Here is a 72,089-nt window from a genome sequence, read left to right on the forward strand (position 1 = left end):
TGAGGTGATTTTTTTCTTCTTTTTTTTTTGCATTTTATTGAACCTACGCTGTAAATCAAAAGATCCAGGACCGAAACATCTAAAATCCCTGCATTGCAAAACACCTTCACAAACAATTTGATTGCGTCTACCGGTAAGACCATTTCAGCACTAAAAACATTTTATAGCCAGACAACAGAAGTTTAGCTCAGGGCTATAAGTTTATCATTATTTGGCATGCACCAACCTTGGCCTATTTCAACCCTCAAATAACACATCAGTTATTCGATCACCTCTGAGCCAAATCCAGATTTATTGTGGATGCAGTGTCTAAAGTACCTGATATGATATGTTTGATTTATGCATCCTTCAATTAAAATCTTCATAACAGCCTTTAGTTTTCCAGGGTATGTGTACCTTGTCTCTGGCTCATTCCTTAGCGATGATGTCATTGTTGGCACAGTTAGGACCGTGATAGGCTGTCGCTTTCAAGGCACTGCCATAATTGTAGTTATTAAGCAGCCCCTGTCTTAAATAATCAGCGTTTTTGACAAAGACTCTCTCTTGCGCAAGCCAACCATGACGCCTTCCAGCGTTGTTTGCAGAAAAGCACCAACGTTTTTCTTCACGCTGAAAGAAATATAACAGCACAAGTAGTGTGGCATTTAAGAATTAGGCACTGCATAAATTAAGTGTTGACTCTGGATCGCAACTCGGAGGGTGTGGGAGGCAACTGACACGAGCAGCAGAGACGGGGATGACAGTCGGCTCACGCAGTACGGTCATAAATCTCGGAACAGGACCTCAGTGCAGGTGTTCACAGGTGCACTGCACACAGACAGACAGAGGCTGGCACCGGTAGCCCCAAACCCCATCAACAAGCAGACGCATCAAACACCAGTGACACACTTGTGTTTATAGGAAAAACACCATGAAGCGCTTCATTAGTGCTTCAATGATTTGCTGGCTGCTTGTGAAGGATGAGTCAGTATGCGCTTTGACTTGAAACTGCATTTCCTTTGATTCGACCTACAGCTGAAGAGCATGAGATGAAGCATTGGTACTTATTTGCACCGTCGCCCCTGAAGAAATGTCATTTCTCCCAATAATGCATCAATTTTGCATTTGTGAGTGTTGATTAATTACAAATGCGTGCATATGAGACCCATTTTTCCACTTGGAATCAGTTAAATCCGGGGTTTTCACGATTTTCTTCCAGTCGTCTTGTAGGAATAGATGATCAAATGTGCACTTTTTCAGAGACTTCTCCCACTTTGGATTAACAGCTGAATCACACAAAAGGAAAACATATATCATTCATTAATGATTGATTGATTTCCTTCTGGCAGAAAACTTGCCAGTCCAATCACAACCGATAATATGATAATGGGCGGGGTTTATACCATGTTGCCCTCACTGGTTGTAGGTCTATCCAATTGCGTCCAGAGGCCTTTTTGTCTTTGTCCATTGTAACGCCTCATGGAAAAACGAAAATGAACCGAGAGGTCCAAGACAAATACGCATTTGAGTATTAGTCTGGCTACGCTAGGCTATGTAGGCGGGGCAATAGAACACTAAATTTGATTATGCCAAAATCATACATTTAAATTAACATTCAAATTTGAAAAGTTTACCCTTGTATACAACAGTGGTACCGTGTGCTTCTGACATAAGTACGCACCATGGCACCACAGTACCTACATCATGTGGGTTCCACGTGAAGTAAGTACCGCTGTGGTAATTAAGAATGTATCTTTGTAGACAACAAGCTGTATCTGATGGTACCTGGAGCACCAGTCACTGTAGTACCAAGGTACCATGGTGGTAACATCAGATAGTACTGTGGGTATAACTGGACATTACTATGATATTCCAAAAGTAATATAACCTAAAGAAGTAGTAGTAGTAGTAGTAGTACTCGTGATTGTGAACCTCAGAGTGAACCACTGGAGCCTAATTCTAATTGTAATATTGAATTATGAACGCTGTTGTTATTGTTTTATACACAGTAATGTTCTGTATGAGCTGCAGAACACAATTAAATGGACATTAAAGTGACCCCATTTTGCCTTTAAACAGGAAGTGTGATTAGAAAGTGGAACCATAATTACATATATAGAGCAGGAGGCTTGATAGTGAAGAGGAGGGACTGTCTTTAGAGAGGTCATTGAATAAGGTCATGGATATTATCATCAGCTCTCGTTCTTCGATTGTGTCCGTGTATTTCACGTGGACAGATTTAATGTGAAGGCCCTGTCACCAGAGGTGTGAACAGCGTGTAAGGAGTCAGAGCTGCCTGGGACGCTGCGATGATGTTGTTGGGTTCTCAGTGACTGTTTCTTCTGACCGAGGCTGTTTGGCCAGCTGCCTTCTGACGGCGTCACTCTATTGAGGCAAAGTTTGGCCGCGGGATGTTTTGTTGCCGATTATTCCGGGAGTTAAGACCTTTTCTATTGCTCACACTGAAATCCTCCTTGACACCCAATCTCCCCCCCCCCCCCCCCCCCCCCCCCCCCCCCCCCCCCCCCCCCCCCCCCCCCCCCCGACCCCCACCGCTTCTTTCTCATTTGCCATTTCCACAAAATAAATAGCATCCAAATTTTATCTGGGTTTTGCATGGTTACCATTTTGTTAATGGGCAGCCTGGCCTCTCGATGAGACGCGGAACATTTTTGGGGGCCACAGTGTGGTTGTTGTAGCAACGTTGCTGAGGAGTGAATGAAGCAGATGTCAGAGTAATTCATCAGCCGGCAGCTCCGCACTCCCACTGCCCGCCGAGGGACACGCACGGCCACGACACCTGCAACGTGGCCCTCACTCACATCTTCACTCCCATCTGATATAAGACGAGACCCGAGGAAATGTTTATTTAACACAGAACCAGCTTGATCTGTTCATTTTGAGTCAACATTTATTCAACAGGAACAAATGAAAAGACAACGTTGGTCTACATGAAAAAACGTCAACAATATCTTCTGATTTAAGAAGTTTCTGATTGATATGATTTCATTAGTTCAGTCACGTACAAGAATAACCTATAACTGACGACCCCCCCCCATGATGAAGGCATGTTACACTTCTATCTACAATCGACTGACTGCTCACGAGAGTTGCTGTTAAGGTTCCTCAGATTGTTTTATTCGGCTACTTAGCTGTTAGTGCAGGGCTGGGTATCAAACCTTTACATTCTGTCTGAAATGTGTATCAAAAATGTCAAGTCTCACATTTAAGGATCAAACATAAAACCTTTATTTTATTCAACGGTATTTATTATCACAACCACCACAGGGGTTCTGTTTTCTTCCTTCTACTTTCAACAGACTCTTAAAAAGGTGTAAAACACCACAACATGTAAATATGAAATGATTCCCAGCCCTAAATGGTGTTAGTGAGAAACGTGTTAAAGAGCACTGCATATCTGTGGAGCGGTTAAACCAACAGAGAGCCAAAGTCAAACTGTAACCGTTTACCGTAGTGATGGTTCCTCATTAAAATCCCGTTTGGGTTCATGCAGGGTACTGAAAAATGTATTTCTCATACTTGCGAAGCGTTTAATGTAAGGATAGAATACCCCATTTACACATGGCATCTAAATGCATTGTGAGAGATCGGATACAGTTTGACCACATGAAAAAAAAGAAGTGTAAATACACCCAAAACACAGTGAGGACAGATTGTGATCTGATGAGCCAAACCACCTCAGGAGGTGGTCAGGGACACATTGTGACCAAATTGAGCACAAGTGTGAATGCAAATCCACTTGTCAATCCACGTACAACTACTACCTGGGTTGAAAATCTGTTCCTACGCTAGGCAGCTTGCCAGTAAACACACAAAGTAGTCCTCTCCTCGGTCCTCAACTGTGCACGTTTTTCAAGCCACACTCATGTAGAAGAGAAGAGACCAATCAAAAAACAGGCAAATACAAGAATGCAGTGCCTTCTTCAATCTTTTTTTATGTTGTTGTTTTTGACCTGCGCAAAAAAGAGGAAAATGTGACGCGAACTGGACAAAGTCCCCATCTCAGTGTGGACACACCGGAGACACATTAATACCAGGAGTTAATGTAATCAGGTTAAAATCATCCAATCAAATCTGTATACAGTACGTATTTAAAGGGGCAGTCAACGATTCTGGAGAAAGCTTGTTTCTCTCTTTGTGTCTTCTTGCATGAGAGACCGACGCACTAACCACTAGGCCAAAACTGCAGAATTGCAGCGTCACCCGCCAGCAGGTCTCTTAAGGTGTCGGTGCGGTCAGCGCCGATTTACGGAGCCAGGGCTGTGCCGAAAAAGCACGGATTTCTTTTTCCGGCACACTCATAGAACCGACAGCTACTGGACTGTGAGGAAATATCCGTGATTTTTACAAAACGTGTATTGCTTTAGAATCACTTACTGAATCCTTTAAATGCCAGGTGTAAATGGAGTCAAATATTGAATGATGTTTGTCAACTTTAAAAAATGTCGAGGCCTGCTTTAACGCCAAATGCAACCACTGTGGGTTAGCATAAGCTGATGAAGATGCTCATCAGAAGATGAGAGTGTTGGTGTTACTTTTAGACCACAGCTGAAAAGACCTTAGAATGTACTAGATAAGGGAGAAACCAAGAGTTATGATGCTTTTATACTTTTATGTTACTATAAAAGATGCACTAACTCGTGAAAAGGAATGTCCACGGAGCAGCGTGACATGAACACTTTGGCTCTCTGTAGGCAGCAAGGCGTGATGCTTCCTGAAACAGGGGACACATGGCAGTACTGCACATTTCAGTGTGACGTCATTATATTCTTCTGCTTAGGAAACAGGCACATTTATTAAACAGTGTTTCAGTGGGCGAAGAAATGCTGAAGGGGAAATATCTGACACAGGGATAGAAAATAAATAAAAACAACATTTATATAAAAAATAATCTCTTACAAAATATATTCTATCGACCAACATTGAGGGAGATGTATGTCTGGAAGCCGGCGTTTGCTCCCGGTGGTGTCGAGTCAATATGGCTGCTCGCTCACAAACTCAGTACGTTTCCAGACAACTAGCAGCAGACTGGAGGGGAAAAGAGACAAGCGCAAAACAATACTATCACACCGAGTCCAGAATCAGTAGTTTCATGTTCCTCTGCTTGGCTTAATGCGCAGAAGCCGCAGGTTCCCAAATCTGTCAGTTCCAGTCCTGACAGTTCCAGGTTTCAGCTCCAGTGTAAGTTGTCTAGTTTACAAGAAAAATTATAATACTAATAATATTTTTGCTCTTAAGTGCACTTGAATAGTTTTTATAAAATGCCAGACATCTACACCAACTTAACACCCCACGAGATTAAGTTGACAGTGAACTTTCGAAAAATGATCAGTAGTTTTCTCGCTGAATAAATAATTAGTCTAGAAAAAGAAAGAAAAAAGTTCAGTCTGAGGTGAGTCATGCCAACGGACCAGTGTGGCCTGAAAAAAAAGTCAAGCCTGGGGCATGAGAGGACATCATCGAAAATAGAAAATAAAAAGTATGCGCCCCAAGGTCGAGTCCAGTGCGATGGCAGATGTGCACTGGCATCATTGTAATCAACAAAAGCTGGAGGCCATCAAGAAGCCTTATTCTGAAATACACAACGTGCCCACACACATCTAGTCTCGCCGTCTGAAGGCTGTCCAATGAATATCTCTATTTACAGGTATACACTTCTGTCCTCTCACTGCAGGTGTTGCATCTGACGTAGCAGCACCACAGGAACTTGCAGTTGCACTGCCAGACGCGGGAGTACTGGTGCGTGTTGTACCCGCGACCGCAGCACATCAGGTCGCAGCTGTTCGGCTGCTGGGCCGTTTTGTTGCACAGTCGACCCTGCGTCCCCATGCTGCCGGACAGGGGGTCGGCCTCGCAGTAGTTGGGCGACCTCTCGATGTAGACCAGCTCCGTGTCCAGAGGCTTGCGGTAGGAATGGGGTTTCTTGATCTTCAGGAAGGTGGGGCGCTTGTTGCGGCTGGCTCGCACCGGCTCGACGTGCAAGGCCTGGTTGTACTTTTCCTTGAGAAGGTATCCCAGCTGACGGAACTTCGGGAGCGTCGTCCAGCAGGTTTTGGTGGTGCAGGACCCCGACACGCCGTGACATTTGCACTCCAGGCGCATTCCCTTTTCCAGGACCTAGAACACAGAGGAGAATTTCACATAAGGCACAAAAATACATAAAGTCGGGTTTGCTGTTTTTTGCTGTATTCATTTTTTTATCCAACACATCTTCATCAGAGCCTTGCTTCACAATTTCTTAAATATTGTTTGTTGGTGACTCAAGAAACACAGGAGTTCAGAGAAATACTCGCATGAATAGTTCAACAGGTTGAGACAAAAGTTTTCTAGCGTTCCAAATGAATGTAGGCATTCCTGAGATCTCAGAGCGGCTACAGGATGTCACTCTATGGCTAGTAGCTATGTATGTTCCATTCTTTTACAAGAAAGGATGAGCCCCAGAACACACTCATGCAGAAGGCATGGAAATTCTCCAACTTCATGCATGGTGTGTCAATTCAGTAAATGTGGATATTCATATAGGAATCACATACTTTTCTATGGGTTTATTTTAGTCATTTCAGCAGTTTAAACAAACGCAAGAATGTCATTGATTTTACCCTTCAGTTTACCATAGCACCAGTCAGTCAGTGAAAACATCTACGTCTCCCTGGATGAAGCAACAAAAAAACTCTTGTGATGTCCCCTCATCTCAAGCCCCAAAGAACAGCGCTGGGCTATGAGACAACTTTGGCATGGTGGCCTGCCTCTGCCTTCATCACACGATGCACACAGCCCAAAGAGATCAGGCGCTCCCCAGAACTGAATCTCTTCATGATCGGGATTTGAGAAATTCGGTCGAATAACGTTTGGTTGAATTATTTCATTCATGTGAAACATGAAGTCAGCCGACTGGGCCAGGGGAAGTCCTGAGTGTGCAGACTCGCATATGTTCTGAAATGATGAAGCCCTTTTCGGTGTAGGCATCCTGTGAGCAACTTGTATAGGAGTGGGGGAACATCTTGGAATGTGGTATATATCCATGGGTTATCTCAGCTTAGATATGGAGATCCTTTTTAATGAGGAGCCTGTTTCAAAGCAAGTGTTTGAAGTTTGAAAGACATGTGCATTCTGTTTTGACACGTCTTTTCGAGTATGTCTCTCACAAGCCCGCAACTTTATAAGTTAAATAGTAAATTGCTAGAGAACAACTTTAAATATTCCTTTTTTTCCTGAGTTCAGATTACTATTCCAGGATTCTTAAAGGAGTAGATTTATTCTGATTGACTTTGATTGATTGGCGTAAATTGTACAAACAACAGCCTTTACAGTGGTTTCCTGCAGCAAAAGTACACTTTGTACTGCGAGTTTCAGTAAATGACCTTCTTTGTGAAAAGTCCAGCCTGACAAGTGCTTCCGATAAATGAAATGTAATATAATTACTTAGAATCAAATAAAACCTTGTTTCAAAATGAACGGGGGAAAAAGGAGAAATTGCAAAAGAGCTGCTACTTATGTCACATAAATACCTGCTAAAGCATCTTGACCAACGTCTTAACTATGGTCAACAACCAAGGAAACCCACAGACCTTTTCTTTTGTATATGGTTAGAATTAAATACATTTGTAAGAGCTGATGAATTCAGACACTATTTATGTGTTCTTGTTGTAACTAAAGTGACAGTTTGGTCCGTCACCACACTGAGACATTTATGGTGACTGCACTGGCAGTAGTGAAAGGCCTTTTCAGGGGACGAGTGGAACCTTTTGGTGGGTTTGGCAACGCAACTGGGGTATTCTCTGTGTGCCTCGGGCCCAATGACATCAGCTTGCCCTCCTTCCCCCTCACCGTCGCTGGCATTGACGAAGCCTCACCCTGTTTTTTAATTATTCCACTCTGATATGGCCTCAGACTTTCTGGAGTCTCGTGGGGTAATTGTCAAAAGCCCTGGATGCACACAGCTTAGTGTGGTCATGCTCCCGAGACCTGACAAACATATAATTCAAGGAGTTCAGTGAAGTGAGATGCCAAGGAAGCTGCCATTGTTTGTCTAACAGAGCCCCCTGTAAGCCTCCCGTGGCAACTTTTACACTACTGTTTATTCTTCTCAAGACATTTAAAGGTTGACACTCTGACATCATCTCCAATTCAACATGAAAGCCTCACTACAGTAATTACAGAGGTATCAGTTTAGTAGGTGTATATTAAGAGATCCACGCACTGCATCGCACCGTGACTGATGCCATCGCTCAGATACTGAATGAAGCTTTTTCGTATACGTTCCTCTGATGGACAATGGTACACATTCTGACAAAGAGAAAAAAAAGGTTGTCATTGTTGGCGTCTAGAACACAACATGCTCCTGAAAGATCTGGTATAACAATGGCATTGTGTCCACGCCACAGAATGTTCCAGAGATTTTCCGTGCTGCTGTAAATGCGCCTGACTCGGACAATCTCCCCCGTGTGAACGGCAAAGTCTGAAAAGCTGAGGACAGCTTCAGTTAAACCAATCAGATGTTTTCTGTGAGCCAGTCATCGTGTTGATGTCAAATTTCAGGTCCCATCACCCTTTTCAGTTTTCTTTTGGTCAGTAGCCAAACTGAAGTCAGATACTGACCAAGGTAATCCCGACCCCCGTGCTCCTGTTCTTCTGTAGACGTGTCCACCTCTTCAGATTCAAGATTTGATTTTGTGGTGCACCGACTGCTGCAGGAGTAGCCCATACATATTCAACCAATATGTATGGGCCAAACAAAAAATGATCCTTAACAAAGTCAAGGTGCCATACTGTTCTCTATCTGCTGGACGACTTCCTCCTGAAAGATAAATCTCTGTCCATACAGACACCCTGTTTCTGTTAATAACTGGTGTACACACATATCTTAAGTTCCTAGGCATCACACTCTTGTTCACTGAAATTAAAATAGTCCTCACAGTAGTAAAATCGCAGCAGAAGATATAACAAAGTCCTTCAGTTCTGCTTGAAATGACACAAAACAACAGTTGCTCTCCATTCTTGGCAATCTTATGGTCGTCATTTCTACTGCAGACATGCACTTTGGGTTTCGTCTGCTTGATCTCTGGAGTGGTACAACTTTCTTCTGCGATGAAATGGTGCGTTCCACTGATGCGGCACTATCGGTGGGTTTCGGGAGGCATTATCAAGATCAGTGGTTTGCAAGCCAGTGGCCTCCCTCTTCCTCCCTCTTCACAAGTTTAACCTGATCGCTGTGGCGTGCCATATTACGGCCAACTCAATTGCAGTTCTACGTGGCAATCAAGCAGTTGTTGGCGTTATCACTAAGACGGACTCCTTTTCAAAATTCATTATACATTTTATGAGCAGCACCATTTGGTCATTAGTCACACACAACTTCATCCTCGTGGCCCGTCATGTACCCGGTCATCATTACATATTGTTTTACTCTCCCATTTCAATTTCCAGACCTTCTGGAGCCTCTGCCCAGACGCCAGCCCAGTGCCAAAACAAGTTCCTGTACGCCAACTCCTTGCTCTGTCCGTAATCACACCCCTTCTGCTTAGGTACATAGAGTCAGCTAAGGCATTTATGAGAAAGTGCTTCGCATCTTCCACCGTAAAATCCCATGATTTCGCTTGGAGCTCTTTTGCAATGCGTTGTGTTTGTACTGGTACACCACTAAAACATGATTCCATAAACACCGCTTGTGCCTTCATTTGTTACTGCATGGATGCTCGCCATTTCAAACCTCACTACATTTGTGGGCTCCTTTCTGGGATTCAGTTTAGCATAAGATGTTATGATCCTTCTTTTCCTAGTTTATTTTCTAACCCAGCCATTAAATTACTTCTGAAAGGCATTTCAAAAGTTTCTCCCTCTGTCTCTGGCCGTAGACTCCCAATCATTCTTTCCATTTTGTAAAGAATGCAGACTGTACTCACCGATGGCATTTTATCTCCTAACAATGATTCTCAGCTTGATTCTGTATTTTTGTTGGCTTTTGTGCAATACCGAGTGGCAAATTCAGAATGTCTTCAACTTCATTTAACCCAGGTAGAGATATTTCCTTTTTCTCATTTGCTCGTAGTCACTGACGCTTCAAACATTCCAAACATGGAGGTGTTTGCTCCTTCGCCATTTGCTGTCGTTCTATGCTGTTGCTGCTCATCCCTGACCTGCATTCTGGTCTTATCCCTTACTAATGTTCATATTGTGTACCTTATCTGCTGCCGCCCAGTGAGGTAAGAAACAACCTTTTATTTGGAATGACAACTCCTTCAAATGATGACTTCACAAGGGGGTTGAATCACCCAAAAACTCCACAAATATGTCTTCATCTTTTCTAATTGTGCACCGAAAATGAAATAAATAAATGTAATTTCGCTCCAAGCATCTCGCTCTCTGCCTCTCCTGAATGAAATGAGGCTTGGTAAAAGTTCAACAGCTCATCCGATAGATTTCGGGCACATTCTCGACAGGCAATGCGCCAGCAACTAAAATCCACACTCCGTGAGAATCTGTTGTATTCTGAGAGATCTATTATGTGCCTGCTGAGGCCTTTCCGACAAGACTGCTCTCTTGTGGGGTCACTTTGTGGATGATCCTGCAATTTCTATTGATCTGTTATTTGGCTCCTGACGGCCGTCCACTGGCTAACAACATCAGAGTCTGGCTAATGTTCGCTCATATGGTCCTTGTCCAGGGTTCCCGTCTCTGTGCGTCTGGTCAGACACCGCTACCCCCTGACTCGACGTTATATGTGCTCTCTAAATGATTTGCAGGATCTCGCATTGACCTCACTTTGTCCCCAGTGGCTTCTAATATCACTGTACTTACCACTTGCCCCCTTCACGACCTCTTTCATTTTATAATTGTGAGAAACAACTGCAGTCAAACCTCAAAACTAGAACCAACACGTGAGCTAATGACAAAATACCACCTGGAGCCCACATTTACAGCTTGCATACGAAAACATTTTGAACAGCAAGTGAAGCGGCAGACAGAGCTGATGTACCGATGTATGTATGGACGGATGGCTATTACCTGACTGGCCTTGACTTTAACCAGATCTTTCGAACAGATTATCTTTTGGTGTTTACATGTATTTTTATATCTACCGACAATGTATGTATTTACCTTTCTAACGGTATGTATTTACTTGTTAGTGTATAATGCATTTTGAAAAATGAACAGTTTATAGCATAAAGCTGGGTTTAGTTTATAGCAGGTTGCTGTGTGGTTAAAACTTCAGCGGCTAAATCATGCTCCATAAATTAAAGGATATTTTACTTACAAATCCCTCGAAAAGCCTGAAACCAACAAGGTGTTAGTCCGTCTCTTGGTACCATTTGATGTCTACTGGTGACTACGGAACCTCTACTGAGGAATAATTTTTTTTAAAACTCACAAAGATATAGTTTTATTTTAAGAAAAGGCTCAGTAATTATCGTAAACAGTTGGTCACTGTAGTCTCTATCAACCTCAACCAGGAAGAAGAGAGTATTTGATGGGGACTATTTTCAGCAGCGGATTAATCCACATTTGGTGCTCTAACGGGTATTTACCGCAGCAGGATGGTGTGCGTGTGGGATTGAATCAAAATAAACTGCAGTGCGTGTTCATGGTAATGATGGAACATGTCGGTGAGTGAAACAGTGGCTCACTGGTGTGTGTTTGATTGTTTTTGGAAACAAAGGAGCTCGGTGGCTCAGAGGAATAAGACATGTCCGGCTCTGGATACACACACTACAGTCATTGTTTGTTTTTGGAAGAAAAAAAAATTGATGATTTTCTTATCCTTCAAATGATGTCTTCACAGATGTTATTAGTTACAGTCACAAAGTGATATCACCACAGCACTTTAGTGTTAACAGGTAAAATGTCAAATGTCCCTGCAGCTCATTCACACGTGCATTAGATTGTATCGCCAGGCGCTTTGGTCTTCCTGACCTCGAGCATCTATTATAAATAACTGGATGTGCTAAAACAAAAGCAAAAACAAGCATAGACTATACCATCAGGGCTGCAACTAACGATTATTTTCATAATCGTTTAACTGTAATTACTTTCTCGATGAATCGATTAGTTGGTCCATAAAATGGTGAAAAATATCACTCGTGTTTTCCCAAACCCCAAGAGGATGTTTTGTTTTGTACACACACCAAATATATTTAGTTTACTGTCATAGAAGAGCAAAGAAATCAGCACATATTCACATTCAATAAGCTGAAATTAGAGAATTTTGCCTTTGTTTCCCATAAAAACTACTTGAACCGATTAATCGATTATCAAATAGGTGCGGATGAATTTACTAGTCGATTACTAATCGATTGATCGATTAACTTTTGCAGCTCTACATACCATACTATATGAACGTACCTTGCGTCCAACTTCGTTGTTATGCAAGTTCATGAGAGTCCTGGCGTTCTGCTTAATTTCCCGCGCGTCCACAAACACCTTGGAGAAACCCAGGCCGTAGTGGATGTCGGCGGAGCAGCCGCCCCACTTCCAGCCTTCCTCCTGGTTGTAGAAACCCTGCTTCTCCTTGTCACAGCCGCAGCCACTCAGGCTGCCCTGGGTGCAGGCCGCGGTGACTGCATGGGCGACCCCGGCGGCGATAATGGCGTAGGTGAACGCGGCCTCCTTACTGCCTGTGATAAAGAGGAAAATCCATTTTTTTAAATCTCAATTGCCGACAACAGGGCTTCGCTGTAGAAAGACTCGGCCGGGCCTCCTTACATACCTGGCATAGCTGCTTCAAACCAAATCAAAAAATACATGAGCCGGGCCAAGTCCAATTCATTAATCACACGCTCTTTAGGAGGAAGGTCAGATTTTTACAAAAAATATAATGAATGTTGAATAGCTTGAATAGAAAAAAGCCGTCTACATAGTTGCAGGGTAGTTTGATTGTTTTATTACAGTTCGATGTTTATGAGTTAGAATCAGAGAACCTTCAGGCCTGGGTCTGTAAACCCTGTATACTTGTGTAATAATTACTTATTAATTTCACCAATCGATTGTCAAAACTGTATGTTTGAGATCATTTACTGGGAGATAAAATATGAAATGTTTAGGTCTTGTTTTGGCCCCCGTCCCAGCTGCCATCGCACCAGGATCCACCCTGTGGAGGTGAATCTGAGAGGCATGCAGAGCCTCCTCCTACAGAGATGGATTTCCACTCCATAAATCTGCTTCAGGTCAACTGCGCCCCCCCCCCCCCCCGCCTTCTTTTTCTTTTTAATTAAAACAGAGATGTTGGAGCACATGTGGAAACCATCCAAAAATGACTACAGGTTGCAAAAACTCTGCAATAAAGTCATCATCTTTAACAATTAAACTACCACAGAAGCTTTTCTTTTCTCGACTTTTGAGGCCACAGTTCTCCCTCAAAAGCTGAGATTTACGAGCAAACGTTGACGTTTCATGATGAGATCAAAACAGAAGATCAACCTCAGCAGCACCTGCGCATATTACATCTGTGAACCAAACGTATTCATGGTGTCATCATTTGTGAGAAACACCCTGATCTACTCGTTCGGTCCATATAGAAGCGCCCACATTTGAGTAGTCAGCTTGGTGGATCGGGAGAATCCTCGACCCTAATGCCAGAAAGTCCTGCGCACTGCTGCAACACTGCCAGCAACAGGCCCAGATTTATGTATTCTGTCAGTTATCAGTGTTCCAGTCTGCTGAAACAAAACAATGGGCTCAGACGGGCTGGATGCGATGCGGCTGGGGCTGAGCGGCGTGCGAGACGACCTGCAAGCCTCCTGGAAATCGGCCAGATCCCCGTCCAAAATCTGAGCAGAATGTGGACTTTTGCGGTGCTGAAAAGACGTTCAATCATGTCCTCTCGACAAATTTTTGCTAAAATCCACTGATGTGCATAAAAAGATGTGAAGTTCCCTAACACGGTACAGTTAAACATCCCCTGCCAAAGCTGCAGAACCTGGAGGTAAATTTGTAAACCAAGAAGAAAGTGCTTGTCTGAACTTGAAGCTTCTTTTTTTTTGGGGGGGGGGGGGGGTTATTTTATGAACACATACATGAAGGTTGTTGAGCTGGTAGAAGGTTAAGAGCATGTAGGTTTGCACGTTACTAGCAACAGGATGTTACAGTGTGTGTTCAGGTGAGGCTCCAGCGTTTCATCTTAACCATTACGATCGGAGCAGACGTCCCTTGATGCAGTTGCACATCAACACATATTCATTTTGCCGTTTACATGCAAACCTTCAGTGCACGCAACGTTGGTTACAGCAAACACTGCAAACGGCTCATACAAATATGATATAAAATATCAATGGCAGCAATCGGTATACATTAAAGGCTTAAGCGTGATGTGGGCCATAATCCCTAATGACACTTTGAGTGAAAAATGACTCCCCGAGCTCTTGCCTGTTTGTGTGTGTGTGTGTGTGTGTGTGTGTGTGTGAGAGAGAGTGTGTGTGTGTGTGCGAGACGACGGGGTGAGTTTACAGGACAAGACAGTGGAACGCCGGCGTGTTTAAATATGACTCCCCACTTATTTCCACTGCCGAGTCTTTTGGAGCGAGCATCGCCCCGAGCCTTGTTCCACATCCAGGATCCCATCTGCGGCTCATTTTCCCACCGAGAGCAGAACGTGAGTCTGAGCCTTCGGGCTTGCAGACATTTGTCAAGTGTCAAGAGGTCGACGGTCGACGGGGACCCCTTCGCTCGGGGACTGGTTGCAGAAAACTCTGTTTGTTCTATTTGTGCACTTTTGAGTTCATGTTCAGATGCTTCAAAAAGCCTGTATACCGTTTTGTAAAGCATGTTTCGGTGTGCAGTGATACATGCAACTCACAGTGATCAAAGTGCAGGTGTAATATTGTGCAACAGTTTATTTCGCTTCAATTATTTTCTGTTAAATATATACTGGCAGCACTGTGACTATACAGATCACAAGCTATATCACTTTTTTCATTAACCCCGCTTAGGGAAATTAGTAAGAGATTAAAGTGCAATAGGGGGCCCATCACAGAACTCCATAGAGTTATGAAGGGAGATAAGAACAATATAAAGGATTAATGGAGTGAGTGAATCGACGCGCCGATCGACCTGCACCCAGGGCGCAGGCCCCGTGCGTCCGAGGCGCGACCTACCCACTCGGAGCTCCTTCCCGAACACGGTCCTCTCCCCCAGCGCCGAGCAGTTCCAGCGGCCGTGTCGGAACTGGAACTGGCACTCGTTGATGCCCATCTGAACGCCCTCTCCGATCACTATGATGGCGTCGGGCCGGCTCTGGCAGATAGTCCTCTGGCGCGGGGCCAGGCCGGGGATTTTGTTGCAGATGATGCTCGCGCCCAGGGCGACCACCGACGACAGGCCCCTGCGGTGAAGGGGGCGAGAGGTTAAAAAGGAGAAAAAAAAGGAAGGTGCCGTACAGTCCCGGTGGAGCCGCTCCGGGTGAGGTGGACCTGGGGGAACGGACTGGCACAGGTGTGCGTGCGCCGTTGGACATCCCTAACCTGCCCCCCCCAGTCTGCGATGGGAGGCGATCTGACGGCGCCTGTGTGTGTGCATGCAGAGACAACCTGTGGATCGGCCCGCGAACTCACCCGATCTTCAGATACACAACTCCGAGGCACAGGAAAAAATGTAAGATCCAGCGCCGCGTCTTCCTGCTCATGGTGCTCGGGCCGAGCCGCGGGGTCGACGCTGCCGCTGCTGCCGCTGCTGCTGCCGCGGGCGGCGGCTCTACTTCTCTGCGGAGTCCCGCGGGACCTCCGGGCGATCCGGGCGATCCGGGCGGCGGGCGGAGAGGCTCCCGGCGGCAAACCGACGTCTGTGGAAGGCAACTCGCCCCGATCTCGTGCGGTGGGTGTCCGGTGGAGCTGCGGGCCCGCGGCGGAGCATCGGGGCTGTGCTCGTTCTCTCAGGTGAACAGGAACGCGGCTCGGCTCCGCGGGGACCGAGGAGGAGGAGGTGGGGGGTGGGGGGGTGGGGGGGGGATGACTGCGTGCGTCCACCTTCTCCTCTGTCGGGGCGTGTTCTGCCTCCGCAGCCCCGCTCGCTCTCTGGCAGCCTGCAGGTACACGCTCAGCTCATCTGTCCTGACACACACACACACACACACACACACTCTCACAGGGACACACGCTCAGAGCCGCACACCTCACACGGACACTGTGAGTCCTCACACTCCACCTCTGCGTCCCGCATCTGAACAGTAGCTGCTGCCTGACAGGCCACGCTTTATTCAGTCCCCCCCCCCCCCCCCCCCCCCCCAATAAACGCCCCTCCCACCGATTACCCCCAACACACACACACACACACACACATCAATCAGACCACATTCCATCTCCATCCTGAACCAATCGACTACCAAGTGGAATCTGTAGCAGTAGAAAGTACGTTTCTTGAGATCTGCAACAGTTAATCGATTACTAAATTAACCGGCAACCCATTTGATGATCGATTAATCGGTTCAAGATTCGTTAACGACACATCTTCGGTGGGCAAAACATCATCTTGGAGTTTTGTGGGAAGCACAGTGGACATTTTTCAGCATTTTAATGACAATGTATTGACTAAACAGCTAATCGATTGTTCGAGAAAATTATCGACAGATTCATTGATTATGAAAATAATCCTTAGCCTTTACTTTACTATCTCTGCCAACAGTCCACCACATCTCTACGTTGTTACATTTATTTGTAGTAATTATTTCACAAATCCAACACTAGAGCCCGACCAATATGGATTTTTTGGGAGAATCGAAATTAGGGAGTGCAAGATTCCCGATATATATATATATATATATATATATATATATATATATATATATATATGTATATATATTTTCATGTTTAATTATTTTATCTGTCAATGATTCCTAAGATGTCGTTATCAAACCTTTATGACTAAGGAATTTAATTGAGACTTGATCGTTTTTAGTTTAACCATAAACTTTATCATAAATAACTATATAATTAAATTATCCAAAACCAGTCATCATCTCATAAAATATGATGTATCCTATAAGGAGCCTGTATATAAAACTGTTAAAAATGCACTGGTGCAGCTGCAGCTCTAAAATCCTCCTGCCTTAGTAATGTGTCAATAAAAAAAAATAATCTAGTCATTTTCATTTAATAAAACACACACAGGGCCGTCCTTCACAGTGACACGTGTTTAATTTCAGTAAGTTGTTTTTTTTGGTTAGTTGTTTTTTTTAAGGAAGTAAGCTAAGCCAGTCTTAGCCAGTCTGGTTATCGTCAACATGATTGAAGTGAAGAGCAGTGCAGGTCTGGTCCAACGATAAAAGCTATAATCTATGAACTTTACTCATCAGTAATGAATAATAATTCAGAAGTGATTTGTCTCCTGAGTCGAGATGAGTTGAGTTGTCAAAGGACAATAGCACCACCTACTGTCTCTGTGGAACTACTATTATCAGTTTTCAGGCCAATATATATATATATTACCATATTACAATAACTCTGTATTTTGCACAGAAACCAACCAGGTCCCATTCACTGGGATATGTGGTAAGTTTGATTTAATATATATATTTTTAATTTATAAAGATATGATCCTCACTAAATACAGGGATGAAGAAGGGCTTTGATCACCAGGTGTGTGTATATATGCAAATGTGTATTTGCTTATATGTTGCTCTGTCTTCAAGACAAATAAGGTTCTATATACTGTATAAAGCTGTGTAAATGATGAACTGTCAAGCTCTATAATTGTATTGTGTTATTGTAAATAATGATTTAATTATTAAGTAATAAGTTTATACTTCTCCCTACTCCCTTTCGTGCATGTAAATTAAGGATAATCGCAATGAAATATATTGTTATCTCTTTCTCGCTTTTTTTCTTTTTTGTTGGATATGTTTTCAACAACTGCTGTTGAATTTTTACATGCTCGAAATAAATAAATAAATGAAAAAAAACTACATTTAAGTACAATTATGATGGTGTTTGGTGAGGTCAGGTGTTTGACTCATGGGCCACAAGCACAATAACTGATGTCCAAACACTTTGCATTAATAAAAACTTTCTTGTGAAGCCAAACTGAATGAAATTATCCACACACTCGAATCCGTGACACCAGGGGAAGACTGTTTTCTTTGAGTCAATCAAACCGGGCTAAGTGGAAGAACAATGTGTTTCGGTCTTGGCTGGAAAATAAAACATGACACTGTTGGACACTGACATTAAAAGTCAGCAGTGTGTCATTCGCAGTAGTCCAGTACTGTACTTAAAGCCTGTACATTGTCCCACTCAGCACACTGATGTTCTCACTTTAGAGTCACAGTCTATACGAGGCCCTACTATAGACAACCGGGCAAAACTCTGCTGAAGAAAATCATAATATGATTCAAAGTGGATCAATGCTGTCTTATATGCATGTGTTTCAAATTAATCAAAATTCCCAAATGAAAAATGTATGAATTATCGGGAGATCATTTAGAAAAAAGTGCAATACATTTTCAAGTTCCCAGCTGATTTAAGATTTTTTTTTAAATCACAAAATCCTAATTACAACAGCGCCATCAGGTGGAGTTTACATGCACTCACAGTTCACTATTTTCTTAAAGGGCCCATATTATGCCCCCTTTTACACAAGTTACATCGGTTTTCAGGTGTGTGCACTACATGTCTTTGCCATTCCATGTCAAAACACCTCAAGGATCAAGCCACACAGCACCCTCCTCTTTCTGTATAAACAGCCCTGTGAGACTACGGTCGAGTCCAGCGCTTTCGTGCTCACTCCTCGCCCCCCTCCCTTCGTGTTCCGCCTCGCTCCGCCTCGCTCCTCCCCGGGTCTGCTACGCAACTACGGCGTTGCGCTGCCATGACAACAGTCGCACGTGACGAGGCACATACACGACGTAGAGACCTGGGGACGCAGAGACCCGGCCGGCCGCGAGCCTAGCTACGCCGGCCGGAACACTTATATCGTGATACAGTTTTCAGCCATATCGCCCAGCCCTAGAGCACATACGATCTTGAAAACGTACATTTGCCTCCTCCGGGGCTTGGCCTCGGACAGTTGGAAAGGCTCCGTCTGTCAAAAAGAGATGGGTTGCCAGTCCGGCGTTATGTTGGTCTGTACATCCAACAACAGAGCAAACATTATTATATCTTTTGGCCATGCCCGCCGTCGTCGTTCGCTTGCGGGGAGAAAATGATGGCGTAGACGCGATCTGTTTTTACGCACTTCAAGGGGGGAGGTGCTGCTCAGGTTGGGGGCGTGGTTGCCCCAGTAGCAGGAGTCAACTTACGTTGACCTCGTTTACAGACCGTCTGCACGGCCAACCAGAACCACGAATCAACGACTCATTGTTTTGTTTTCATTCGCCATGGGCTGGCAGACACCCCAGATAACCACATATAGGTGGAGGCAGGCTGAAAAGGTGCCTGGAGCGTAAATATGGGCCCTTTAATAGATATGATGGATCAAATTAATCATTGTCAGAGTATACTATATTGTAGTACTTTACTATAGTAATGTCGAGTATACACTTTTACTATAGCTCAAATATAGAGAGACCCCTCCACTCATCTTTTCACTCACTCAGAATTCTCAATTCAATTTATTTTTAAAGCACGTTCAAAAACAGAAATTGACTAAAAAGCGAAAACTAAGACAGGGCAGATACATAAAAAGATAAAACAATGATAATATTTTAAACATTACAACGTAGAAAAACAAGATAAAGCCATATAAATTAAAGTCTTAACCCATTATAATAGTAATACATTTTATTTGTAACATACTTACATTAAAAACGTGTTAAAAGTCAGAGAGTAAAGATGAGGTTTCAGGCGAGTTTTAAGTGTCCCGTCTTTAATCTGGACCTCTCATCTGGATTGTAAACGGTGAAATCCCTCATTGATTAATGTGTTAACTAGAAGAGTTGAGATAAAACGTACAAAATGACCGCTATGTAGCAGTAATGAATAGAAAATATATATATCTTTAAACATTGCTCAAAACTGACGACAGAACCAATAACGCTGGAGCTTTTGATTTTACAGTCTTTAATAATTTAGTCCGGGCTGGTTTTGGAATCATCCTCAGTCTTCCACAACACTCGCCGGGCCTAGTGAGAGTAGACTGTTAATATATAGGATGTACAAATGTATACAACGGAAACACAGGGAAGCAACCAGACAACCAATAAACAGACAGAGGTAAACACACAACCTCCTTGGATGAAGTAAAAATTGAAAATTATACCCCTTTAGAAAAATGATTGCATTGTTGACAAACCTCATGCAGTTGTAATAAATAATAGCACAAGTAATGGAATGTCTTTTTAATTACTACTACAGGTCAGGACTTGAAACAGACTGTTTACACTGTGGTATTACTTTTACATAATCACAGAATCTGAGCACTCCAATCAGCTGTTTCATATTTTATCATAAAGCACCAGATAATACAAAATGTTTGTTTAAGGAAAAATTCTTATTCACATTCATATCACAGCTAGAGCTGCAACAGTTGATCGATTAGTAATCGACTACCAAACTAGTCACCAACTATTTTGATAATCGATAAATTGGTTCAAGTAGTTTTACTGAAAAAATGGTCAATATTCTAATTTCGGCTTCTTAAATGTGAATATTTTCTTCTTTATTTGCTCCTCTATGACAGTGAACTAAATATATAGTGTGGACAAAACAAAACATCATATTGGTTGTTTTCGGGAAACATGGACATTTTTCCCCATTTTGTGACATTTTATGGACTAAATAATACTAGGGATGAAATGGTTACCGGTTTCAATGTAAACCACGGTGAAATTCCTGACATTTAGTTTCAACGTTTCAAATTTAAACTGTTAATAAAACCGCAGTTGATTGCCCCAGCAAATACTGTCCAGCTCTCCAAGACAGAGGCCCACAGACAACGTAGGTTTGTTATGCATGGCGGAAGGCGATGACAACACTAAATCAGAATTATGGGCATATTTTGGAGTTTACAAAAGTGATGTTGCAGTTCGGGGCAGAAACCACAATTTCAGTTTCCCCTCCTGCACGTCGAAAGAGGGCGAGTCGGTGGTCAAGCGAGCTACACAGTGGATGCTAGGAGGGAGCGTCGTTAGTGAGGACAAATAATTGAATCAGAGCGATAAAAATGTTGTTTTATTTTAAATCTGATTGTTTCTTGGTGGTAATGTTGTAAAGCAGAATCAAACACAGGCGCACACAAAAAGGAACATTCAGCCAGTCTTTTGGAAGGTTTATGTATTTTTTTTTAATACAGTGATAATACTGATACCATAATAATAATATTGGTCACTATAACCGTGATGTTTAATTTTCATACCGTTACATCTGTATAAACAACTAACAGATTAATCAATAGTGAAAATAAACGTTAGTCGAAGCAAATCCCATGTAAATCAATAGACAACCACAAAGTATGTGAAACAAAAAGAAAGTAATTTATGTATAATCTGTACAGGTACAGGTTGAGCAATTAGCTCTGCTCAAAACCAAGTCGGTGGGAAAGAAGCCACATCACAATGTTAAATATTCCATGAGAGAACCAGCAAACAGCAGTTTCCAGTGAGGAAAACATGTTTTGAAAATGGAGGCAGGAAATTCATTTTATAAACAAGAAGAGGGGCCACTCCTCAGGGAAGGCAATAGATTGTATAGTTATCTTCCAAACAGGGCAAAATCACTGCCCTACAACTATACAATCTACTACCTCACACTGCGTGAGTGGCGGGAACAAAGGCCGCAGAGCAGAATCCATGCAGCCGAGGGACGGTCGAGAGGGGGGTTTAGCACTTTGAGAAAGACAGTAGGTTGAATAGTTATCTCCCGGTGCGGGTGTGACCCTAAAACTATACAACCTACTACCTCAGCCCACAGTGAAAACAGATGTGAGCTGCAGTGGAAGAGAAGATTCCCCTGATGAATCCAGACGTCCTGATGCAGGCCGACAGCTGAGACTGTGGACAGAGTCAAACAGAGTGTGAGTGGTGAAGCTCTTCATCACTGATAGTCAACCTGAGGCTGACTTCAGTCCACTTTATAACATTCTCTCCAACACTTTGAGATGGCAGATGTTTGGTTAAAAGACACCACTTCCCTAAGGTAAATATTATAAGATTCAATCAGGAATAGGAAAAGATTTAGTTTCTATACTTTAAATGGACACGTTGAATCCCTTATGTACGCTTCAGTACATTAAAAAAAGACAACAGTAAATATGTTGTTGCTCCCCACGATGGATGGGATGTTGTCATTATTTGGATGACTCAGCATTTTTCTCTCTCCTCTGGGCATAACACTGAGGGTGGCCTGTCGTCTGTCTGAAATCTGCTTCATGCCAGTTTACGTAGATACACAGCGTCACCAGCATGACAGAGGCCAATCTGAGAAACTGTACTGCTCATTTGAAGATCAGTACCATGGACAGCAGCTTGTAATGCAGTGCTACTGTGCTGTGCCCTCAGTTGTCTGCAGTGACAAATTAAAATGTGCACCCAAATGAGGTGATGGTAAATGGTTGGGGACAATTTGATGGATTTGTAATGTTCATGCTGGTTTAACTTTAAAAGGATTGGCCGTCTTTTCAGTTACAGCCAAAACACACAATGGCCACAGGTAACACAGTGAAGGCCGCATGTTACTTTACTGAAGCCGATTCTCAGTCGTCCAGGTCCTGGTTATTCAAGAAGAGCAAGATCGAAGGCAACTGCAGTTCAAGTATCTACAACCAGGTCCACAGGTCCCAGATTCAAGTCTTACACCGTCATCTACTGATGATATCATTTTTTGGGGGGGTTAGGGTTAGGTTTCAGAAATCATATTAGGTTTCATCCACAATCTTTTATACAGGAGCCCTAGGAATGAGGAATAAGGTGCATAGGGTAGTTGACCTTAAATGACTTATGTTTGGCATTATATGTTAAATACAAAAACTAAACCAAACTACCATTGAAAATTTTAAATTAGTTTCCTCCATAAAGTTGATTGTGATGCATGTGGGGATTGATATTGAAATATTGATACTTCCAATCCCTTATACCTGTTCCAGGACTGATTCTCGGATTAAAATATTGATATATAAAATTTGAGTAAATGTGTATTTTACAATCAACAGGGGACACAGTACAAAATAACCAGCTATCACCAGGATCATCTAAATAACGCCTGGTTGATAGGAACTACTTTTCCTTGTGCCTGTCAGTCATATGTCAACTACGGCTCTGTAGATACAGTAGTGACAGTGGCAGGTACAGAGAGCGTGTAGCTTTGGCAACGTTTATAACTGACCGTGGGAAAATGATTCACGAGACTAGAGAGATTGAGACGGACACAGTTCAGTCTAGAAAAACTAATATTTGTCCATACTGTTTTCTTTTTTTCCATACTTATCCAGGCCAGGGAATTACAAATTCTATACTTTTCCATATTGCATAGGAACCCTGTGACCCATTCCCCAATATATTGTTTTCATATATTGTTAGAATCAATAAAAAAGGCAATGAAATGTGTTGTCCATGTAACGTCAGAAACTAGTGAAGTATCCATAATACTATCTCAGAGTCGTTGGTTTAGTCCAAAACCCATGATATTCAATTTACAATGATGTAAGCACAGCCTCACCTTTAAGAAGATGTATTGGACAATGTTTGGCATTTTAGCTTGATAAATTAAACACCGACTAGTCAAGATTAAGGATTACATTTATGTGGGCTGACAAATCAATGGATATGCTGTTTTAGCACAAGAGGAAGAAGCTGCAACTTACATTATTGATTCATCTGCCAATCGTTTTCTCCATTAATCATTTAGGGCTATAACATGTTGGAAAATTGTGAGCAGGTGTCCATCACAGTTTCTGTCTAACGTGGATTTCATTTTGTCTGACACAATGGATGTACACCATCAGCCTCAGAGGGGCTCAAATGTGCAGGTTTTTTTAGGCATTCCTGCTTGAAAAATTACTGTAAAAAAGAGTTGATTTAAGTGATCATGCTCAAGCTTGAAATACTTCATAATTAGCAAATTGGCAAAAAGGAAGCGTCATCTGTCATCAACACGAATAAATATACGATAACTTTGAAATGTTTTTGTAAGCTGCTGTTGTGTTGCTAATCCGACATGCTTTTAACTCAGAACGAGTTAATAAAGAAAAACCTTTTGAACATAAAACAGAAATCTGCCCGTCTGCCCCACACTGGGACACGGACCGACTCCTTGAACAGGCAGTGGAAGCTAACAAGCTAGCTAGTTCCAATAATCAGCCAACGTGACTGGGCGTTTAGGAAGCGCAGCATCAGACGCGCACAGTTCCACCTCCGGTGAAGTCCCACTACGTGTAGCCGTTCAACACATCGCCACGGGGCTCTCGCGGTGCACCGCGCTCCGCTCGGTGCGTCCGTTAACCACTTCGTACTACTTGCTAGCTAACCGCACCGAGCTCGCTAGCTAGCTAGCAGCACGTTCCAGCATGGTTGAGCAAAAAAAAAAAAAGAAAAAAGAAAAAAAACCTAGCGTCGGTTAAAAGTGGAGCAGCCGCCACTTCTGCTCCAAAATAACAGCAGGTGTCATTGCAAAGACTTTTGAAAAGCACACGTCCGGGCATTTAGGTATATTCATTTAAAAATGTTTGATTAAATACAGTCAACCCACCTGTCTGCCATGTCCAAGTGCTTCTCCACCCTCCGACTGCTTCTTCGTCGTGGGTCGTCGGCCCAGATAAGGCGCTTCACAGCCCCCTGCTGTCTCGGAGGGGGTAATGCAGCAGTATCACAGTGCGGTAGAGGTATGCAGTTCGACAGACTTTACAGTGGTTCTATGAGGAAGTTAATTCTTTTCCCCATAATCTTATGTTTCTTGAATCTTGTAACACTTAGTTATCAGATATAAAACGTCAACACAAACTGAAAAAATTCCCGTGTCTGTCTCCTGAAAATATCAAATCAGTCAATCATCAAACAATGCGCACGTGGCTCAGTTGTTGTCCAGACTCCAGACCAAACATTACAACACTGTATTCACTGTCATCATCATCATCATCATCCTTTGATCTTTATATATAAGATATATATAAAGATCAAAGGATTGTACGGTCAGCATTGCTCTCAGTAGAACACACACACACATGCAATTTATCTCATTTCATAGGAGTGCAATAGCCATTTATATTTATTCTCCATGTGCAATCATTGTTACTGCTCTGTATATAGTATGTTATTTTATATTTTGTACATACCTATTGCTTATCCCTTATCTTGTTGCATATTTTGCTATATTTGTACCTATTGCCTGATGCCTGTTTGAATCTTGCTGCTGCTGCAATTTTCCCTGACATGGGATTAATAAAGTCTTATCTTATCTGGTGAAATGTGATCTAAGTGATCTTGACTGGGAATTTAGGGATTCAAATTCACCCTCTGGTCAGTCTGTCAGGCCAACCAAAATCTCTTTGTGGACAAGGAGAGTAAAAAGTCCATTAAATGTGGCTGGTTACCTTCAGACAATATCTATAGTTTTACAGATGTTGTCTTCAAAAAAAATCATTGCATTAGACCCAGTCTTCTTTATTGCTATCTATTATCCTCCAGAATCCAGCATTAACCTGTTCTCCGTTCCTCCGCCGCTCTCCATCACGACAACGTTTTTTGACCGAAGGTGACTAGAACATCCTAATAGATTCTGACAGCTCTGCTACTGAACTGAACAATTTATTGTCCTCTACCTGGGTGGTATGAAATACAACAGTACATCTTTGGTCTAGTTTAAATTAACATGTTGAGAAACAAGATGTTACTTTAAATTTCAGAACGATCACTGAAAGACTCCTCTCCTATTCTCTCTCCGAATACTTGATTTCTCTCTGACCTATCAACAAGCCTAAATGAAGACCACAGAAAGACTCGGTGCACACAAGCTTTAAGTCAGTTGTGTTTAATTGTGTTAAGAAGTAGGCCGCTGTAACAATGAAAAAATAGTGCTTGTTGAAATTCCCCTAAGTGTCTCATGTCCTTCATATCTATATTATTATCATTAGTGTTCCACATTCTGCATTGAGTTCATGGATGAGATGTGAGGAGAGAGAGAGACACATAAACTTGCGCACACACACACACGCGCACACGCGCACACACACACACACACACACACACACACACACACACACACACACACACACACACACACACACACACACACACACACACACACACACACACACACACACACACACACACACACACACACACACACACACACACACACACACACACACACACACATTAGCAGCAGCAGAATCCAGGCAGAGGTCATTTGAGCTGAGGCAGTTTTGCTAAATGCAGCAGTGGAGGCAGATCGACGTTTTACAAATGCATGTACAACAGAACAGTGAGAGGTGCACACAGTATTAAGGACGCACAGTATAACTGATTGGGAAAGCAAATGCAGTATGGCCTGTTGCCTTTGCATTGTCACAATGGCTACAGTTTGCATCTGACTCTTAAAAAAAAAAGCTAACATCTTACATTCCGGAGGAACAAAGCAGCCTCGCAGCTTGTCATCAGGTTATAGTTATTAAAACTAACGTCTGCGTTTCCAACAAGACAATCACAATAAATAAGACACGTTGTAACATCTGCACAGTGTATAAACATATTTTGGTTTAAATAAGACCCCCACATCCCCCCTCGCTTTAACAGCTGAGTTATACATTTAAATAACATTTACATTAACTTCATGAGAATCTTTCTCAGTCATTTCCTACCCACTAACAGGTACACAAACATCACAGTAGAACCGATGACAAACAGAGGCGTTCAAACTGAGCATAGTGGCACGTTAACACACAATATGGCAGTGCTCGGAGTCTATGAAGCACTTTAAAGAACAACACAATGCTTAAGTTATTTTTTCAGTCAGGAAAAGAGCAAAGATTGGCAGATCTCAGCAAAATCAAATGCAAGGAACTGGCTTAAAACACAGTAATGCCCAAAGATGAGTAACTCTTCCTTTTGTCAGACGGATCGTGTTAAGGCACGATCAGGTCTCTTCGTTCTCTCCCGCAGCATTGTCTCGCAGCTCATGAAGAATGGGAGTGAGGATTGCTTTCAGTGTCACGTTCAACGACTCATTCTTCTCTGAGGCAGGGTCAATCTGGGAGATTAAAAGATACATTAAGAAATAAATCATGCAAAATAAATACACACCTTGAGATATTCAATATATACAGCAGCTTGTGTTAAAACTTACTTTGGTAAACACTTTGATTGTTTGGTTGAGAAAACGAGTCTCCACGTCTTCAGGCATTGGCAGGAGATGAGCAGCACAGTCGAGGATGCAGAGCAAAGTGAGCCGGTGACCCTGCCAGTGAAGGAGAAGGATGTTTGATACAAGGACATCATAAAGCAACAGTTTCAGATTGACATTTAAAACATTTTCATAGTTAGTCCCATAACAGTTATTTGAATTAAAGACCAATATCAAAAGTCGTTAGGTTCGAGTTAATCTACTGATAAAGAAGGTATTTAGCAACACTGCCGTGATGATTGACCAATGAGGGAAGTCGAACACTCAGTCGGCCATATACGTTCGTGTTCATAGGGCTGGTCCCGCTGCTGTGCAGCATTGAGTTAATTGAAAATGGCAGCATGCAGACTAGAATTGCTTAATTAGTGAACATACTGTTGTACTGAACTGTGGCTGCAACTAACGATTATTTTCACTATCGATTAATCTGTTGATTCTTTTCTCGATTAGTCAATTAGTTGTTTGGTCCATAAAATGTCATAAAATAGTGAAAAATGTCGATACTATTTCCCCAAACCCGAAGATGATGTTATGTTTTGTCCACACACCAAAGATATTTAGTTTACTGTTTGCTTGTGAAAGTGATGCTGTACCTTTTCCAGTGAGTCGAGGGCATTCTGTGGGCTCACTGTCTTCCCGCTGAAAGCTTTAACATCCTCACCGCTGATGACTGGATCCTTGAGCTGCTCCAGCCACGACCACATCAGACCGGAAAGGACCAGGGGATCTCTCTCCGTGCGCAGCCTCTCCCACGCCCCCTCCCTGGTGTTCAGCTCTGTCTGTGGGTAACAGGAAAGAGCAGTCTGACAACACGCTGACTGAAGTCAGGTTTCAATGGCAAAAACCAGGGCTAACAATACAGACAATATTAGATTCGCTGATATTGAGTTTAAACATCTCTCTTTTCATCCTCTTTTGTATTCTTATGCTGCTGATGCCAGTGGTGTAAAGTAACGAAGTACTTCGTTATAGTACTTAAGTCGATTTTGGGAGTATCTATACTTTACTATATTTATTTTAACTTTTACTTTTACTTAAGTAAATTATAAAAAAAGCCATACTTTTATTCCGGTACATTATCATAGGACACCATCGTTACTCGCTACAAAATAAAATTAGAATTATAGCCCAATTGTCTCATGATATTATATCTGGACTGAATGTATTCATTTGTGAACAACTGACGCTCTCGCTACGTCTCGCTGTAAACAGAGAACGCGATCATGGCAGCTGCCTCGTCCCCTGGCACTGTTGGAGGAAGTGTGGACGATGCTGCCACAACGGCGTGCGCTAGCCTGGCCGTAAGAGGAGAAGGATGGAGGTAGTAAGATGGGGGAGAGGGAGGGAGTAGGGGGGTAAGAGGAGAGAGAGAGAGAGAGAGTAAGAGCAGAGAGATGGAGGGAGTATAAGGAGAGAAGGAAGGAGTAGAGGGAGGAATAAATACTGTTAATAAAGTTTAAATTGAAACATTGAATTACTGGCTGTTTTTTTCTTTGTACTTTTACTTTTGAAAGTTAAGTACATTTTAATACCTGACAAATAATTAAAATACTCAAGTACAGCTACTTGTAGACTTTTACTCAAGTAATTTTCTTATGGGAGACTTTTACTTTGACCAGTCATTTTCAAGTAAGATATCTATACTTATACTCAAGTATAGCACGTAAGTACTTTATATGCCACTGGCTGGTGCAGCCTCTCATAACTCGCACCACAGTCGTCATATTCAACCTGATCACCCACTTCTCCACGGTGGAGCTCTGAGCGCTGCCTGGTTTCTCTTTGGCTTTACTGAAGGGAGTTTCTGTTACACTATGTCAAACCTTTATGGCATAAAGCACACAAGCGTTACGAATGACAGTGGAGTGTGAAGATCGTCTGTCTTTGCCGCACAAATGTGTCTAAATGTTGACAAACTGTTGAGACTCAGAATTTAAACAGTTTCTCCGAACTGTTGAAAATTTGAGGAAGTGTCATTGCGTTTGATGATGTTTCCTTTCATCCTGATGCTCTGCTGTCACAGTCATTCTCGCAGCTGATTAGGAACAGTTATCCAGATAAGTGCCAGAGGAATTAGCCTTTTCCATCAAATCAGTGTTCAGCGACAAAAACCATGATGTTTCCCACAGTGTTTTAGAGTGGAGGAGCCTCATCTCGTCTGATAAAAAGAGCCCCTCTGCTAATGTCAGAAGAAATTTTTATATTTTGATGAAATATAAAATTAGGCTTAGGTGCTACATCTTACAGCAAAGGCTACACGTTAATCGGAGGCTGCTGGATTAACTGTCATCTGCTAATTAAATAGTTAAGAAGATGAGAGCAGGTGACTGAACCATCACATTGTCTGTTCCCTCAGGTTTGACATGAGGAACATGTCAAACCTGCTGAAACATACAGCCCCCTCAGGCAGGTGGGAGCTGGTGTGTGGGGAAATGGCTCTGCTGGCATACAGGTCACACACTAGACTCAAGTTAAATGGAGACAGGTTTCACCTCTTAAAGTCTGAGGTACCAGCCTACCTGCCACTTTGAGACCTTGGAGGTCAGATCTTTGTCCGTCACATCCATGGCCAGAACTTTGGCCAGCAGCAGTCGCCTTCTCTCTGGAGCCAGCTCAGACTGAAGGGTGATGACGGGACCCTCCGTGACATTCCCTCTCTCTGCGCCGCCCGCTGACACGTCGTCGTCTGGCTGCTCCTCGTTGGTTACACGTCTGCTCTGGGCTGATAAGGCTGGCGGCGTGGAGTTACACTGGGATTTTCTCCCCTGCTCTAACAGATCTAAAGCCAGACTCTGAAACCCCTTATGAAGCTGGTTTTTTAAGAAGGGAGACCAAGGGTCTTGCTTTGCTTCTGCATGCGGGTCCTGAATGCTTCTGATGATGTCCTGAGGAGAGAGTTTACACAGTCTGGTGTGTTCGTAGGCTGCAAGGCTGCTGTGAGACAAGGAATGTTTGATCAGGTAGTTAAATTGACTGACGCTCTTCAGATTTCCTAAATGCTGCTGCTTTGATCCAAGTTTGTGAAGGACGGTGTCGCTGTAGCTGAGGCTCCTGCTGTTGGACAGAGAAGATCTTAGAGGGCTATCTATATTCTGCTGCCTCCACAGAGGGTCCAGGTCATTATCACTGCTGAGAGGCTGATCATGAGAGGATCTGGACCGCAGAGCTTGTGGGCTCAGACGATGAGTTAAACAAGGTGGGACAGGGATCCCCTTCCCTCTCATCTCCCTCCCCAGCAGCTGAAGGGCCTGCTGGGACACTGTCTTCTCCACCTCTGCTGTGAGGTCGGGGATCTCCAGCCACCCCTGCTCGATCACCGCTTGTCTGTTGGCCGCGATATCGAGGAGGAGCCTGCACACCAGCTGCACAATTTTTGGCACATTCTTCATTTGCCGAGCTTCATAGCCATGCAACAGGTGGCGCTGCCTGGTGAGGTACTGGGACAAGGTGACGGCACTCGCTCTGGGTTCTGCACAGGAGAAGACGCTCCGGAGGGGAACCAGGAACTGGGCAAACTCCCTGACACACAGCAGCTGGCCTCTGGTCTGGATGGAGTTGGGTCTCTTGGCTCGCATGAACAAGATGGCCTGGTCAGCATTCATCCGGGACGTGAAGACCAAGTAACAGGCCAACAACACGCCTGCACAAAGACAAACAAATCAGAATTATCATACGCCTCCACCAAACAGTTAAGTTGCAGTTTATTTCCACGTCTGTCCAGAATCATATTATATTTTTAGTGAAGATTAGAAGAAATTTAATAAAGAAGTATTTTTTTTATAAAAAGTGTATGAATTCTAATCAGTTCATCCTATCATATTCTTTTTCAAGTTATTCCCTAATGACTTCCTGATATATTGTGTGGGATGGACACATTGACAACACAAAGATCCCAGGCCGCTTCAGTTGTCATCGGCACATTAATACATTAAAAAAACAAAACTGATGTTGTACAAGCATACATGAGCATTTAATTGCTTCCGAAATGCTGGTGCTACGAACCTGTTCTTCCAAGACCAGCATGGCAGTGGACCGACATTTTCCCTTCTTGGACAGCAAACGACATGACTTTCACCATGTCAAGGATTGTAGTCAGCGATGCCACGCCATAGTCCTTCCAGCCAAAGTTGTAGTAATAAACTAAAATACAAAGAGACAGAACTGAATTTAGAGCTGATCAATATCTTCCTAGGGAAATTTCCAGACATGAAGTCTTCGGCATTAAAGGTCCCCATCTTAGCATTGCACTCGTATAACATTGTCACACTCATGGTGGACAGTTCAAAAGCAGGATTACAATCGATGTAGCAGAAACAGAGATTCGTCTTTTTTAGTCCACAAATTCTTCCTTCTTGTCAAAACCTGGCACCTGCGTTACCCGCTGAATACTCTGGTAAGATCACTTCTCTCTAACTCCAGATTTTTCACTTGAGGGCATTTATCAGATTTCACGCGGCAATATTCCCCCTTTTCCACATTTGTAGCCTGGAAACAAATTCTGGTGTATAAAATCAATGGTACATCTAGAAGATGAGAATGGGTGAAATTCGTGACAGGGGAGTTGGGGGTGGGCGTGGTCACGTGGTAACAGTGGCAATGATTGTTTTCATTAATTAATTCACCTGTCTGTCATCATTAACCAAACAAATGACTATGTAAGCCAGTGCATTAAGTATTGTCGCAATCTTAACATAAAATACTAAAAATACAATCTTTGTTTTCATCCACTCAAGTGTCAGTTAATGTAGGATCTGATGGATAGGCTATCCATCAGATCCAACATGAAATACTATGCTGAAAATAATTATTTTTCATTAAAGTGATATAAGGAAAGATTGACTTTGTTGTAACTTAATCATTATCAATAGCATCTGTAACAAAAAAGGTCATTAGGTCATCTTTTCTTTCCTTTCATTCGCCTATATCTGTCTGTGCGACCGAGTCAGATCACTCCCTCGAGTGGCTGCCTGCACTTTCTGTGTCCTCACGACTGCAACTTCCATCATGTTCATCTCCACAGAAAAACAAAACTGGAAAAGATTACTCTGCTGTACAACTGGGAGTGGAACCTCCTGTCATGGTTTCCATGATCAGCGTTGTTACCTACTGAGTTTTTGAGACTACGCTTTCCTCCCGACCCAGTACGTCTAACATTGTTTCCCCCTCTTAGCAGGTCCCGGGACACCGGTGTCCTCGTCAGCGATTGTGTAATTCTTCTTCGTTCGTTTTGAATTGAACAACGTCATAACGCCGCCCTCGCAGTAGCTGTTTATTAATTTGCGGCAGTGCGACAAGTGCCCGAAATTTGGGACTCTGGTCACCCTTGGTAGATCTGATATGAGTGAAATAGAATAAAAAGCATTGAGCTGCGATTTAAGATCTATTAAACCAATTTCATCTTCTTTGCGCATAAGAGGGGGGGTGACTGAGATAATGTGTGTAAAAAAGATTTTGCTGCTGCAGCCTGTAAGTTCATCTGACATTATTCAGTACAGACTTGTGTCATGGTGGAAGTGATAGAGAAATGTTACAGGTCCAAACTAGGACTGCCGTAATGAAGTGACTTGGTACTTATTCAGACCAACAAGTTCAATTTCAATCACATTTACATAAAGACTTCCATGTCTGGGAGCGTTGTTTGTTCATTAAACTGGAGAGTGAAGAATTGTGTGTGATAAAGACTTAGAGCAAGGTAACAAGCCAGTCTTCATACTGCCGTTTTCTCTGTTAGTGTCAAAGTAAAGCCAGCACTATGCAGAATGCAGCTGATGCTTTGATGAGGTGACCTGGGTGAAAATCTCCAGGGAGCTTGTTAGGAAGAGGAATTAAGGTGGCAGCCCTGCACAGATGTCGCATACACCGTTTCCCTCTGTATTATTTGGTTACTGGGAATCACATCATGTTCTGGAGGTAGGCAAAACAGAATATTGATGGTAATTAGGAATATGTAAATGTAATTAGGAATATGTAAATGTGTTTTATCTGATAATTTTACTCCTGCTCAGTCTCTTATAGAGTGCTAAAATGCTAATTAAAAGGTGTTCCACAGAAACACATTCTAGCACTATTCTTCAGTCTTCTCTATTAGATCATTGTGAAAAGAGAAGAACGTATTCACAGAAATTGAATATATTGTATAATCACCTGCAACACAGAAGTGATGTTTTTCGTCAACTCTGAATGAGTTAAATATACAGTTGTTATATTAGGTGGACCCGACTGCCATGTAAGTCTCCATGTTTGCTACGTCGTGTTGAATACGGTTGCACAAAACGGGCCGGAAAATGCTCAATCGCGTTGAATTTTCAGCGCAATTAATTGCGGAAATGCAACACATAAAGTGTCCAAACCAGATGTCACCAGAAAAGTACAAAAATTACATGGACTGTATTTATATAGCGCTACTCTAGTCATTTTACGCTACACTAGAAAGATGTCTGTGGAGATTCATTCATCTAGCTCATAGTTAGCCACCATGCTGTTGAATTAAGCCTGCAGCTTACAATAATTTTTCCATCGATTAATCCATCAAGTATTTTTTCGATTAGTCTAACGATTATTTTATACAGATATATATACGATAAAGTGAAGCAGAGCAAAGTTACAGGCTTTATGGGGACATGGTCATACGGATTCTCTCAGCTGTTCCATTTGAGGTTTCTCACTTAAAACTAATTTAATTTCACTTATTTGTCTTATTCCATCTAAATACAACAGTTTTAGCAAAGACGGCTGTTCATCATTCTCTACCATCACTCTTTGTAGTGTTGCATAATGACGTCAGAGCTTCCGGTAGGGTAGTGACAGGTAGCCTTTGTGCTAATGGGAGCGGATTTATGGATCAAAACACAAAACACAACTTATCGTGACATAACATTAAAGGTAAGACGTAGTTTATGTTTGTCACTGTTTGACGCAAATGTTCGCGTCGCTTAACTCGCCCGAGTATCTGAGTTTGCAGTCTTTTCCTCCAGTGGAGATGTGCTTTCGCTCCAATCGGGACTCACCCCGTTTACTTCCTCAACAGCGGTAAATAACACAGAGAAAACTCATTTATCTTTAGACTCTGCAGCGTTTATGAAGCGACAGACTGTAACCTGCACCGCACATTCACTGCTGCAACCAACTCCATTTCATTGGACCTCACCTTGATCACTGGGTATGAACGTAAACAGTTTGATTCGTCGACGCATTCTACGCAAATCAACGAATTTAAATAATCGACGTATTCGATTAAGTCGACTCGTCATTGCAGCCCTATGTTGAATCAGGAGCAACTGGACTTGGTTGTAGATTCTTGAGGACGTTTCATCTCTCACTCAAGAACAGAAGAAGCCTCTTGGATGAGAGGTGAAACGTCTTCAAGATTCTACTTTTTATTAATATCTCATCTACTCATAGCAGATATTTTGTTTTTATGGATACCAGTCACCTAAATTACGCTACATGTGGAAGTTTTTTAATTTAATGATGCATCAATGTTGGTCTACTGGGAAAAACACACAATAAAAATATTGCTAATATGAATTCATGAACAGAAGGCATACTAGGCTGCTGTGGCTCTATGCTTTGTTTTTCAGCCCTGGAACAAATGCATACACTGTATAATTAGAATGAATGTTAGCATGACCCAATGATTATCTCATCACAGTAATTTTCAGAACACAGAATCTCCGATGACCACTATGGATCAAATTTTACTTCATCCAATCACCTGCTGGGTCTCTAGGTAACACGTCCTATGTATTCAGGTTTGTACTCTGTTAGAATAATCTGAAATGAACACAGAAAGTTGAATTCGGTTTTTAGACAAACAGTAACATTTAATACATACATATATTCTTGCTGCAAGGGGACAAGTCAATACAGCAGCACAGTGTCTGAGTACTGAGGTTGTCCGACGAATACAGGAGATGCAAGGATATTTAAGCATGATGGGCGGTTCCTCTTTACAATGTACATCTGTGTATTACTTGTTTACAGACAATATCACATTGCAGGGTCATGCATTTCCTGAGTCACATTGCAGGCTCATGCATGTCCTGAGGGGCTTCCGCTTCCATAGTAGACAACAAGACATACAAAGATCATGTCTGTATACTAGATACAAGTACAGACTGTTTAAGATCAGCATGTTCTTTTTAGCTAGGTATAATACTTTTTTTTTTTTTTGACATACTCTAGGAGATTTACTATTTTTTTTTCTTAATCTAGAAAAAGTGAAATACAACTTTAGAGGCTCAGTTTTGAACTGCCACAATAGGTGGGATCCGGTCATTGCTTTTGTCTCGACGCTTGCCTCCCTAGACTCAATTTAGTAGTTTGTGATTATAGATTGTCATGACTTTTATTTTTGTTTTTAGTGTTTTTATGTGATGGATTGAGGTACAATGGGCATTAGTTGGAAATTCTCCACATGAATGGGCGTACTTATGGTTCTGTACATTTAGCATGTGTATTTGTGTATGGGTGTTTTTATATATAGGCATGACATTCCTCTATGGGGGTATAGGTATGTGTGTGTGTGTGTGTGTGTGTGTGTGTACGCATGTCTATACCTACATGCATGTTTCTACTTATATATTTATTTTATTTCAATTTTATTATTAATTATTATTATTTTATTTAATTTTATTAATTTTCATTTTACTTTGTTCGTACTTATTTATCATTTATTTATTTACTTAAAAATGTTTCTCCTCTTGTTCTGATAGTAAGGGTTGGGTGGGGATTAATAAAAATAAAACATAAAATAAAATTATATATATATATATATATATATATATATATATATATATATATATATATATATATTTATATATAAAGGTTTGTATTCCATTTGAGAGAGTCTGCAGCGTATCAGTGAGACTCACCGCCTGCCTCCATGAAAGTCTCCGGTCGATATGTGAAGCCACTCTCCTGCTCCAGTGGGTTCCCACAGCTGGCGTGTTCACCGGGTCGCTGCAGGTTGATCACTGTCTTCAAACCACACCTGTGAACAGATCCGTCCACACGACAGATCACCTCAGGTCAACACGACATGTACAACCACAGCAGTATTAACAACTGATATCGCTGCATGTTAATAAAGACACGCTTTAGACTCTATAACAATGTGTGAAAGAAGGAGACAACCTTTGTACCTTTGAAACTGTTGGATTATATTATATTTCTCTATGATTTCAGTGGAAGGCCTTGCCATAGCTAGCAAGTTGTCAGTAATCCTGTAGGTGGAGAATAGGATGAGTTAGGGGAGTTGAGCTATAAACAACAAATACTGTATCAACGCTTTCACTTAATAGCAAAGTAAACAATGCCACTTTCGAGAGCTCCTGGCAAACATCTGATGTGTTCTATTGTTCCTATTTGACACGATCACAGTTCAGAGCAAAGCCCAGGACAAATGTATTGACTTTTCATGTTACTATTGATGTTGACAGCAGAGACCTGTACTAACCGAGTGCAGCACTAATAGCAAAAGCGACATGAACACTGAGGGCTGTGTGAGAGGTGGTGGTAAGACTGGCCAACGTACCAGGACGAGTAGAGTCCTTTGATGGCTTGCTCCTCATTACTCCAGCGGGAGGGATTTTCATATTTACAGGCTTTCCCTCCGCAGGCCATGGAGCACTGCATGTGCCCGGGGATGACGTGCCTCAGGGTCTCCCCCATCTTTGTGTATTTTGCCGTGGGGACCCTCGCATTGGCTGGGGGGAAAAAAACAACAACAACAAAAAGAGACAGAAGAACAATTTGACAATATTCCATTGTACTAATTCCAGTTTTCCTTAAGGCTCAGGGCATTATCCAATCCCTGAATGCTAAAACGCTAGTTATTTCTTCAGTGAGGTTACATCTCAGGGTCTTGCATCCAGTGGGCGGCTGAGGCTGGTTCACGCTGACGGCCACCATGACTCTGTGGGAGGAGGAGGAGAGGACCTCCAGGGCAGAGCTGCGTCTGCGCTGCAGGACCTTCAGCAGGATGTCCGAGGCAGAGTGCCTGCGGTCGTGCCTCCTCGCACTGGCCATCATATCCCCGGCTAAGGAGCGTCGTCCTTTGTGCTGCTGCATTTCCACCGTGCTGCGACCTGCACTGCGAGCTGCTCGGTGCATACAAAAGCTCCTGACTCAACAGCTCTGTGCCCATGATGAATCATCGCACAACAATCGCCCGTTGGCAAAGAGAGGCCGATACAACAAATCGGTTCATCAGCAGCATTTGAAGTGTCACCATGACAACCATCTCTAAAGTCTTCAGTGGGAGGTGCATAGATGGGGGCGAACGCTGCGCACATACACACAAACGGACACACATTCACACAGATCTGAGGCAGACGGATTGTAACTGAAAGGGCGAAATGCTGTATTAACATCTGGTGGTGAACAGCCCCGAGAACACAACATCCACTGGTGGGAAGAAACACCTTTCTCTGCTTTTGACTGGACCGGCAACAGCCAAGTGATTCACGCTACACACAGTGACATGTGCTGGGATGTGACATTTGACTGAATACAAATTGACTACAAAGCTACACTACAAAATGTCTGATGAGGTTCATTTAACAATAAGAAGAAAACAAGAAAAGATAGAAAAATCCACATTTAAAGCTTGAACCAGCTGGATCTACTAGAATTTTTTTGTTTCACATATATCATTATTACCTGGTTCTACCAGTAAAGACTTGTATCCACTGAGACGAGACTTATACAACAGACAGACAGACAAACAGCAAAGATGATGGAGGGGCTGCAGCTACGCAAAGCATTAGAGGATCGTCCTCTTTTACCTGTTGGCATGTAGGCCTGTCACGATAACTACTTTTTGTTGCACGATATTTTGTCCCAGTTATTATTGCGATAGACAATATAATCGTCATTTTCATCATGTGAGCTTGCTGTATATTGGTCCTACACGATTTGCGTCTCTGCTGAGAGAAATGTTATCTAAAGTTTAGACTTTGCGTTTAGGCCTCAGACAAAAGAAGCAATTCGAAGACATAGAAAAATACTAAGAAATCCATCATTTCTGATATTTTATAGACCAAAACAGTAATTGATTGATGGACGAGAACAGATAAGAAGATTGAAGCAGCGAGACTTACTTGACAGTTGTTGACATTCATTCTTATGTCAACAAACACGCATGTGGACACAATGGCTGTTGTTTAGGTCAATAAATATTATTGAGTTCATAATCATGTATGGTAAGACAAGTCGATTATGTAATTGTCTCGACAGGCCCATTGGCATGTCATGAAATATTTTACAAAATAAAGGATAATTCAAAGATCCTGTTTCAACTAAGAGAATGTTTCATAAAAAACACCACGTGGGCTTCACTCTGATCAGGTTTTCCTTTTCGTCACGTGTCAATTACAAAAATGAGATATGACATCCCATCAACTCAAGAAATTGGTTCCAGGAGACCAATCATCTGGATGTCCACACTAAACCCATTCAAATCTTTCCATGATGTCAGATATACGTACTGTATACCGTCGGACAATTTCAATTTCCATTCAATTTTATTTGCCATATCACAACATACATTGTCTCAAGGCACTTTACATAATGAGTTCAAAATAACAATATTACGGGGAAAACCCTCCAAATTCCACAATGAGCAAAGCACTTGGCGACGGTGGAGAGAAAAAACTCCCTTTTAACAGGAAGAAAACACTTCCCATTAATAATTATAGCCGAGACTTTATCTTTCTAATCATTCTCCTCAGATAAAAGATTACATCAAATATATTGTTTCCACGTTTTCACACGACTTTATTCTTCTGTTTACAGTAAACCTGATCTCCAGCCACATAATAACATTCATTCATTCATTCATAACAAAACAAACTCTCTCTTCTCTCGTTATTAAAACTGGTCTGCACATTTTCATCTGACTTTATAGAATTTTTTTTACTTCAATTGCCACAAATAATTTCAAGTCTAGTTTGTGTGTCGCAGAGTCCTACCTGTCTCCATCTCTGTGCTGTTGTCTCCACTCGATCCGCTCACGGAGTAAGGTAGGTCACTCGGGACGCTGACACCAGCTGCCATGGCAGTGGGTCTGAAAGGTGTGAATAAACATTGTGTCAAAGGCAACTGGGAAAAAAACGTGGGGGGGGGATCAGCTCACAGGCTTTGGTTGTGCTGATAATGCAAACAGTCACAAAGTGCGCACACAAATGAGATATGAGGAGTGCGAGCGGTGTTGCCTGGGAGGCTGACCCAGGGGAGAGAGGGAAACGAGCGAACTGTGCCACTGAGTCAGCAGCTCGTGTGTCAGTCTGACCACAGCACCCCTGGGAGCAGGTGGGCGTGCTCTGACGAATACAGCAGGAGCTAGGAGGAGCACATCTGACATGATCCGAGACGCTGGGTTACAAACCAAAGTGTCCTCATCACCCGCGGGTGGAACTTCCAGTTGAGTTCAACTCTGAACTACAACCAGTGAGAGCAGAGATTAGGTAGATTCCTCCTGTTTTACAAGGCTGATGTCACACACCTATCAATTATTCAGGCCAACACATTGTCCAGCGATTGTGCAGCTTCAGAGCAATACTCCCTCAATACATGTGATTTGTGTAGCCTGATCTCAGAGTAGTGTCAAGTAGATCTCCCAGAGTGTCAGTTTAACTCCTGGGACCAGCTGTTTCTCATGTTACACCCGGAGCTACAATGGCCCCGGCCACTTGTGCTAACTGGTGTTGAAAGAGTGAAACTGTGCACCTTCACAGCTCTCTGCCTCCCTGTGGTCTGTTAACAACTGAGCAGGGTCGTTGTACTTCACCGGCTGACTTTTTGATGGGCCAACGAATCTTTGACCTTTGCTTTTTTCCCCCTTCCTCTTTGATTAAGTCAATCAGTTTGGGTTATTCAAAGCGCAAGAATTCTTTGCTATGAAACTGCTTCTTAAAATGAACAAGTGCATATGATTCATCAAAAAGCAGAACCGATTTTTTTTTTTTATCTAAAAAACTCTAGTTTACAATGTTTAGAATAGAGACCGACCAAGATGAATTTTTCAGGGCAAATGGCGATACCAATATTAGCGAGTAAAACATTTTCAGTTTAACCATTAACTTTACTACAGATAACTGGTAAATAAAGACCAAAATACAACCAAATATGTAGAACTTTGATTGGAAAAAAATAAACATAATTTGAAGAACGTAAACATTAATACAAATCTTAACGGCATTGTTCATTCTGTCAAATTAAAATTTTCATATCGGTGGATATCGGCAGACATACATGCAGATAATGTGTCTGCGAGAGGCTAAAATCAACAGATTTTTATATGACAATATCAATCAAGATAACATTTATGGCCATATTGCCCAGCCCGAAGTGATTACCATACATTTTTCTGTCACGCCCCCTTTGGAGGGAAAAAAATCGTCCTTCAGCCCCAGACTCAGCTTCACCTGGACTCTACAGACCTATCAAGGTGAAACTCTAAACCTAAATAGGCTTTCAAATTAACACAGTAAGTGCACACCCTGCTGCAAACCTGAAGGTCTTAAACTTTCATGCGATAGTTGCCTTATTCACCCAAAAACCATCCACACATAAACTGATCCACACTGAGCTTTGAATAACAATCTGTTCCCGATAATGTCTCTAATAAAAAGACATCAGAGACTTTAATTTTAATTTCAACCAGAAGGGTACTCGGAGAGCGCATACCTCCGCCAAGGCTAACACCCTAGTTATCCATGTTAAAGAAAGTGAAAATCAGATTAACAAGTTTAGCTAGACCCAAAATATAATGGATTCTTCTTTGGGTCATTCCCCACCACACTACAACCTTTCATGGAAATCTGTTCAGTAGGTTTAGCATAATTCAGCTACCTACAAACAGACAAACAATAATAGATGAAAACATATTCTTCTTGGCAGAGGTAAATAGAATGTAGAATTATGACTCCAGTGATCTGGTTGGTCAGTAGTTGGGCTGTTGACAGGTTTCGATCTGATCCTCTGAGTTTAACCGGAGCAGGTTAGGTGTACAGCGTAAGTTACCATGGCGATGTACCCCACTAGGAAGTGAACCACCATAGTTTCCAAGGTTAAACCTGAAGGTACCTTGCTAACCACACATCCTGATTGGAAATACAGGCCCCTGTAATCAGTAAATAATTGATGGTGTAAAGTAAGAACCTTTCTTTTTCCATCTACGGCTGTTTTGGGATTTCTACACTGTAAACCACACTTCCTTTCAGCAGACTGTCCGCCCGGAGCCCCGATACCACTTGGCATTGTTCATAGGAAGCTCCTGATAACAAGCTGGTGAATGACTTTCTTGTGACAAATGTGATTCATCTACATCAAATATTAACAATCATATGAAACCGAGGCTGATATAATTACAACAAAATTAATCTCTCCACTCAACCACTAATCGAGAACAAATTCACCACAGCGTTTCACACATTTGTGGTGGATCAAGAAGCTTGTATCCACTGGGAAACCAGTTTGTTGTTCGACATGAGAGAGATGGTGTGAGGGATGAGCAATCCTTTCTGAGATGCTGCTAATGAGTGTGGGAAGTGAGAGTCATTTCCACTGAACGTGTTAATAAAGCAATATGGCTGATGAGATGCTTTGATAATGTGAGTGTGAAGTGTGAAGGGATCCTCGTAACACAACGGGCAAAGCAGCGGGATACACACAGCCTTGACAGGACTTCAGCAAGGCAACGGTAAATAGTAAATGGACTGTATTTATATAGCACTTTTCTAGTCATATAGACCACTATAAGCACTTTACATGAAAGTCACATTCACCAATCCAAACACATTCACTTTTTTCATTTTCATTTTCTTTCTATCATTCATACATTCATACTCTACCGGAAGAGCCGCCAGAGGCAATTTAGGGTTAAGTGTCTTGCCCAAGGACAGTCGGAAGGCTGGGATTGAACTGTCAAGCGACTCTACCTCTATGTGTCTCAGTGGAATGAGCAGGTTCTACTAGTGTTTTTTGTGAATGAGCTTGTAAATATATCCCAGCTGTTTATCAGCCACAACTTAGAAATCGCATGTTGTTGTTGGAAGCTGCCTTCTAATAGGGTCATGTCCACGAGAACGCTCCCTACGTGTGGTATTCACCACCATGGAATTTCGAGTTCAAGTTCCAAAAGTGTTTGATGACGCATAATCCAGTTAGTTTTTCAATTGACTGTGCAATTCAGTCAATGATACATGTGGAATGACATGCACGTTACACTTCACAGAGCTTCGAATTCTCAAGGTTCTTGTTTTGTATGGCCAATAGCCCAAAAAAAAAAAGATTCCCCTTAAAATGATTTATGACAGTAAAAACTACCAAATCCTCACACAGGAGAAACTGCAACAAGAGAACAACTGACACTTTCCCACAGTTTTTCCTTGAAAAACTATTGCAACAAGTAATTGATTATCAAAATTGTTGCAGATAATTTTGTCTGATGATCGACTTATCGATTAATTGACTAATCATCTCAGCTCGAAAATGACCTCAACTTAAATATATAAACTTCTGTTCACACACTTCCATTGAATCAAAAATGTTCTTGGCCAAGTATCTGTAAGTGTTAATGGAATGGAAAAGCAAGCTTACTTCACCTTTTCTATGTTGTTAGCAGGTGTTGAGCCAATCAAGCACAAAATATTCAGTCAACAGACAAGCAAACTATACATATCTTTAACATCACACATTCCAGGCTGTGCTATTAAATGCAACACATGGTGGGATTGTTATCACATAAAACGTGTACATGTTTGTTTTTTTGTTTGTTTTTAATAGTCACTATATTGCTTAGTATTAAGACAATATTATGGCTCACTATATAGTAAAAACGGGGTAATAGACATTTTTCCCAGCAGCCATTTTAACATGAAATAGAAAATGAACACAGGTGTTACTAATCACATTAATTAAGGCCCTGTACCACATATAGAACAGGGCATTCGTTAATGTTATTCGTAACACCTGTGTTTACCTGTTGTTTCATGTCAAGATGGCTGCTGTGAAAAACATTATTCTGGGATGTGGCCCCAGATTAGTTACAGCAAGAAAGGCCCCGGCGTAATTAATATCCTAGATCGTGGTTCGATTTGTGTGCAGCGTGGTCACGCTGCAGGCTTGGCTCAGTCTCACATGGGATGGAGAAAAGCCATTGTTAATGCTATTAGTAACACTTTTGCTCTGAGTATATACAGTACAGTTCATTATAGGCGCAAAAGCATTTGCAAATGGTGGATACAGAGTCAAATATTCACACTCATGTAACAGAGATGAATGTGAACACATTGGTGCATGCACAACAGAAAAAAACAATCTATTCTCTTCCAATTTGGCTGATGGAGAACAATAATATTCATGTCACACCACAGCATGAACACCCGCCTTTGCACACACCACTTCCTCTGACCGCGGGTGAAAATGGGAGGCTAGTAAGCTCAAGTGTCAACAGTGTACTCTCTCATTGTATGTGTCAGGAGTGTAGGAGAGATGCTGTCAGCAACCTGCTTGGCTCTGACTGTCTTCGCGTGCCAGCGACAAACATCGTCTCCCTGTTGTTGTGCTGTCACATCCAAAGATGTTGCAGATGACGCATAAAAACACTAACATCATGATCACTTCTTGCGTGTTATGTAACGTTGGGTGTTCATGCTGCTGCTGCTGCAACACTTAACGCTAGCAAGCTAGCTGTACTGGATTAGCTGGAGCTAGCATCGGAGCTACAGAAGACCTAACTTACCGTTTCCTGTCGTCTGACTCCGGGGCTATTTCTACAATGTCTACCATGGTCCACTCATCTCTCTGAAGCCACGGCTGTTGTGTCGGTGGCGCTTACCAGACCGGTGTTTTCCACTGGCCACATCATTAGGGTAAGCTAAGTGTAGCTAGCCTACTAGCTAACTTAGCAAACCTGACATGTTGTCATGTGGGACGGTTTACTCACGTCACGTGACCACAGTAACGTCCCAGTAAAGGTGATCAAATTTTTTATTACGGTATTTTAACATTTTGGATATACATGAATTGCTGAAGGCTTTGTGTCAGTTTAAATGTATTTATATTTTTTCCTCCTGATGAAACTGAAAGATTTCCAAGTCGCACAAAAGTCCAAGTCTCTCAAATTATTGTAAAATCGTAGTAATCCGTTATTCATACTCAAAACACATAGTTGGAATCTGTGACATTCGGTTTCATATTGACCTTATCTTTTGGTGCCTAGTCTAATGAAATTTTATTTTATACCACTGGTTCTTCTTGTGTAAAGTTGTCCAATTGACATCCTCTTATAAGAATATGAATTATCATTTAATCATGATGAAAAAAAGACCAGTCTGTGGTAAGACATCAACAAGAAAAAAACTAAAGTTATTACAAACGCAACAGTGATTCAGTAGTTTCACATTTCAACAAATTTTGCCATAACTTGGCACTGTTTTTATGTTATGTGTATATTTGAACTACCTTCTGAGATAAATGTTAAACATATTTATTCCTACACATGAAAATAACCAGTGCTGCAGTCTACCAACTCAGTGACTCTGCTACACCTGGTTGACTGAGGAAAAGAGAAGATGAGCTGATGAGAGCATATGTTTCATGAAGTCCTCTGCTTCGGCCTAGTGGCCATTTATTAAAATGATGCTGTTGCTGTGGCACTGTGCAACGAAAACGTACATTCACTTTAAAAGAACAGTTAGTTAAAAAAGAACATGTATAAAATTATATAAATAGAAGTATATAAATAAAATGTCTCTGTTGACTGAGCATATAGTGCAGATAGAATTTAAACGGATTGTTATGCAAGTAATGATTGTACACTGTCCATAATTGCACAGTTCCCAGATTGCACATTACCAATAAATATGTATGTTGAATGAATTGTTTGTGTGTGCACGCGCGTGTGTGTGTGTGTGCGTGCTTGTCAGTGCATGTGTGAGTTGAGGGTGGTTATTGCGTTTCGAAAGAAGCTGTCTCTGAACCGTGAGGTCCTGGTTCTGATGGACCTGTAGCGCCTGCCAGAGGGCAAAAGGTCAAACAGGTGGAAACCAGGGTGTGAGCTATCCTTGGTGATTCTTTCTGCTCTGCTGAGGCAGCGGGAGGTGTATATGTCCTTCAGGGAGGGGAGGGGGCAGCCAGTGATCCTATATACTGTACATAATTAAACAATGACATTAAACAAAGAACATTTTAAGTAATGGGGGACATTAATGTAAAAAAAAATAGAAGAAGAACAGCAACAAATGAAACAAAAATAACACAAATACTCGAAAACATATACACTCAGTTATCAGTTTATTATCTTTATTACCTCAGTGAAGGTTGTAATGGAGGTGAAACTGTTTTAGAGGGGGGGGGGGGGGGGTTCCACTCATTGTGGAGGTGTGGTGCTGCTGAATTGCATTGTTTTGCACAGACAGCCCGTGTACATCTGTGAGGGAATAGGCTCGTAACATCTCTCTGTATAATGCAACACACTTCAACCACACCACAAACTGCAGCCTCCAAGCATAGAGGTGATTCAATGCCCCTGTTTCAATTCTAATGAAAACTGAACTTAAAGCAGAACTGATGGATTAGACTTCGTCAGTTTCAACTAACTTTTTAATTCCTACTGACTGAGGGGTATATACAGTGACGCCCCCACCCGGCAAGTTGCTGTAGCATATGCATAATATGTTACATGCTGGTAAAATGCTTCTATCTGATATTTTACACTGGGTACTATTCATTTAAATCAATAAAATATATATTTTTGAATAGTTAAATAGTTAAGTTTGGTCTTAGTACAATAATATACACAACAAATGCAGCCAATCAGCCCAGCAGCTATAGGTGCACTTAATTATTGTATTTGAAATATACACGAGCAGCAGAATTATAGTAAATTCCTCTTTTATCTGATAATTTACATAAGGTAAAGCATATTTTACATTAGGTACTATCCATTTAAGTCAATAACGTATATATTTTTAATAATAGTTAAATAGTATAGGTCTAATTGTCATGGGTTTGACGGAGCAGGACCCGAATTAAGGTAAAGAGAAAAGGAGTATTTAATAACTAAGGTAACAAAACACAGATTTACGGTCTTTAAGGAAAAATAAACAAAATCCAACTCTCCAAACCTCAAACTCCAATAGAAATTACAATGGCATAATAGAATTCTTGAAATTCAGTTATGGCTTTTGGTTTTGGTGTGCTACCCTAAGATTTTCAGTCATCCCTTTCTGGGGGCACCACTGGGTATATACACTCAAATTTAAACCAGTTAAATGTAAGTGATGAACAGAGACATCGGGGATGTTCAATCATTTTGATTCATGTTTAAGTACAAATACCATAGTGTGCATAAGTATTTACAGATACAGTGCTGGAGACAGTGGTGTGGAAATTAATGTCCTTGCAGTTTCAGAGGTGACCACCAGAGGAAGACATGCTCCAACAATGTCAAGAAATGCAGCAGGGGGGCTTCAGGCAACTTTAGCAAATCCATTATTGTTACCCACGAATCCCTCCGCGATCATCTGCAAATCTTTGACCAAGGGCGACTCATTTGAATACTGTAAGAGCACCGTGAGCCTTCGGCCTCACAATGGAGTTTTGCTCTGAAACCTTACTTTGTACAGCACATTGGTACGCAATGCACATTCCTTAAAGTTTTGCAGACCATGCAAAACATGCTCCACCAGATTCAAAAGTGCACTTACCATTAATGGAAACTGTCAAGTGGTTCATAAGCTAATATGACATTTGAACAATATGAATAATCTTGCTGGTACTTGAGGTTTGTGCTTCTTGTGGGGAAGTGTTACAGTAAAATGTAACCAAATGTTAATTTGAAGTCTCCTCTTTTATATATGCTTAAACCTGCTTTATTATTCTCAGTTGAACTTAAAGTATCTTGCCAATCTTCCCTGGTGACATTCAGTTGTTATTGCACTGTTTCTGAGATGTACATGGGATTTTATACCTTATTTCCTTTCAAACTAGAATCACCAGTATGTTAAATAAAGACTGAGCTGACAGGTTTATTGGGATGTCTTTTATATGGCTCTTAATTGTTTTATCATGTTGAGAATATTTGTCACATGGCTCTGACCTATGGGAAGTTTGTTTATACTGTATCATTGGTTTAAAAAAAATGCTTCAAAAGTTGAAAAAAAGGGAATACTGTACAAACAAACCTCAGCACTTAAACATCCAAAGGTTCTTATGAGGTTTTCAGCTCCAGGGTTGACTTTAGGCGGCTGGAGATTTTCTCAAAGCAGCACTGAGACATGCTAAAAATATGCTGTGGGAGATAGTATTTTCACAAATTCTGAGCCAAATAACCGCAAAGGGAAAAATCCCAGAGGTGCTCTGGAGTGGGGTTTTTGACCTCTAGAATGACGTGTTTCTCTTTGAGCTATGCCTCTGTGGTTTCACTGGGCCCGACACACTGATGTGACATCAGCTGACGTTTCATATCTGTATATGACGCAGCATCATCTCTACATCGTCAAATCTATAACATTTTTTGAAGATACATCAGTAACGCCCTTTTTCTCCCTCTCCATTGCCATTGACCCAAACTGTTGGCTTTGTTATGTGAGGTCTCAACCTGACATTATTGCCTTGAGTAAATATTATGTTATGATTTGGCCCTATACACATAGAAATTAATTAAATTAAATGAAATTGAATTGAATGACTGGGGGAGGGGGGGGGGGGGCACAACAGCAAAAACATGATATTGAATTTCAAAAACACGTTTATGTTCTCTGCAAACTCCTGCGTGAAACTACAGACCCGTGTGCAGCAGCCTACTAATGCATAAATTAAGCATGAATTATCTAACTAATATCTTTATTGTCCCATTCTATAATAAAAACGTATTGACAGACTTCTTTCTTTTATAGAAAAGCAGCATTTTTCTCTTATTTGTCCTTTTTTTGTTGCACTATGTGTTGTTGCACCGCATCATCATCATCATCATTAGTCTAATGTCCTTTAGTTGCAAACTCACCCGAAGGGCATTTAACATGCCCTGGTTTCCTTCTGCTTTGCATGTGAATCCAGGCAGGAGACGGGGCTTTGCATGTGACTGCAGCTCAGCGAGAAGCGGCGAGCAGACGGACCCTGAGAAGAGGTGGAGCCACGACGAGACTCATAAAACCCAAAAGCTTTTTCCCTCAACTCACTGTCAAGGTGACGCGCTCCGCAGCTGACAGATTAGCTCCGACCTCCGCGTCTTTCTCTCTCTCTCTCTCTCTTTCACGCACACACACACACACACACGCGCGCGCGCATGCACAAAGCGACTGGGCATGAACGCAACCGGGTTAACGGGAGCTTTTGGTCACAGGCTCGTTCTGGGCTCCAGATTTCCTCTCCAGAAATAACCACGTGTGGTCTGAAGTGACGCGTAAAAACCCGCAGAGGACGCACGGAGTCGCAGGGGGAAGACGGCTACCTGTGGGCCACTTGTTGATTTATGTTTTGCTTTTGCTCCGCAACCTGAGGATAACTTGGTCTCTCCATCTCCGGACTACAAGGGCGCTTGCAGAGGGAATATGACGGCTGGCCTGGGCCACTGAGGAGGCGGTCATCGGCGTGCAGCACTCGAGGGTCTTGTTGAGGCGCCCCGCGCGCAGCCATATCATGCATCATCATTTGGACATGGGGGCGCATTACTATCCGCCGGACGTCCACGCCGACCACAGAACTCACCGCTACAGGAGTTTCATGATAGAGGAAATCCTGACGGACCACCCGGAGCACAAAGCGTCGGCTCCGGCCGGGGAGCTGCTCAAATTCGGGGTGCACGCTCTGCTCTCCGCCCGGCCCTTTCACAACCAACTGGGTAAGAGGCGGCTCAGACTGTATAGGCCGATGTCATGTCAACACATGAGAACCGCAGATAACAACTAGGAATATAACAGACTATTAATATTGATATTTTCAAAAATTAGGATTGATAATAAATCACCAGTTGGTGACTTGTGCCTGGTAGGACATGATTTTCCAGGGGAAGATAAGTGTATTTTGTTACATGCCGACCTGTTTTTGAGACACGAGTCAAAGCCAATGATTTGTAATAATTACACAAAGAATAGGACATAGCTGGAATAACACGCGGAAATAACTTGGATAAATGTAGTTTTACTGCAAAGTACTGCACGTGTCTCGTTTTATTTATATTAAGAAAAAATATCCAACAGCTTAAATAAACGATTTATTTCATGTATAACATCGAGTTTTAAAAGTGCGTGCGTGCGTAAATGTGGACTCTGTCGGCCTCCAGGATAAACCAGATATGATCCCTTGATTAGAAAAAAAAATTGGAGATGTTACACTATTTACTCATATTATACCAGGGTAGGGACAAAAATGATGAGGCCGAAGTTTGGTTCTAACTTAAATGCAGCACACTGCGATTCAAGAAGAGGAAGAACCACCGCTGAGATGAAGTGTGTGAGTGTGTGTGTGTGTGTGTGTGTGTGTGTATTAACTCTTAATTATGAAGATGACTTTTGACACGGCCTGGTCGGTGTAGTGAAGTCTGCACCGTGCAGGCTCTGATTTGTTTAATGATAATGATCACGGTCATTGACGATCGTGTGACATCAGTACAACCCCGGGATAGTTTCGATTACGTAAAGCCGCATGAATCTGATTCGATTTTTATGATAATACATGATACTACATCGGGTTATATAATTGATAATAATAATAGTAATAAAATGAATAACAAGAGGGCAACTAAGAGATTCGAATGCAACGTGTCCTGTTGCTTTTCCTGTGAGCGCATCATATATGTGTAGGCCTGCAGGGGATCAGTGATCCCTGAACTCGGACCTGATCAGTCTGTGTGGCTTGACTGTGGGGATCAAATATGCAGCGCTGGTAAAATAAAATGATATCTGCTGATTTGGGTCAATCGACCGCGTTCCTACTAACAAACGACCGGTGTGCAACACAACCCCCCCTTTCCGCCCTGCAGTGCTGAAAGCCGAGCAGACGAGCCTCCTCAAGTTCCCCCTGTCCCCGCTGTCCTGCTCGCTGGGCTCCGCGCTCGGCCCGCCGCTGCTGGCCGCGGCGCCGGGCCTGCAGGTCGGCGCCGCGGCCCACCACCTGCCGCTGGACCTGCACCTCCGCGGGAAGCTGGAGCACGGGCCCGACGGGCCCGGCAAGGCCAAGAAGGGCCGCCGGAGCCGCACCGTGTTCACCGAGCTGCAGCTCATGGGCCTGGAGAAGCGCTTCGAGAAGCAGAAGTATCTGTCCACGCCCGATAGGTGCGTGTACAGTCTGCTTCACAAAAGGACAAAGGGAGAGAAGAGTTGGAGGGGGGGAATTGTTTTGATTATTAGTTTAGGTTACTTTGCATTTGATCAATCCATTTTAATTTGAGTTATGCCATAACTCTACACGGCTTTCCAAAGCCTTCTTCTGCGGCAGCAATAATAAAATAAAGTGTTATTAAATGAATTATTTCATGTAAACATATCAGTTTTAAAAAATATAGGGGGACAGTTAAAAAACAAAAACATTTATTCGTGTTTTTAAATTGAATAAAGGAGGAGAAGGATGACTTGACCTCGTTGTTTTCAGTGGTAGCGAGAGTTAATGCTCGGATGGATAAAATGTGACAGTTTATTATAGAAAGGACAGGATGTGATTGCTTGGCCACAAAGACAAAAGATGAAGTTTTGTGCTCCGAGGTCGAGGTGAAAGTCTGACAGGTTTTTTTCTTCTGACTGTTCCCCACAGAATAGACCTCGCTGAGTCTCTGGGCCTCAGCCAGCTGCAGGTGAAGACCTGGTACCAGAACAGGAGGATGAAGTGGAAGAAAATTGTAAGTAATTCTTCACGATGATGACAAACAATAGGAATTATTTGCGTGGTGTGTTATGCCAGCAGATGTCGGTGGGACATGTAATTCATTGAAATGAATTGACACTAACTCAGAATGAGTTGTGGACTTTGACCCAGCCGCATGAGGAGGAGATCAGCTGTTGAGTAACCTTTGTTGTTGTCTGCCCAGAAAGGTTATTATATGAAATATAGTCCAATGAAACCAACAAATGTATGAAAAACAGAACAAATGAATAGTCTCTGAAACTCTATTCGATATTTTTTCCATCCCTGTTGGTGTGTTGCATTGTGATGGCAGTTTGTTGTGGCAACTAAACCTGAGTTCAACGCTCACGTTCCCCCTGCAGGTGCTGCAGGGAGGAGGCCTGGAGTCGCCAACCAAACCTAAGGGCCGCCCGAAGAAGAACTCCATCCCCAGCAGCGAGCAGCTCTCCGAGCAGGAGCGGTCCGTGGCTGATGCCGAGCATCAGTCTGAGGGCTCGAGCTCCCAGTTGGACAGCACCCAGGAGGAGTGAGCGGCGCCTCCGGGCCCTGCAGACACTCACACTTGACTCTATATGTGCGGAGCCTTTGCGACTCACACTATGCAAATTATGGATGGGACCGGACTTCGTGATGGCATGGAGGAGATGTTTGCTGATGCCCGTGCCACGCACCCCCATGCAAACCAAAAGACATTGCCGGCCCTGCCGCATGGCACCACCTTCCAGCAGCCATGTGTTTTTCCTCATAGCTCTACCATGAACCTGCTGCTGTTGAGGAGGGAGCTCAAACCGCTGCAGTAGGTCGACCCTTTTCTATTCTAAGGATCCACACTCACTCATCTGTTTTGCATTCCTTTTGTGTAACTGTGCTATGTTTAATTATTAAATATATTTTCACTAATGCATCTTCTCTGTTCATTCTAAAGGACATATAGGAGTTTAATAAGCCTTTCATGTAGTGTGTGTGTGTGTGTGTGTGTGTGTGTGTGTGTGCAGTGCACATGACGATGATGATGGTGGTGGTGATGATGATCAGTTACACACAGACATGTTGAAATGTCTCAGGGCTTAATATGGTCACATACCTTCACGATAAGCACATATTTTTGCTGCGTATGACGTCACAGCCTGTAACACACATGCTGAAAAAAAAGAGAAGAAGAATACGTGAAACTCACACGTCCAAATTCACGACACGTCGCTGTTTCTTTGTGTGTGAGGGAAAAATCAGGCAGGCTTGTGAGACAAATGTTTGTAAGTGGTTAGTTGCACGTTGTCAGCATTCGATTTAACGGGGGCCACGCGTCTCTTGTTATAGGATGTGGAGTCGCACATGCTCTGGCACTGCTGCTCATTGTGTACTGGTATAAAAGAGAGGAAGTGATGCTGGCTCCCCCGAGGACCCTAATGAAAAACAGAGCAGAGCAACTCTCCATCTTACTTTAGTTGGTCTTCTTCACCACCTTTTCATTTCCACTCTCAAAAAGCTGAATTTTTACACGAGGACTGCAAACATCATTTGCTATAGTTTTTTAGGGCCAAAAATAAGTACTTTTTGATCTAATTATTGGAAAGCATATCATATGAACAGCTCGGTGTTCATTTAACCTAAACAGATTTCTCTACCTCATCCACATGAACAACCCATTGCATGTTGCAGCATATCACTATATAAGGTAACAGTTGGTCATTTGACTGGAGAAAACAGAAAGAATCATATATTTTTTGGTATTTTATATTTGATAGCATTTATTTAAAGCATGGCTGGGATATTAGCAGAATATTTTAAGCTCATTGCCTACATTGTATTTTTTTTGCTGTAGTTTTTAAAGCAGTGGCTCATTTTATTCATTATATATATATATTTTTAAACCATTTAACTGTACCTTACTGTGCTCAGACGGGAGGAAACAGCGCGGACAGTGAATAACAGTGAGCGTCATTTTACGCATCTTAAACGGATTATTGTTATCGACACCTATGGTGTATCTAAATCCAGGTCATGTCCAGAGGACGCAGTATTTCAGTGGGAGCCATGCGCAGAGGTTTGCAATTGTCAGTGCGTCAGTTTGCCGCGTGCGGGTTCTCTTCATTCAGGTGGCGAGAGCCTCAGAGGAAAGGAATAATTCACACGAATATCGTGGATCACTACTGCAAATGTATTTATGGACCCCGAGCTTCTTTTTAACGCAAGACGACGTGAGTGTGTTTTTCAGTTAATTCCCCCAGAGTCAGCATCCCCTCACTCAGCACTGGAAACACCAGAGGCCTCCTCTCCTCTCCTCTCCTCTTCCCTCCTCTTCCCTCACCTCCTCTCCCCTCCTCTCATCTCCTCTCCTCTCATCTCCTCTCCTCTCCTCTCCTCTCCTCTCCTCTCCTCTTCCCTCCTCTTCCCCCCTCTCCTCTCCTCTCCTCTCCCCTCCTCTCCCCTCACCTCCTCTCCCCTCCTCTCATCTCCTCTCCTCTCATCTCCTCTCCTCTCCTCTCCTCTCCCCTCCTCTCCCCTCACCTCCTCTCCCCTCCTCTCCTCTTCCCTCCTCTTCCCTCCTCTCCTCTCCTCTCCTCTCCCCTCACCTCCTCTCCGCTCCTCTCATCTCCTCTCCTCTCCCCTCACCTCCTCTCCCCTCCTCTCCTCTTCCCTCCTCTTCCCTCCTCTCCTCTCCTCTCCTCTCCTCTCCTCTCCCCTCACCTCACCTCCTCTCCTCTCCTCTCCCCTCCTCTCCTCTCCTCTCCTCTCCTCCCCTCCTCTCCGCTCCTCTCATCTCCTCTCCTCTCCTCTCCTCTCCCCTCACCTCCTCTCCCCTCCTCTCCTCTTCCCTCCTCTTCCCTCCTCTCCTCTCCTCTCCTCTCCTCTCCTCTCCCCTCACCTCACCTCCTCTCCTCTCCTCTCCCCTCCTCTCCTCTCCTCTCCTCTCCTCCCCTCCTCTCCCCTCCTCTCCTCTCCTCTCCTCTCTCCTCTCCTCTCTCGTCTCCTCTCCTCACGGAGGTGTGACAGTCAGAGACGGGAACATATAGGCATTTTCTTCTTCTTTAAAACCAGTCGAGATTCTCGGTTTCGGAAGTGATTTATTTATTTCTGATAGAATTACTCATATCTCATAATTACTTTGTGTGTATATTTCAACAGCATTTTATTGGTTATCCCTTCCGGCCGTCTATAAAAAACAACGGTCACACAATTGTAGACCATAGCCTCCGTTCTAATGATGTCGCTACACACACACACACACACACACACACACACAAACATATATATATGTATGTATATAAGTACATATAATATAGGCTATTTATTTAAACAGAATTACAAAGATAGTGTTGTAACAGGAGAAATTTAAGATTATAGATATTATAACAGTGTGTCCCGCTCCCCCAGCTTCACAAAACGATTTTCGCATGGATCTTATTAAACCGGCACCAATTCGCAATCAGGTGAAATAATAATAATGATGAAAATAAATAACATGACAGTCAGATTAAATATCAGTGTCACGCTCCTCGTAAAGAAAAATAAAACCTATACCGTGGATTTGACGGCGCGTCAACACCGAAGACAAGTGGAACCACAGAGCGACAACTGAACGCTCAGTTTGAGTGAACTTCTGTAAATATTCCAGTATTATAGGTTTCAAAAAAATAAATCTAAAATGTACCTTGGCACATGTTGCCATTCGCACAGACCGCCCTGTATTTCAAAACGTGTAAAAAAGAAATCTGTCAAATAATAAATACACGACTTGTAATAACAGAGCGGCAGGAGCAGAAAGTCAGCGAGGAGGGTTTCCACGATTGATCCCTGAATATGTAAAAATAATAAGAAAATTATTCATATATTAAATCTATATATATTATATATATAAATATATATATATATATATATATATATATATATATATATATCAGTTTTAAAAACGCAGATGATAAAACCAGTATATTCTAATTCCCTTGTTCAAATTAAATTATTATTATTATTATTATTATTAGTAGTAGTAGTAGTAGTATCTTACCCATACTTTATGAACATATAAATGCATAAGGATATTAATTAGGACCAGTTATGCCAACTCACTGGGAGGTGATGGCTGAGATGATTTGGACAAATACGAACAGGGCGTGTTGTTTTAAAAACGCCAAAGAGCTCAACGCATCAGAAATGTGACGTTCAAGGACCAAGTGAGAGTCTGGAAAATATGACCGTGCGATCAGAAAGTGTCTGTGGAGTTCATGCGCGCTCTGTTGTCTCCGCTGCGCGAACAGCAGCTCAAACACTGGAAAACCAACAAAGACCTGTGTCTCCGCGCGCTTCCCTCCCAACGCAGCTCCAGTCGGGGCCTGGTGCGCCTGGGGGGCGGAGGTGTTTGTCCCTGAGGCCGGAGGTGAGCGGGATCCATGAGCCGATGGGTCGGGACGTGGCGGACACCAGCGTTCCGCAGGACGCGCAGTAAACAGGCGATGCTTTACTCCAAGGACAGCGAGTCTCTTACAATTTGACAAATGAAAAGGTCTGGATCTCCCAGCTTTCAGGCTCCACGCGGACATTTGGCGTCTGAAAACGGCCGCAAGTTTGAATCCGCATCAACGCTACATTATACTTAGAGGTTGTTGTTTTTTTCCTTCCACTGGGTGTTTGCTTATTTCTTTTTCTCAAACTACTTAGATGCGTCATTTCTGTTTCTCCTTTAATATAAAAAAGTACATGCTTTCATCAGTGATGTTTATCATCCAATAATGTAATTATGTGTGTATTCATTGCAATTTGATTTGCACTATAATAAAAAAGAAATACATATTATTGCATGGATGGAATAACCACGGTGAAAATGATGAAACTTTAGTTCATAATATTTACATTAGTTCTGTCCAGAGGTTTGGTGTGGCGATGCCTCACAGGCTTCATAAACTCCACATATTCATTTTGACCGGTGGCTCTTTATAAACGGTGGAATCCAGATTCTTGACATTCTTTCTAATTATCCTTTTTTTGCCTCCTAAAGTGCACCTTTCTTTTACTTGGTGGTCTCAGTTTCACCTAAAGATCCACATGGACATCTGCACGTCAGGCCCAACACACACCCACACACACACACACACACACACACACACACCACATCATCATCATCATCATCATCATCATCATCATCCAGGCAAATGGCTAATCAGTCCATGCTCAGAATGTCAAATTGATGTCAAGGCTTAATCATATGCAGATTAATGACAGGTTAAGCTAAACAACAGGGCCGAGGCTGGTGAGCAGCAGGTCATCAACATGAGAGAAAAGCAGCAGCACATGTTCGAAATGCATTTATGACTGTTGTCAATTTGTGAATGGCAGAAGGTGAACGTGTGGGGGGTTGCTTTTGCTTCAGAGCGCAGATAAAAAAGCTGCAGCGGGCCGGATGATTCAGGCTTCAGGCCTCCACGTGCACACTCGCCCTCTCGCTCTCTCCCTCTGGGGCTTTGGACGGCCTGAGTGTTGGACAGCAATGGCTTCCGACATAAATTACAATCAGGAGGAAGAGTCAGCCGCCAGGAATCTGCACATTCGGACCATCCATACTTGACGCAATTTAATCATTAAGGGGGACCCTTTGTGGTGGCATGATGGCAATGAGAGGCTGACCCCGAATTCTGAGAGCGGGTGTTTATGGAATCAAAAGGTCTGTGCTTAGACAGAGCCCAGGCTGGGGGTCTGTGGTGGAGGGCCCAGCGTGCGCCCGGCCAAGCACAGGAGAATTTCTCCACGATTAAAGAGCCCCTGATTAATCCAACGTATGTGCCAAAACTGCACATGCGGCGTATGATCCCAATTAGACTGAAACCCAACTCTGTGCAGGCCCAGATCCACATTAGCTCTGCCATTCCTTTCTTTGTTTTCACTGGACAGTCCCTGACAACAGGCCCTCTTTTTTTTTATCAGACCCTTAGAAATGCTGCCTGCATAGATACCGTAATTCTAACTTCAAAATTACTGTTCAATATGTTTCTGATGGAAATGCAAGCACGAGGCTCAGATTGCAAACAATTGAGCATATAGCTTCCTGAAGTAAACGAGCACAGCCAACATGGCCGAGTCCGTTCAGAGGAAAACAGTGTGCCAGTATCATGGAGGCTCCCCCTGGGATTCTGGGTGTCATGGGCCAAATATGAACTGGTCCCATTTTAGTTAACTTGCTCTCACCCTTATGTCACCAGAAAAAAAAAGGTGTCAACTCATGTATTATATATTTTGAAAATAAAATAAAATATTTTCTCATTGACCCATTGTGGAATCATGCCATGCAAAGTGGGCAGTTTCTCCAAAGTTCCAGTTTGAAATGTGTGCGGCTAATTTATCAGTGTGCAGCACTAAAGTACAGGATCTAATGAAATGATGAGGGCTGCTGCCTCGGAGCTGAGTTTGAAGCTGCACTAATCTTTTTTTTTGACAACCCCTAAAATATAATGATGTGAAACATAAAAGGCGCTCACAACTTTGTAAAAAGTTGTGAAACTTTATTCATACAACACTTTTAAAAACAGTGCTTTATAACAAAAGCATGATACAGAAATAAAACAAAAATAATAATGATGAACAAATATTTTCCACGCAAAAAAAAGGCAGGAAGACATCACTAAACACCTGTAGAGGTAAGTGAGAAAACACTGACCAGCTGTCAGCCAATCAGATTCCTCTCAACTACCCACATGTCTCCTTGTAGCATGACCGATGCAGCAGCCATGGTGTAAATATGTAACTGTAAATGAAAATAATTTGATGATTCATTTCCTCATTATTTCTCCATCATGCGTGATAATCCATTATCCTGGCAGTCACCAGCAGGTAAATGAACACGCGGTGCGTTCGCCGACTCTGCACTTTGTAAACAGCTCAGTGTGACTCCCATTCATTATGGGGCTGATCTCTCAGCACTCCGAGGGGGCACATGAAGGCAACGGCAGCATTTGTAGTTTGAAGTGACGGGGAATAAAGTCCTCTCTGTTTCGCCCTCCACAACAGCCCGTGTCACTGAGTGGGCTCTCACCCAGGGGCTGCAGTTTAAATAAATACTGTGTGTGCTCCGACTTCAGAGGCGTGTTTTTATAATTCAAATTAACCAGAATGAACATTCTAGCTGCCATATCCATCCGAGGGGAAAATGATTTTTCTCAGGATATCTTTTATGGATATTATTTGTTTACCCTTTGGCCTATATGTTTGGTTGGGAAGTAATATTTAAGTGACTGCGCATATTTTTGACTAGTGAGATTCCTGATTTCTAAATTATTGTACATTTCTCAGCATATGGAGAAAGTCGCCTCAATATTATATGACGATTTGTGAAAGATTTTAGGAAAAAAAATCCTTTATGCTTCCTTCTTCTTGGCCATAGATCTGATAACACTTTGTGTTTGAAATGCCCCCTGTGCAGATACATGTCTCAGAGTGTTTGTGAAATTCTTTTGCATTTAGTCACAGATGGGTAAATGTGTGTGCACAGATGGATTGGGTTACATTAGTGTGTGGAGCTTTGAGACTCTATACACAGTCTTTGATCCACAAATGCATGTTATGTTTAAGAGCCGGTGGAAAACTCGGATGTCCGGCTTTTCAGTGCATTTGTGGCATTTCAAAGTGGGAAAGGCATTTTTCCCAAAAGATAAAATATGTTCCACTGAGGCAGCAGAGGTGGACTGAAACAATAATTCAGGCGGGGAATCTGACTCCATCCCAGGCTGCCCTGTTCACCCAAACCACTAGACCGCTCATTTCGTTAGCTAATGGTATCTGTTGACGGAACGATACCAGACTAGTTATAAATCTGACCAAATATGTCCAGGAAAAGTAATTGAGATTACGTAATCAAAACATTTGGGACAAACCGAACAGCAGCCTATCTAAATACTGAGTTTTCTATGGCCGTGAGTGAACCCTGAGAAACTCACTATAGGAATACACCACTCAGAGCACGAACACACCTACAAGGCTGGACACACAAAAATATTAGCCAACACTGAGATACAGGCTTAGCTCAAATGTTCAAATGGTTGTTTTCCTGCTCAGGCATCACACAATCAAAAGTAACGTCAATCAAAAACCTTCATACACACACACACACACACACACACACACACTGAAATTGAACATAAGCTTCAACAACGTAGGTGTTTTTAACTGCATCTGTGATGAGGGCCTTTCATGGTGGACCATGGCGACCGTTCATTTTACCGCACGACATGTTATTTCTGGATTTGTTGACAGTCGCAATCTGCATCTCTGATATATGTACAGGTGTTTCTTTTGGATACTGCAGTGGGAATGAGTCATGCCTGGAGCGTCAGGCCCATGGGCTGACCCCCACAGCTCTGAGGTCTATTTCTATAACTCAAATACAATGGTGGTGCATCATGGGATTCACAGTGGTTGGAGCTCACTGTGTTGAAATATGCTATTTAATAAATCAAAGGTACTCCGTTGAGTTTTTGACCTCTGCTAGTGCTGTGGAGCTGCAGCTGCTGATCAACAGGCGGTGGTAGTGAGTCAAGACATGCTGTAACACGCCAACAAAGGGAGAGAAGAAGACTGCTATAGCAAGTACGTGTATGTAAACAATGCAGGATTTAAAATATGTTTAAAAAAATCGATTTTGAAAATGTTTCATGGGGAAGGAAATACATTATTCACATTTGATAGAATTCAAGGACGCTGTGCACGTGCTGTGCTTTGGTGAATAACACTGAACAGATTTGTTTCGCTTGTTAACAAGAAATCGCAATCATTTTTACCAAGTGCTAAACACAACCATTAAAATCTCTAATAATGCTGGAGCCACTACAAGTGGATCTTGAACGGCAAGGTCAGATACTTTGGCAGAAAATAAATCCTTTGTCTATGAACATTTAACTGTCATGTTCAGTATCAACATGTGTGCGACTTGCCAAAGACGTAAATGAATAACAAATGTGTGAAAATAAACCATTTATCTGGTTGCAATTACGTTTCCCACTAAACGTATTAGCGTTTGCAGTTTAGCAGTAAAGAAGAGTCATTTTTCAGTGTTGACCTCAAACAACAGTTTTCCACGGCTGAGCCCATTAAGGCAAACGACTAGAGAACCTTCCTGTACTACAGACACTTCTGATGTGACTGGGTGTGGTGCTGTGCTACGTATGAAACAGTAGCATAATGCAATTTCAGTCAAGTATTGTGCATTTTTTTTTACATCACTACAATATGTGAAAGTTAAAAGGTCAAACAAAAAAAACAAAAAATAAATGAATACAATTTTCTCACGTTCCCAATAGGAGGCATTCAGACGGTTATGGTTTGATTTGCTCAGATATCAAATGTACTTATAGTGAACTCATTCGGGTGAGCTATCCCTTTAGTATTCTGTAGAGGGAAAACTTTTTCTGTGAAGGTACACGCAAACTCATTCTTTAGCCATCTAGCAACAGGAAACATGTTGTCTCACTTATCTGAAGGGAATGATTAGTTTGTGAGATCAGTTCCAGTGAAAACTCTTCCGTCGATCGGCCAGAATCACTGCTCTTAATGTTTTACTGCAACTTTTCAATCACATGGTCCAGATGTCAAACTCTGGACACACAAAAGTAAAACTATAGGTATAGGAGGTGTGAATAGACACACACACACACACACACACACACACACACACACACAAAATACACAGCCCTAGTTTTCACTAGGATTTGCAAAATGCAAACATTTTGCTCATAATGCCATTAAAGTGGCAGTAAGCGATTTCAATCCAATACACTTTTGTGAAAATCAGCAAATATTTCCTCACGGTCCGCTAGATGTCTGTGCTGTGTGTACGTCAAAAAAAAATCTGGGTTTTCGGCATAGCCCAGGCTCCGTAATCCGAAAAACTAAAAAACAAAAAACAATAAAGAGAGAAACAAGTTTCCTCCAAAATCACTCACTGCCCCTTTAAGGAGATGTTCGAACCTACGCTATGTGACCACTTCAAGTAAACCAATGCACACTAATGCAACTGCTCTGCCAAAAGTTCTACTTTTATTAGGTGTGATACGTTTTTGTTGACATAATAACATGTTTTAGCACATAGTTAGGAAATAGTCAATGATATTTCATTGTGTCGAAAGGTCTTTTCGTATATTCTCTATCTCTCCTGCTTGTAAATAGAGAGAATACAAACATAAACACAGCAAGTCAGACTAATGACAATGCAAACCAATTCAGCTTTAGAGTTATATAGATTTTTGTTTGTGAAGTCTGATGTCAAGAGACTAACTGAAGTTTTTAAAAGACTTGCATAGATGTTTTACTTTTTTAAGGTATGGTTTATGAGCAGGGAATGTTACCTGACTGGTTAGCAGCAAGTAGCAACAGAGACATTTAATTCTTATGAAAAGATAATGTTCTTTGGGGGGTTATTTTTGCCTTTCACGGTCAATATATATATATATATATATATATATATATATATATATATATATATATATATATATATATATATATATATATATATATATATATATATATATATATGTTATTATTATTTATTTTATTTTTTTTAAGTAAATTGTGAAATGGTCCACCATCCTCATTTTCAGGCACTCATTTTCAGGCCAACATGAAGTTGTGATAAAGCACAGTTTTTTCCTGCAGGCCTCGTGTGATTCCCTGTGGTTCGGATCACAGCTCTCAGTCATGCAGCTAATGGGAGAAGGCATTAGAGGACATAAACAAGAGCACATCAGCCCATCAGCTCCTCTTCCACCATGATGCTCCCCTCTCGGCCCACTGCCCCTCCGAGTCAGTTCCGCGAGCACAGTTTGCAGGAAACGTCAGCCGGCGTGATTGATCTGAGATGGGCGATTCCCTGACTTCATGCTTGTATAAAGCAAGACAGCTGTTGGGAGAAATCAAAATTCCCGCAGACATATTTTTTCCATCTGTTTAACTCAGTCGTTGCCTCTCGCTGCACGGGTAAATAGAGAAAACGTGGCCGCGATGTGGCAGGGGGTCAGAGTCGCTCTCATTTTATAGCAATTACAGCACAAACCCCTTCCCTTTCAAAATCCAGCTTGAAAGTCAATCCCACTTTCCAGGGCTTTTCAGAAGTAAGATATGACAAGGCAGCGATCTGTCTTTGGTAACAGCTTCAGGGCTCACACTACCCATGATGCACAGCAAAGGAAGTATCCAGCCATTCACTTGGGTTTTTTTGTGTGAAAGATTCCTCTGCATAGTTTATTCTTGAGAACTATTTTACCTCTTACACGTAATTCCCCCTCATGAAAAGCAAATGAAATGCTGATTAGTTTGAACTGTTGTCACTTTAAACACAATGCCAGGTCGTTACAGGCGTCTCAGCACAGCCCGACTTTGTGGAATTCGCTTCATGTCTCACCACAGCGCGCCATAATCCAATATGGATATGTTTTCTGTTCATATTTTTCTTCTTACAGTATTCAGATGAAGCTGATATAGTCCTAAACGTTCTCGTACCGACCAAAGCGGCACTCTCTCTGTCTTAAGTGATACAGATTATGAAAACAGATGAACCCCCAGAAGCGGAAACTTAGTTTGAACAGCAAAGACACATTGTAAGAAAAACATTTGAGTCTTTAGAGCTGCTCTGCACTTTTGACTCCTGATTCTTATCGTTCAGCATAACGCTTCTGGTGGCTCCCAAAGCCAAACAGAACATTCTCAGTGCAGAAGTTATTATCTGAAGTTATGTTATTATCTTAAGTATTAGTGGCTGAGCTTGGTGTGCTCAGTACAAACAGGTGGATCTGCAGAGGGTTCTTTAAAGAAGCAGCTTTAAAGCACCACTTGATCCTCTTGAGGGTTGTTTTCTGGGTAGGAAATCAGTCATGGTTCTACAGAATGTGACTCTGACATTGTGAACATACAGTTTGAGTTTGGGTTCAAGCTGCAACATATTGCAAAAATTCTTTTTTTTAAAATATTGAATGAAATAATTAGAAAATAAGAAAACAGTCTGTGACAAGCTCACAGATTCCACGGTGTCATTGACAGTTGGCTTCTAAAGCCTGACAAATAAAAGGTGACATATTATGCTCATATTCAGGTTCATACTATTAATTTGTGTTACCACTTGAAAAGGTTTACATGCTCTAATGTTCAGAAAAGGCATCAGTGTTCTCATACTGCCCATTCCTGCAGCTCCTCTTTTTACCCTCTGTCTGAAACACCTGGGTTTCTTTTAGCCCCGCCTCCCGATAAACCCCAGTCTGCTCTGATTGGCCAGCTGGCCCAGTCTGTTGTGATTGGTCAACCGCTTTCAAAATGTGTAGGAAATGTCACGTGACTTTTCACCAGAAAAGAGGGGATTCTCAGTTTGCAGGTGGGGTTACCACAAAAGAGTCCAACTGTGACATCACAGTGGGAGAGAAATCTGAACCAGTGGTTCAGAGCCAGGCTGTAGGGTTTAGCCAGCTCACAAGTGTCACAGTTTGTGGGCTGGCAGGCTCCACAGATACACACAAACACTGAAAAAGTGATTTTTGCATAATATGTCATCTTAAACTATCTTTAACCTCTGCCAAGAAGGCAATGTTTTCACCCCTGTCCATATGTTTTTTTTCGTTTGTCAGCAGGATTGTGCAAAAATTACTGAACATATTTTCACTAAATCCATTAAATTTTGGCGCAGATCTGGACAAAGGAGCAGATCCAGGATTTTTTTTTAATCACTTTCTTAAACGTGGACATTTCCACAAATCTCCAAGTGAATAATGCATGTGTCTGGATGAAAATAAAAGACATAATTACTGTGTTCAATTTGATAAAATAAAAATATAGATCTAGTCTGTCCATATTTATATTTACCACGTCAATAACATGTTTTAAACATGTAAAGAAAATTAAGAAATTAACTTCTCACACTTACAAGCTGTATCACTAAGCGTATCTCAATAAAATAAAATTTAAAAAATAACATTGCCGCCTTGAACAGTCAGGCATCTTTTTTTGCTTGTGTGTAATATTTCCAGTTTGCTCAAAACAACCTAGGGCACTGGGTGGTTCATTTGAGCAGCGATGACCTGGCGACTGAACAGACGGAGCAGAGAAAGAATCCAGGGAAAAGAGTTTGACTGACAGGTGATGTCAGTGAAGACCACTACAAAAACACTGCAGTGAGGATCGCTGAGCACTTTGCACTGGTGTCATTCCTTCACCCACCACCACAACATCTGAAAATAAAATAAAATACAAACAGAAAAAAATGTCAATGTACAATAGATGAAAGTGTAAAAAGTGAATTTGCTAATTGGCATTCTTACAAAAACAACGAAACTTGAGCTCCAATACTGTAAATCTGATCCAAACATGTACGACATTTATTTCATAAATGACTTCATCACATCTTTAACTGCTTTTCGGAGCTTTTCTTTTATCTGAATGACCTGTCACGGTATGAAACTGTGCAGTGAACGGCTGCTTGTTGTCAGAAATCTACACTGATCCTTCAACGCTGTGTTTTTCCCCCTTTACTCATTTCTGACAATGGAAGACAGTGACGATTAATAATGTCTGTGGATGGACAAATGATTCCCCCTACACCAATTACAAGCAAGTACAAGGAATCTTTTCGCCCCTTATGATATTATGACAGCTCGGCTGCAGCTGCGTCGCATTATTGCAATTATGAGTAACTCTGGATCGATTAACTTAATATCAAAGACAAGACCTAGAGACAAAAGCATAAAATTGGCGGAGGCTCTTCCTAAATCCACAATCAGGACTTTTTCAGGGATTTATTTTCGCTGCAGCAGGATACATGTCTGGATATTTATTTGAACAAGGCATGCAAAACACAATCATGCGCTCCAATTTCCGGCAAATGGTTTTAATTTTACAACCTTCTGTTGTACGTCCAGTCGTCTCTCATTTGATTTGATTGCAGGCTGCTGGAATATTCAGTGTGGATTAAAATAGCAGAAGGCCTTCGATGCTTGTCGACGGGAAGACACAGAGGTAGTAATCTCCCAGATGTGCCTCACATGGCTCTAGAATCACTGGAGGAGCTTCCTCGCTGGGCCTTGTGTGGATTTCAGTGAAAACAATCAGAAACGCCTGGCACAGGAACTGTGTGGTAATTCTATGATGGCCTTGGAGACGGTAACGAGAGGTGACAGTTATAATCACCGTTGTATAGCCATGACTGGGGGCAAGATATGTGGAAGAGATTCCTCAACATGGATGTAAAAGATGTTCATGGAAAACATGTTGGACATGACTTGGACTAAACTGGAGGACCTGACCTCCTCCCCAGGGTCGGTTCAGGCTTCATGATCTGTTCATCAGTGCAGCTAATTTACTGAAACTGTCCACCCCCCCAAAAAATCAACGGCATCACTTGTTGGTGTACAGGTCTCCTGTGCTTTACAGTACAAAACTGTTATTGGTTTATGGCACAAAACAGAGAGAGAGAGAGAATTGTTTCCCCAAGGTAAGCAGAACTAAAGCTGCCTCAGTTCACAGTAATGGCCGCTATTTGAAGCAATCATAACGCTAAAGCAAAAATGACTTTCCAACATGCTTATCGTTTTTTAGTAAAGCTGGGGAAGGTCTGGCAGATGAGAAGGGAACATTCTGTTTGCAGCAGGGGGGAAAAATCGCTTTGCAACTGGGATGTGAGTAGTGACAATGTCCATCATCTTATGAGTGGGTTCAAATAACTATAAATGGAGGAATCTCTGTCTTTCTATCTGTCAGTCCTCATCCGGTCGACCTCAAACTTGGCAGGCATGTTGCCGAGGACCTGAGGAAGTGCAGCATCGTCTGTGAAAATGTTTGTTGTCTTTTTGGGAAATTTGACTGTAGCGAAATAAACTGATTAAACCTTTTAAAAATGTTTTAAAGGCCAGTGTGAGCAGGCCCTCAAAATTTATCTTGAAAGGATCATTTTAGATCATTTTAACTTTGGCATCATGGTTATTGTTTTTAGTTTTTTGCCACAGTTAAAATGGGTACTAATAACGTATAGGCATCTAACACAGGTTACACTTTGCATAACTGTATGTTCAATCGCAAGTGACACTTTGGTTCCATCAACATTTCGTTTAGTCTGCAAATAAAGTACTTGAACAACTGAACAGTTGTCTTACTTATGACCTCTCCGCTCATCCGGCTACTCATGCTTCTCCCTACTGTTGGACTTTGTTGTTACCACGTTTCCGGATATTAGCAGTTAACTTGGTAAGTTCAATGTTATCATATGACATGACGGACAAAGCTGCAAAGGTATGATCCAAGTTGTAATAAGCTTCAATTATCCTTTAATACAGCTGTTTTAAACATGTCTGGCTCTGTCAGAGGAACCACCCCACGTTACAGTTTGGTAGAATTCTATTACTGCACTCGAACTTTCATTGGTCACATTATTGACAACCAATTGTCTTTGATGTGATCAAAAATATGTCTAATATGAACACAGAGACATGACTGGTGGCTGCATTGGATGACTGAGCTAAGTTAGAGCTTTAGAAAAGCTTTGATGGGGCAGTGTAGCTCAAGTTTGCCAACTGCCCTTTAATTTGGTTTTCCTACAGTGTTCTTGCTGCAAGGATATATATGAATGAGGCTGGAATTTATTCTGCCAAACCACATTTCAAGAGCTTTAAACTGCTCCGTGACACCTTCAAAAAAATTAAAAGAATCAAAGCTCCAAGCCAAGAGGTGTTACTTTGCTAGAGTCAAATCAAAAATAGGTATGTCCCAGAACCCCCACTCCCCTCCCACCTCTGCCAACAGCATTACCAAATAACACTGCAGCTGCCAAGAATATCTCACCAAGCCTTACACGGACACGTCCGTACAAAAAAGGACAAGAAATTCCTGTCTAACAGTGTGGTGCCTGAATTGGCAAAAGATTCATGACCTGTTAACGCACTGGGGGGCAGAGGGAGATATGCCAGTGTATCCCATTAAAGCCTAGGACAGTGTGCATTAAGGAGCTGGCTCTCTCAAACATACTGATCAAAATATTAATAGTAGGCTATAAACACCATGCCTTTATCTGACAGTGATTTACTTTACAAAAACTTTAATCCAAGAGCGCGTAGCGGCTGTGCTCATGAGCCATGGCCTTTAACTCACACTCTGGGGTGACACACACAGGTGGACGCTTGAGCCCGGAGTGACTATTGTGTTTATGTTATCTTTTCATAAGCTCTGTTTGACATTTGTCAAACTGCATCACTGTTTAACTATGTGCCCGTCAAACTTCACACTGCCAGATGGGTGCCTTTTCTGCTAACCTTGCCCAAGGCTGCTCGGCCACACGGCATTTTACCCTCCCTATCTTCTCCCTCCTGTCTCCTCCTGGTGTTATCCTGCAGCACGGAGAGCTCTCACAAATCTGACTATGCTGACTCGTATGCTGACTTATGAATTATAGCCCAAATGAAAACTGCAGACAAGCTGACAGCATAACACCATAAAAGTTCAGTGGTTACGAGCACTCAAGCACAGGCATCCTATTATAAACCTGGTGGGTAAGTGTTAATGATTATGGACACAATGAGGGAAAGCTTTGACAGAAAACAACCCATAATTAGATTCAATTTAGATTCAGCAATATACCCCCCACCACACACACACACGCACACACTCACATGTTTTACCAAACAGATATAATGATTCATGATGAACAATAGTAATTAAAAAATGTCCTTGGTTTTCATGTTTTCACACATTTACTCCAAATCCCATGTTAGCAAACAGTTAGCCACTGCTGTGCTTTAGAAATGTGTATTTATTGTTCTCCTGCTGTTCCAGGCAGCCATTGTTCTCCATTCATTTCTGTACAGTATGAAAATGAACAAATGAATCAGTGTTGTTGATCGATTTAAAATGTCTGCACTAGGGTGCTGTGATGTACTGGTGTTGATGATAACTGCAATATTTAAAAAGGAAATCATGTTAATAAAACACATAATAATGTTGCGGACATAATCCAGCGCCTCTTAAATAAATTCTGTTTCTTTCTGCCATGACACAATGACTGTATGGTTTGTAATATTTAGAGTGAAATTCATTTGCCAAAAAAAAGAGACACAGCATGCAATAAATAAAGTTGATTTTGACTGATTTCTTTTTTCACAATTTCAATAGATATCACAATAAATGTAATTATCGAATCATTAATTCTTTTGTGTAATGAAATCTTATATCGTGACAGCCTTAATTACAACACAATTGACAGACACACTAACACACACACACACATGCCATCTCAATGTTCATTATATTGGATTTGCAACTTAAAGGACCAGATCAGATCATATTTAATATTTTTTTAACAATAGTCAAATCATAAGAAAAAACAAAACAAGCTATGACTTGGACCTATAAAACTGATAGAGCTGCTGTGACCAAGAACAGTCAATCGGTTATCAGGTACTTGTTGACCCGTTTTTAGAGTTTCACACCCTCAGTAGGAAACAAAAGGCCAATTGAGCGACATCATTGTCCAGACCTCTTATCACTGATTAGTTACTTCTACTAACAGTATATATTCAGTAAATGTTGGATCCATAATGGTGCTGGATTCTGGACATTATATCCTGCAAATTACCAGCTCCATGATATATTCAATTACGAGATTAAACATAAAACTCTGTGATTAAGTTTGTCATTAGGAACAGCCCGCAGAGAAGAATTTCTAAGAATTTGCAAGCAACATTTTTACTTTCAAAGCTGAATGATAAAAGTTTTCACAAACAAGCTATGTAATAGTGATTATGAATTATTGTAAATAATACAATAATATCTGAAGCGTAAAATATTTTTGCTATTTCCATTTAAGTTTAAAGGAAGTTCCTTAAGGTTGTTGTCTACAGCCATACAGATTTAGGAAACTGTGAAAGGAGCTGTTTGAACAGATGGAAGGTGGAGTGAGTCAAGAATCTGTCTTGAATGATCATCCAGAGATTAAGGACGTTAAAAGCAATTGCGGGGCTTTGTTTTGACAAGCTGAAATATTCCTCAAACCTAATATTTACAGCAGACAAGCATCATCGCACTCGACACTAGACCGGTGGATGAGCTCCGTAAGTGCTTTGCATCAATTTAGCCAGCTAATTTCCAAGTTGGATTGTGTGTTGCACTCTTGTCATCAAATGCCATAAATAAGGCGAAATCTAATGTGTTTCTGTGTTGCCTTCTTCTCTGTTATTGTTAGCGTTGTTGGATCTAATGATAGAAAGGCCCAGCTGGCTCTATCAGCCCCAGCTCCCAATCTAAACAGATTGACATAGTGCAGGTGTCCACCACCTCCTCTGGCACCTCAGTGGAGAACATTAGACTGGAGCAGGGCTTCCTTTATAGCTTTTAAATGGAGACATAGGTCAAGGGCTCCCATCCAAGGCCTCGATCAATACCATGACCCCCTCCAGTCAACCCACTTTGACCTGGAACGGGGAGAGAGAGGTGTAAACCAGACGCTGACCGATGACCCACCTGCCAAACTACCTGCACCTACAAAGGAAACCTCTGATGGATGGCAGCTGAAGATTGCTTTGGTTGCCTGTTAGTTTATGAGAATAGTCATTTCCTAGAACATCTTGTCTACACCAACTTCCCTTTCAGGGTTTTAAAGCTGCTAGATTGAAAGAAATGTGTTTAAGTTAATAAGAATGCAACCCAAATCTTATTTATCTGGTTCATCGGCCCAGGCTACATTATTCCAGTCTTCAACTGTCAAGTTTTGGTGAGCATGTGGCCATTTCAGTCTCAGATTTATGTTCACTGAATGCAGACTGAGTGTATATGCATGCCAGTAACAAGTGCAACCTCCAAGCCAGACGCTACACACGAATGAGTTTTTTTAGGTGTTTTTCTTTGCATAGATTTAGTCATTTTAATGACAGTGCTCACCTCCCTACCAGCAAAAGTTCCACTTGAACAAGTTCTCCTGAAAGGGAGGAAATAATCACAAGATCAGCAGTTTCAGAAACACTCGAACCAACAATCCTGTCACAGTCAATGTCAATGAGATCACGTGTTTGTCTTGATGCTGATGTTTGATGTGAATATTAACTGAGGCTCCTGACCTGTATCTGCGGTATTATATATATTGTGCTGCTGCCACATGATTGGCATGATTTCACAAATTGAAAGGTGCACAGTTGTTCTTAATAAAAAGCTTGTTACATCACATTACATTCATTTAGCTTTTGTCCAAAGTGACTTACAATAAGTGCATTTAACCATTAAGATAATACTCAAAAGTGCAAGAATTAATTGTTTTTGTTTGTTTACTATAATAAATTATAGTGGTGTGATAACCATTCAAATGGTCAATAAGAAAACTTCTCACCATTTACACTGCTGGCTTTGGTTGTCTTCAGTTACTATTAGTAGCATTTCACATTGCAGTCAAATTTTCCATAGGTTGCTTTCAGACTGTACAATCAGACACAACTTGGGTACACAAGCTATGCTTAAAGGGTAAATGGCTCAGCTGTCTTCTATTTGGGAGAGAGTTCCCATTACATTACTTTATTCTGCAGCTTTCACAGGCTTTTGATAAGTTGAGAGAGTAACAGTTCAGCTGACAACAGCTCTCTCAGTCACCACTGAGAAGCTCCGTTGTTAAAAGTAACTGATTTGCTCAGCAATAACGATGATTCATGAACACAAACTCTTCAGACTTAACAGTTTTCAAACACTTGTTTGTACATGTACCAAACACCTCTATGATTATCTGTTAAGCATGGGTAGCTAGCAATCTCAATTTTGGAGCTATGGTTAAGGCCATGTTCTTGGGCCACAACCAGCTAATAGAACGCAGCGTGAGAGGTTGTACACTCTTCTTTGTCGTTTTTTAATGGCGGTTGGCAACCAGCGTAATAAGCACATTATCTACACCTTCTGCTCCTCAGTTTTCCCTTACCTTTGACAGTGGCAGATATCAAAATGTGGTGGCAAAGCGAAAGAACAGCGGTGGATGTAGTGACTTCTTTATTGTAATGCTGTCATTTTGATAGGTTCGAAAGAAATTGTCGTTCAATGTTAAATGTAGTGTACAATGACAACTAACCCTAACCCTAACCAATTAAATGCTGCATTGAAATGCTTTAAAAGTGTAAAATCAAAGAAAATATGCGAGATATTACGTAGTCCATCTTTTGAATTCCAGGAGACGTGACAACGCGTATGCGCAAGCGGTGAACCAATGAACGAGTTAATTCTTATCTGGTTGTTGGTACCATGTTCTCGGTCGCAGACATAACTCCAAATTTTTGTCAGCTAAGAAAACAACAATAGCCTAGTGGGCTGTTGTATCTGTATTTAAAATTCTTAATAAAAAAATTGCTGAATATCAAAGTAATATCACAGCTCTAAAAATTCTGATAACATCCACCTTGATTTTCCCCTCATGCTGGTTTATATTTGAATAAATGCTTTGGTGATTTTTAATCACCAAAGACAGATTGCTTTTCCTTTCGGGAAATCACTGAAATGTTTTTGAATGGAAAAATAGCAAACATGAGTGCGCAAAAGACATTATTATTTCATATGAAATCTGTTTGTTTTAGCCCTCTGCCGTGTCCAACACAGAGAAAAGGCCATTCTTGTACATTGTTGAAAGTTGTTAATGTTCATTCAAGATGCCGAAACATTTCCCCATAATGAATCCAGTTAGGTTTGGCTCCACATCATCAGGTTTCACTGAATGGATCATGGCGTAATTCATCAGAAATTCATACCTTTCAATAAGACATTTGTCACCATCTGTCAAAGTCATAAACTGAGACATTTTCCACGTCCTCAGCTCAAACACCAGTGGGATTAACATCGCAGACAGAGCACTTACATAAAAAGGGTATTCATGAAAAGGTAATTAATTACAGTATGTGTCCTTCAGTGCTTTGTGAACATTTTTACTTTTTATCCCTCCACAACAATATTTCATACAGGGATACTATTTAATCCACTACATTTATATGAAAGCTTTGTTATTTTGCACATTAGGCTTTCACATAACAA

The 72,089-nt window shown here is 41.9% G+C and overlaps 3 protein-coding genes and 1 long non-coding RNA gene across 4 annotated transcripts; 1 reads left to right on the forward strand and 3 right to left on the reverse strand.

Moving 5' to 3' along the window:
* Positions 1 to 2,872: 2,872 nt before the first annotated feature.
* Positions 2,873 to 16,137, reverse strand: wnt7aa (wingless-type MMTV integration site family, member 7Aa). The gene is made up of 4 exons (XM_035632598.2): positions 15,543 to 16,137; positions 15,087 to 15,313; positions 12,340 to 12,611; positions 2,873 to 6,117 (listed from the first exon to the last, which is right to left on the reverse strand). Exons 1-4 carry the CDS (start codon positions 15,611 to 15,613, stop codon positions 5,638 to 5,640), a joined length of 1,050 nt encoding a protein of 349 aa, XP_035488491.1. The 5' UTR covers positions 15,614 to 16,137; the 3' UTR covers positions 2,873 to 5,637.
* Positions 16,138 to 21,176: 5,039 nt separating this feature from the next.
* LOC118309933 lies at positions 21,177 to 24,897 on the reverse strand. The gene is made up of 2 exons (XR_004793647.2): positions 24,600 to 24,897; positions 21,177 to 21,907 (listed from the first exon to the last, which is right to left on the reverse strand). It is a non-coding gene; the product is annotated as an uncharacterized LOC118309933 (long non-coding RNA).
* Positions 24,898 to 25,861: 964 nt separating this feature from the next.
* ptpdc1a (protein tyrosine phosphatase domain containing 1a) lies at positions 25,862 to 44,194 on the reverse strand. The gene is made up of 10 exons (XM_035632107.2): positions 43,996 to 44,194; positions 39,221 to 39,315; positions 36,784 to 36,955; positions 36,392 to 36,472; positions 36,122 to 36,240; positions 31,251 to 31,388; positions 29,768 to 30,888; positions 27,842 to 28,027; positions 27,192 to 27,302; positions 25,862 to 27,095 (listed from the first exon to the last, which is right to left on the reverse strand). Exons 1-10 carry the CDS (start codon positions 44,040 to 44,042, stop codon positions 26,982 to 26,984), a joined length of 2,184 nt encoding a protein of 727 aa, XP_035488000.1. The 5' UTR covers positions 44,043 to 44,194; the 3' UTR covers positions 25,862 to 26,981.
* Positions 44,195 to 48,340: 4,146 nt separating this feature from the next.
* Positions 48,341 to 51,997, forward strand: barx1 (BARX homeobox 1). Its single transcript, XM_035632108.2, has 4 exons — positions 48,341 to 49,098; positions 50,239 to 50,530; positions 51,006 to 51,090; positions 51,458 to 51,997. The coding sequence occupies exons 1-4, from the start codon at positions 48,897 to 48,899 to the stop codon at positions 51,623 to 51,625; spliced, it is 747 nt and encodes a 248-aa protein (XP_035488001.2). The 5' UTR covers positions 48,341 to 48,896; the 3' UTR covers positions 51,626 to 51,997.
* The last annotated feature ends 20,092 nt before the right edge of the window (positions 51,998 to 72,089 follow it).

Source organism: Scophthalmus maximus, chromosome 6, assembly GCF_022379125.1.
Source record: "Scophthalmus maximus strain ysfricsl-2021 chromosome 6, ASM2237912v1, whole genome shotgun sequence".
NCBI lineage: Eukaryota > Metazoa > Chordata > Actinopteri > Pleuronectiformes > Scophthalmidae > Scophthalmus > Scophthalmus maximus.

Excerpts from the sequence above, each read along its gene's own strand:
- wnt7aa (XM_035632598.2), bottom strand. The coding sequence starts at position 15,613 with ATGAGCAGGAAGACGCGGCGCTGGATCTTACATTTTTTCCTGTGCCTC. Across the intron at positions 15,314-15,542 it reads GTTGTGTATCTGAAGATCGG|GGGCCTGTCGTCGGTGGTCG; the intron begins GTGAGTTCGCGG and ends CCTTCACCGCAG. Across the intron at positions 12,612-15,086 it reads CGGGAAGGAGCTCCGAGTGG|GCAGTAAGGAGGCCGCGTTC; the intron begins GTAGGTCGCGCC and ends TCTTTATCACAG.
- ptpdc1a (XM_035632107.2), bottom strand. The coding sequence starts at position 44,042 with ATGGTAGACATTGTAGAAATAGCCCCGGAGTCAGACGACAGGAAACG. Across the intron at positions 39,316-43,995 it reads GAGTCAGACGACAGGAAACG|ACCCACTGCCATGGCAGCTG; the intron begins GTAAGTTAGGTC and ends CACACCTTTCAG. Across the intron at positions 28,028-29,767 it reads CCAAGGTCTCAAAGTGGCAG|ACAGAGCTGAACACCAGGGA; the intron begins GTAGGCTGGTAC and ends TGTTACCCACAG.
- barx1 (XM_035632108.2), top strand. The coding sequence starts at position 48,897 with ATGCATCATCATTTGGACATGGGGGCGCATTACTATCCGCCGGACGTC. Across the intron at positions 49,099-50,238 it reads GCCCTTTCACAACCAACTGG|TGCTGAAAGCCGAGCAGACG; the intron begins GTAAGAGGCGGC and ends TCCGCCCTGCAG. Across the intron at positions 51,091-51,457 it reads GGATGAAGTGGAAGAAAATT|GTGCTGCAGGGAGGAGGCCT; the intron begins GTAAGTAATTCT and ends TTCCCCCTGCAG.